The 71651-nt window shown below is 39.0% G+C and overlaps 4 protein-coding genes across 17 annotated transcripts; 1 reads left to right on the top strand and 3 right to left on the bottom strand.

Moving 5' to 3' along the window:
* Positions 1–9638: 9638 nt before the first annotated feature.
* LOC127788023 (uncharacterized) lies at positions 9639–11024 on the bottom strand. The gene is made up of 2 exons (XM_052316142.1): positions 10203–11024; positions 9639–10079 (listed from the first exon to the last, which is right to left on the bottom strand). Exons 1-2 carry the CDS (start codon positions 11022–11024, stop codon positions 9639–9641), a joined length of 1263 nt encoding a protein of 420 aa, XP_052172102.1.
* Positions 11025–33562: 22538 nt separating this feature from the next.
* LOC127788416 (UPF0161 protein At3g09310) lies at positions 33563–48879 on the top strand. 12 transcript variants are annotated; one of them, XR_008020372.1, is made up of 8 exons: positions 33563–33721; positions 33825–33900; positions 34057–34116; positions 34298–34438; positions 34669–34767; positions 46039–46104; positions 46212–46288; positions 48545–48879. XR_008020372.1 is itself a non-coding variant. In XM_052316647.1 (6 exons), exons 1-5 carry the CDS (start codon positions 33593–33595, stop codon positions 34737–34739), a joined length of 477 nt encoding a protein of 158 aa, XP_052172607.1. In that variant the 5' UTR covers positions 33563–33592; the 3' UTR covers positions 34740–34767; positions 48545–48879. The 12 variants fall into 12 exon arrangements, 3 of the variants coding, with proteins under 3 accessions (XP_052172607.1, XP_052172606.1, XP_052172608.1); XR_008020371.1 differs by having other exon boundaries at positions 46029–46104; XR_008020370.1 differs by lacking the exon at positions 46039–46104.
* Positions 48880–49927: 1048 nt separating this feature from the next.
* Positions 49928–53354, bottom strand: LOC127788415 (scarecrow-like protein 9). The gene is made up of 2 exons (XM_052316645.1): positions 53216–53354; positions 49928–52990 (listed from the first exon to the last, which is right to left on the bottom strand). The coding sequence occupies exon 2, from the start codon at positions 52753–52755 to the stop codon at positions 50509–50511; it is 2247 nt and encodes a 748-aa protein (XP_052172605.1). The 5' UTR covers positions 52756–52990; positions 53216–53354; the 3' UTR covers positions 49928–50508.
* A 2583-nt stretch (positions 53355–55937) lies between these two features.
* LOC127788563 (oxysterol-binding protein-related protein 3C-like) lies at positions 55938–69001 on the bottom strand. Of its 3 annotated transcripts, XM_052317005.1 has the most exons (11): positions 68740–69000; positions 63472–63575; positions 61433–61526; positions 60791–60907; positions 60630–60702; positions 60426–60544; positions 60043–60164; positions 59179–59355; positions 58169–58313; positions 56878–57056; positions 55938–56329 (listed from the first exon to the last, which is right to left on the bottom strand). In XM_052317005.1, exons 4-11 carry the CDS (start codon positions 60884–60886, stop codon positions 56083–56085), a joined length of 1158 nt encoding a protein of 385 aa, XP_052172965.1. In that variant the 5' UTR covers positions 60887–60907; positions 61433–61526; positions 63472–63575; positions 68740–69000; the 3' UTR covers positions 55938–56082. The 3 variants fall into 3 exon arrangements, with proteins under 3 accessions (XP_052172965.1, XP_052172963.1, XP_052172964.1); XM_052317003.1 differs by lacking the exon at positions 63472–63575 and having other exon boundaries at positions 68740–69001; XM_052317004.1 differs by lacking the exons at positions 63472–63575; positions 68740–69000 and adding an exon at positions 62465–62487.
* Positions 69002–71651: the final 2650 nt, after the last annotated feature.

Raw genomic sequence — 71651 nt, 5'->3', positions numbered from 1 at the left:
TGGAAAGCAAGGTGAGTCGAGAGACTCAGCAAGCACAAGGAAGAAAAGGCATAAGGCTACTCAAAACCAGAAATCTCACCCCAGAATAAACCCCCAGGTACACACAAGCCATGAGACACTACAACACAACAGCTCAATAGCATAACAAAATAAAAGCACATACCGGTCCTTGGGGCCCACACAAGACACACAGCACCCAAGTCCCATACCAACCTGCAACTGCCCTGAAAGGCAACAAATATCTGCAACAAACTTGCGCGCGCTGTCCCAGGCCGGTACTCCCGTCACCTGTATCCGTCGGTACTCCCGACAACCGAGCCATAGGCTCCCTCGGAACGGTACTCCCGTCCGAGAACTAAATACTACCAGTATCCATGCAATGCACATAGAAATGCAATGGCGTAGTGAGCATCAACGTGATACAAGGCGCCCATACATCCAGGCATCAGGCCATGCTCCGCCCACATAGTAAACCACACGCCATGCATATGCTCGCGTTGGATGCAACCTAACCAAACTAGAATGTCCGTGTTCAAGCATACTCAATAAATGAATAACCCAACATGCATCCCGTACCCATGTGCATATCAAATCATGAACAGTAATACAAGGTATCTAATCATGCAGTAATTCACATACCGGCAGAGCTAGTCAGCAGTGCCCGGCACCGGTCAACGGCCAGTGACTAGGGGTGTCCACCCGACGGTCCACTTCAGGGCCGTACCATAGTCTACCCCAACGTCACCAACAACCGACCCCTGCCCCACTGCTCAATAGCTCTAATCGAACCATAAATAAATCCGAGAAAAATTGGAAATAAGCCCGATAAAATCATAAATAAACTCGCCCGTCTAGGAACCTAGTTCCCAAGCTGGGTCCGGCATCATTCCCAAAAGGAGTGGGGGCGGTACAAACCCCCATAGGCTCACAACAAATAAAATGCTAGAAGTCTCGAATTTAATTTAATTAAAACAAATGAATAATAGTTCAACCAATAAGGCAATGTGCCGCATTAAAGTAAGGGAGGTGATAAAATACAGGAAATCACGGGGTCTTTCACGGGAATTAAAGAACATGAGAAGAGGGTTAGGAGCTTGCCTTTACACGGCCGTTCCTTGCTTTTCTTACGCACCCGCTGCGAAGTAAAACGTTCGCTAGCAATAAATAAAATCGCAGCTTTAATTAAATAAATCTACCGAGTAATATAATTAATTTAGCAGTCTAAAATCCCACGTAAGCGCACCACAATTAATATCTCAACGAGTCTCATATTTATTTTAAATTAAATCACACTAATAAAATCCTCAAAGCCAGCTTAATAAATTAAATTTAACTCAAATGTCCATAATTAATAAACGAATTGAAACAGACGAAGGGAGGGTATAAAATATGAGAAATCACAGGGTTTCTCCCGGGAATTAAAGAATACGAGGAAAGGATTAGGATCTTGCCTGAAATCGGCTGATTCTGACCTCACTCGAGCTCCCGATACAAATTAAATCATTTCCTAACAAATAACACAACCGGAACCCAAATTAATTAATTTTAATCGCGAAAAATTTATAATTTAAACATAACATGCTTCTACTAATTTTTACCCACGTACCTGATCACTTTCCACGCCAAAATAATTCTAAAATTCATTTATTTTTCACTTATTTTTCTTTTCTTCCCTTTCTTCTTTTTCTTCTCCTTTTTTTCTTCTTCTTCTTCTTCTTCTTCTCCTCCTCCTCCTCCGCGCCCACTGCTCCAACACGCCTTTTCCTTCTTCTTCTTCTCTTCTTCTTTCCTTTCTTCTTCTCTTCCTCTTCTTCTTCTTCTTCTTCTTCTTCTTCTTCTCTTCTTTTTCCTTTCTCCTTCTTTTCTTCCAGCGGCCACTGCTGTTCATCATCTTCCCCACGCGCACACTGCAATCGGCCATGGCCGCCGCTGGTCGCTGCTGCTTCGCTCGGCCAGCTTCTCTCCCTCTCGAGCTCTCTCTCTCATGCTGCTCTCCTTCTCTCTCAAGCTCGATCTCTTCCTCTCGTGGCTTTTTCTTCACTCGGCCGCACCCCCTCCCCAATCTCCCAGCTCTCTCTCTCTCCTCTATTTAATTTTTCAGAGAGTGGTACTGTGCAAAGCTTGGCCTCCAAGCTTACACGCACAGCCACTCGTTTAATCAAATTAATTGATTTAATTAATTAATTTAATGTAATCTTTTATTGATATTATTGTTATCATTATTATTATTATTTTTTTTTCAAAATTTTGGGATATTACATTTTAGTACTGCTTAACGAGCTGAGGGACAAAGCACCACAAAGCCACAATTATTTGACAAAACAAACTATAGGTATTGGAAGAAAATGATATCTTATTACCTGATGTAGGATATTAGCATCATGAAAACCATCATGAAGGAGTCACAGTCCCTTCAATGGAGAAAGTGAGCAAGTGAACTAAAGATGAGAAAAAAAATGTTGAAATCAATACCAAGGACATGAGTATTCTCTTTTGTGCACTAAGTTCTAAGAAATTCAATTGCATGTCTACATGTAAAACTGCCAAAGAAATATAAAATAAGCTGGAAGTCACACATGAAGATACAAAATAGATAAAAGAAACTAAGATCAATTTTCTAACCTATGAATATGAACTATTTTCTATGAAGGAGAGGAAACTATCAAAGAAATGCTCACGAGATTCATTGACATAGATTTTTTTTTTTTTTTAACTAAGAAATTCATAATATGAAAATAGAGAAACTGTACTGTTGCCCAAAAAAATACCCAATAAAAGAGTGAATTGAGTTTTTTAAAAAAATTAATAATTTTATCTTTTTTAAAAACTCTTAAATTTGTGATATTAATATGTGGTGATTGTAGTAGGATTGAAATCAATAAAATCACACAATCACACAGAGTAAGAGAAATTTATAGAGATTCAGCTCTAAAGAGTCTAATCCTCTCTCTCAAAACTTAGCTTGAGACTCTCAAGACTTAACTTGAGGTTCCACTAGGGAGAATCAACATTAGCTTTTAATTGGAGCTAGAACCAACATACAATCCATTGTCTAAGCAAGAACTACTAGCACACTACTAGCAAATGCAATCCCCTTACACAACAAGTGAGTAAAAATAATAAACTTACAACCAGAAATAATTACAAACAAGTCATCAACGGTTGAGAATTCCACCAGCCAGCACACTTCCAGCATTTCGAACTTTCTCATTCTTGTTTGAATGCTCTATCAAGTTTGTTCTACCTTAAGCCTTCATACTTACCATATATATATACATCTTCCAAACACACTAGCCATTAATGAAAAGATTAATATGAAATTTGAAATTCAAAAAATATTTAGACTTTCTCAAACAATAAAAAAATATATCTCACATTTAATTCAAAATAAATTTACTTTTTGCATGAGAAATCAATATTTGAAAATTCAAATATAAGTTTTTGAGATATAAATAATTAAAACAAGAAAACATGTCTAAAAATAATTCTCTTTTAATTCAAAATAAATTTACTTTTGCATGAGTAAGAGAAAACATGTCTAAAAATAATTCTCCTTTAATTCAAAATTTGAAAATTCAAATGTAACATTTTGAGACATAAATGATTAAAATAGGAAAACATGTCTAAAAACAATTCTCCGTTAATTCAAAATAAATTTATTTTTTGCATGAGTAAGAAAACACATGTTTAAAACCAATTCTCTTTAATTTAAAATAAATTTATTTTTTATATGAGAAAGAGAAAACATGTTTAAAAATAATTCTCCTTTAATTCAAAATAAATATACTTTTTGCATACATAAGAAATGCATTTATCAAGAAATGAAAATTCAAACATAAACTTTTGAGACATAAATGATCAAAATAAGAAAACATGTCTAAAGACAATCTATCTTTAATTTAAAATAAATTTACTCTTTGTACCTATTTTTAATTCAAAATAAATTTACTTTTTGTATGAAAAAAAAATACGTTTACATCATAAAAATATTTTTGTTATCATCAAAATCATATTTACTTACCCTTGAGCTTAACATGCACATAAACAATGTTAAGGCATACCTCGAGCAAGAAACAAAAGTTAGGAAAAACTAAATATAGACCGGAGATATAAGGACTCAAAAGGCAAAAGCCCCAAAGAAGCTACAGGCTATCTAAGACAACCTAGGGGAAGGCATCATAAGTGGACCAAGGTCAACCCTTAAAAAGATCAGGGGAACTAAATAATAGAAAGGCATATCCAAACATCTTTTTGGAGTAGATAAGTCAGTTGGTCCATCGAATGCTCTTGACCACGAAAACACTGGTTATTACGCTCATACTAGATGTAGTAGACCATCCCAGGAATAACAAATTGGTTGCCCACTTGCCATGGATGCTTGCCGTTCCATCTTCTAGAGGCCCAATGTTAGGCTAATTCGCAAGCGTACGAATCGCACAAGTAATATAATGAATGAGTAGAGTGTCGATCCCACGAGAATTGGATTAACTTTAATAATATTTAGACTATAAAAAGGAGATGAATTTGAATAAATTAAACTAATAAGAACTAAAATTAAACTCAAATTTAAAAATAACTTAACTTGGATAAAATGGAATCAACTAGGGTGTTTCGAATTTCCTTATTAATCTGTCTTAATTTTTAATCAATTGGATTTATATCAATTCAATGGGGTGAATAACTAAATTGGTTAACTTATTTTCCAAGATTTGCTAACCTAATTAAATCTCAATTTATTAACAATCAATCTATTTCCCAATAATTATAACAAATCAAAATTCATTATTAAGTTCCAATTTATTATCCCTCATAAGATTCAAATATCAAATCTGATGAAGGATTTTCGGAAGTGGTAGCTGCACGTTCCCTTCTTGCCTCTCTGAATGTACCTGCAATGGAGACGGGGCTTGCTCCCCCGATCGATCTCCGATGATTAAGTTAGTCCTTTGATCTAGGGTTCCTTGTCCCTTTTAAACTATGTTCTCTTGAAAAAGATAAGAAGAATCCCCCCCACCTTTTTCTCTTACCTTTTTTCGGGATAGGGATCATGAGGGATCTTCGGGATCTTCCTTCCGCCTTCTTCGGGACTTTCCCGATAAGGGTTTCGCGATAGCCTCCGTCTCCGAGGAGTTCGGGATAACTGTTGCCTCCGTGATCTTCGGTGGGTTAGCCTGTTCCTGAGGTCTCGGGGGTTTCTCTATTGAGTGCTTATCTGATTGACGTGGCGATGCTTGTCTGCTGTGTATCTTTTGACCGCCGTTAGGTATCCGTCCTGGCGTAATTATGGGACCGAGGGCGTTCTCCTCATCACTTGCCCCCCCACTCCTTGAGCTCTTCGGCTTGAAGGGCCTGAGGAGTAGTAAGGCTCCTGAGGCTCTTCACTTTAACTCCTTTTTTTTTTTTTTTGCGCGTCTGGCAGACGCGAAAATCAATCGATTTTGACGGCGGTACCCCTTCCCTATGTGCTGTCCGAGGCCTTTTCGTCTTTCGAGCTCTGTCAGTGCGGGATGATCAATGCTCATTATTGCTCGTCCTTTTGGTCTCTTATCCCCGCAGTTCGATCTTTTAAAATGGGAACCCTTCAGTCCCTCTACTTCTCTTTCCGTGCGACTTTCCTTCAGTTTTAGCTTTTCTTGTGCCCGCAAGCGTTTTCCACCTCTTCCGCCTCTCTTTCTTCTAGCTCTTTGCCATGGCGATAATTGGTTCTGGGAGGTTTAATCCCGCCGGCGCAGAGCTTATTGAGTGGGAAAAACATCCTGTTGCGTCGATTCCATGTCAATGGATGAGCCAAGCGGAATGTCAACAGTTCAGAGAAAAGTACAACGTCCCCGAAGAGTGGGAGGTAGAGTTCAACAGCCATCTACGAGCATGTCATCCCGTCGCCGGCTGCCTTTGCATTTATAAGTGTGCTTTTGACAGGGGCTTTCGGCTCCCTCCCCGGAGAAGAGTGACGACCTTACTTCAACATCTTACTATCGCTCCCGCCCAACTGTCTCCCTTCGGATGGCGATACTTGATGGGGTTCCTCCTTATTTGTCATTCTGGCAAAATTGAGCCAACTGGAGACCTCTTCGACTATTTCTTCACGACCAACCGCGACCCCGGAGGGTGGATCTCCATCTCCCCTCAGATCGTGAAAGATAGCCGTCTCCTCGCTTGCAAGGGGTACTCCAATCTTGAGATTTCTGCCTCGACTCTCATGCAATCCGGCGGGTCGAAAGATTCTGATGATTGGAAGGAGCGTTTTGTCTTCGTCCGCCCTAGGCCATCCGGCTCTTCTCAAGAGATCTGGTCTGTCAGCAACGAGTGGACTCTGGACACTAAGCACAAGCGTCCGAGTGTCGAGACCATTGAAGATTTCGCCTGCCGACTTATGAAGAACAGTCGGAACTGGGAAGAAGGATGGCTCTCTAATCCCAGCCTTTCCCGAGCGGGTTTGGACGGCGAGAACTGTGAGCTCTTTTTCCTTCATCTTTTTCTTTTACTCTCTCTTTTTCCTTTGTCTGTATTTGATTTTCGTTGCTATCTCTTTCTTAGTTGAAGAGGTCTGGGAAATATCTTATTCTGCTATCACCAAAGGAATGATTTTGGACTTCCTTGGGAGTACGGGCCCTTCGGCACCTTCCGGCAACCCGAGGGTGTTGGAGAGGACTGCGCCTCCCGAGCGAATTCCAAAGAGCAAGAAGAATAATAAGAAGAACTCATTACCGTCCAGGTCGCGAAGAGCGGTGGAGGAAGACCCCGGGACCTTCCAAGAGGCTTCCAAGAGGAGCGTTGTTGGGGGTTCGGGGGACCCATCTTCCCAGCTTCTCCCTTCTCAAACCAGAGACTCTCCGACCGTGCGGCGAGAAGCCTCCACCATGCCTGCGCCCTTGCCAATCTCTCACGAAGACGATTCGGCGACCATCGCACAGGTGCTTGCTGTAGCTCGCGCAGAGGCCCAGAAAAGGCAAACCATGGCAGGTACGGAGTCCAGTGCTACGCCTCCCAGCATCCCTATCAGTTCGATTTTTAAACGAATTTTAACGCCATTGGCACCAGCGGAGCTGACGGGAGAGGCTTCGCTGGAGGAGGCTTCGGTGTTGTCGACGAAGGAGATTTTAGCGCGCCGGACGAAGCGTCGCAGAATGGAGGCCGCCTCCTCAGCTGCTACTCCCTCCGAGCCTTCGGCTCCTGAAGCCACCAATGCTCCTTCAACCGCTTTAGTCTTACCGGAGACTCTACGAACTCCGAACGAAATCGACTATTGCGCCGAAATTCTAAGGGTGCGACCGTACTCCTTCCTCTTTTGACTTTTCGCTTTTTCTATGCGAGTAGGTCTTAATCTATACTCTGTTTTTACTTCCTCAGAACCTTACAGAGTTCCAAGGTCTGGTCTCTCGACGAGAATCCGAACTTCAAACCCGGATCATCTCCCTAGAGTCTGAGGTCGAAAGGCTTCGGGGGTTGGAATCTCTTTCTTCCCAACTGTCGAGTCTCGAGCACCGTGTTCATATTTTAACTAAGTCTGTGGAGCTGGCGCAAGAAGATGCCTGACTTGCCAACGAAGCCGAAGCTCAAGTTCGCGAGGATTTGGAGTTGGTCCAGAAGAACATGCTTGAGGCTAATCAGGCCAATTCCCGACTTGGGGAGGAGCTAGATTCCACTAAGGTTGTTAATCGCCAGCTTCAGGAGGATATAAAAAGACTTACTCTAGAGCTGAAGGAAGCCAAGAAGGGACAGGTCGAAGCGTTGGAGTCTTATTCCCGGTGCAAAGAAGACCTTCGTACCACTCATGCCCAACTTCAATCTGCCCTCAAGGATGCCCAAGTGGCTTTTCAGAATGGTCACGAAGATTTCTGAAGCTCTGAAGCTTATGCCGCGGAATTAGAAGGAGTTCTTCGGGGTGGGTTTGAGCATATGAGAAAACTCATCAAAGAGCGCTTCCCGAACCTGGATGTAGACTCCATCCCCTTCGATGTTGTCGCCGCCTTGTCTTTTTTAGAGTAGACATTTTTTGTATTAAAACCTGTTGTTGTAATAATAAAAGTGTTTAGATTTTTCACACAATTTTCTTTTGAAAACAAGAAAAAGAAGGCCGCTTGGGATCAGGCTTGATTCTTCATTTTTTACCACTCCTGCTCATCGCAAGACTTGGTCTTCGTCGCTTGCTCAAAAGGGTTCGGCTCCGGCCCCCCAAGGATCGCGCCTGATCCTCGCAATCTTAAGCTTTTCGAGGATCATATCTGATTCCTTGCCTTTTCCGGGGGTTCGGACCCTCCAAGGATCACATCTGATCCTTTGCTTTTGACGGAGGTTCGGGCCTCCCGAGGATCATATCTGATCCTTTGTTTTTGTCGGGGGTTCGGGCCCCCCGAGGATCATATCTGATCCTTTGTTTTCGTCGGGGGTTCGGGCCCCCCGAGGATCATATCTGATCCTTTGCTTTCGTCGGGGATTCGGGCCCCCCGAGGATCATATTTGACCCTTTGTTATAGTTGAGGGGTCTAGCCCCGTTGAAGGTATGTCAATTCTTTCCCTTCGCGCTGATGTGCCTTCCCAGATCTTTGGAAATGATGAGTTTTTACGCATAGGAGAAAAAATGAATTTATTCCTGGATAGCATAAGGCAACAAAAAGAAAAGATGCCAAGACATATAATGTAAAATTATTACTAACAGATCATATGAAGATAATAAAGAGCTATCACTGATAGAACTTCCTCAAGTTCTGCACATTCCATGCGTTTTTCACCGTTGTACCCTCGAGGGTCTGTAGTTTGTATGCCCCCGGGCTGAGGACTTCTGTCACTTTGTAAGGACCTTCCCAATTTGGTGTTAACTTATCTGTTTCTCGGGCTCCCTGAACGTCTGCTCGCCTTAGTACCAAATCTCCTGGTAGAAAGTTTCGTGTTCTTACTCGTCGATTGTAGTATCTCTCTATGCGCTGATTATAAGCAGCTTGTCGAATCCTCGCCTGATCACGAAATTCATCAAGGAAGTCTAGGTTGTCCCTCAAACTCTGCTCATTGGATTCAGGGTCGAACAGCTCTACTCGTAGCGTAGGCACCCCAATTTCAACTGGGATTAATGCTTCCGAGCCGTAGCATAGACTGAAAGGAGTCTCTCCCATGGAGACCTTCGCCGTAGTTCGGTAAGACCACAGAATGCTCGACAGTTCTTCTACCCAGCTACCCTTCGCCTTATCTACTCTTGTTTTTAAACCGCGCAACAGAGTTCTGTTAGCGAGTTCGATTTGGCCATTAGCTTGGGGGTGAGCTACCGAGGTGAATTGTTGCTTGATTCCCAACTCCTGGCACCATTCCCGAACGGACCGGTCAGAAAATTGAGTGCCGTTGTCTGAGATCAGCACCCGAGGAACTCCGAAGCGACAGACTAAATTCTTCCATAGAAATTGTTTCACCCGCCGAGAAGTAATAGAGGCCACTGCTTCAGCTTCAACCCACTTTGTGAAGTAATCGATAGCAGCCATGATATACTTGACCTGTCCAGCTGCTGGGGGAAAAGGCCCCAGGATGTCTATACCCCATTGAGCGAAGAGGCATGGTGTGGCGAGATGAGTTAGCGCGACTGCCGGCACATGGACCAAGTTAGACGTTTTCTGGCACCGATCGCAAGTTCTAACTAGCTGCTCGGAATCTCACACCATCGTTGGCCAATAATACCCCTGCCGCAGGGCCTTTTGACTAAGCGCCCGAGCTCCGATGTGGTTTCCACATATTCCTTCATGAATCTCCCGTAGGATGTAGTCTGCTTCGCGAGGTCGGATACATTTGAGCAATGGTTGTGAAAAAAACCTTCTGTATAGTTCCTCACCGACTAACACGAAATTTTGGGCTTTTCGTTTGACCTCCCGTGCCTCCGAGTCGTCTTCGGGGAGCTTTTCCTCTCTCAAATATGACAACAGGGGGTCCATCCAGCTAGGCTCGTCATCGATACAAAATTGGTCTGCGGCTTCTTCGATACTCTTTTGCGGAAGAGATTCGATCCGAATTTCCCGAGAGCTTGTAGGGAAAGAGGAAGAGGCGATTCGGGACAGCAAGTCCGCCTCTGTATTCATGGCTCGAGGGACGTATTCCACCTTTACGTGTTGGAAACACGCCATCAGCTCTTTGGCTAGGGTCAAGTATTGCGCCATGTGACTTTCTCGGACTTCATATTCTCCATTCACCTGCTGCACCACTAAGTTAGAATCTGAACTCACCTCAACGTTTTGAGCTCCCAACTGTTCAGCCAACCTCAGCCCAGCCAATAAGGCCTCATATTCTGCTTCGTTGTTAGATGCTCGGAATTCAAAATGCAGTGCATAAGGCCATATTTGCCCTTCGGGACTCTTTATCATTAATCCTGCTCCACCGCCGCCCGAGGTCGAGCTTCCGTCTACCGCCACTAACCATGGTTTCTGATTTTCTTCGGGACCTTCGGGAGCTCCTATCCCTTCGGCAATGAAGTCTGCTAGCGACTGCGCCTTAATGGCCGATCGCGGCCTATACTCAATGTCGAAGGCGGTGAGCTCTACTGCCCACTTCAACATCCGGCCTGAAAGCTCTGGCTTGCTAAGAACCTGCTTCAAGGATTGGTTAGTAAGCACTATAATCGTATGAGCTTGAAAGTAGGGTCGGAGTTTCCTCGCCGATGTTATTAAGGCGAAAGCCAGTTTTTCCATAGGAAGATACCGAACCTCGGCTCCCGATAATCGTTTACTTGCATAATAAACGGGCCTCTGGATCCTATTTTCTTCTCGAATCAATACCGAGCTTACGGCCTCATTGGCCACCGCCAGATATATGTATAATGGTTCTCTGGGCTTCGGTTTGGTAAGAACCGGAGGCGTGGCTAGGTGCTCCTTCAGCTTTTCGAAAGCTCGCTGGCATTCAGAATTCCATTCGAAGTTATTTGCTTTCGATAAGACCTTGTAGAAAGGAAGGCCTTTTTCTGCCAAACGAGAAAGGAATCTGCCAAGGGCTGTCATCCTACCCGTAAGGCTCTGTACCTCTTTCACATTCCTCAGGGCCGGCATATCCATGATAGCTTTGACCTTCGCAGGGTTTACCTCGATCCCTCAGTGGTGTACTATGTAGCCTAGGAACTTTCCTGCAGAAACGCCGAAAGCACATTTGACAGGATTAAGTTTCATATGGAACTTACGAAGGGTTTTGAAGCATTCCTCCAGATCCTCTGGATGACATTCGGCTACCATACTTTTTACCAGCATGTCGTCGACGTATGCCTCCATATTTCTCCCGAGTTGTTGGTGAAAAAGCTTATTTACCAAGTGCTGGTAAGTGGCTCCTGCGTTCTTTAATCCGAAAGGCATTACGGTGTAGCAGTAGGTTGCCTTGTTGGTGATGAATGCCGTCTTCTCCTGGTCCTCCGGGTGCAATGGAATCTGGTGATATCCCTGAAAAGCATCTAGGAAACTCATGAGCGAACATCCAGCAGTTCCATCAATTAGGGCGTCAATCCTCGGGAGTGGGTAGCTATCCTTTGGGCAGGCTTTGTTAAGATCGGTGAAATCGATGCAAAGTCTCCACTTGCTCTGCCCTTTGGGCACCAGCACGACATTCGCTAACCAATCTGGATAATCCACCTCCCGAATGTGGCGCGCAGCTGCTAACTTTGCGATCTCCTCCTCGATTGCCCGTGCCCTATCAGGGGCGAAGCTTCGTTTTTTCTGCCTGACAGGCTGAAAGCCTGATCGGACCCCCAGCCTGTGTGTCATTACTTCTGGATTTACTCCTGGCATATCCCGGGCTGTCCACGCGAAGATGTCTGCATACTGTCTAAGGAGTGATATTATTCGACTCCTTAGCGGATCTTTTAACTCCATACTCACTCTTACACATCGACTTGGGCAATTTTCTTCCAGAGGTACTTCTTCCAATTCATCCACCGGCTCCGCTGTTTTGGGATCTTCAGGTCCTTCTAGTAGAAAACTGACCTCCTTCGGGGGGTCAGCATCCTTCTGCAACCCTGCTTCTTTACTCTTCGCCATGCCTACAGAGGCCATGTAACATTCACGGGCTAAGCGCAAATCTCCCCGCACTTCGCCCGTCCCCCTATCCGTGGGAAACTTCATCATCATATGATATGTGCTTGGGATGGCTCGAAGGGCATTGAGACCCGATCTTCCCAGAATCATGTTGTAAGCCGAAGGCACGTCTGCTACCAGGATATCTAGCATAACACGAGAAGTTCGGGAACCTCTCCCTACCGTCAACGGGAGTTGAATAATCCCTTCTGAATATACGGCTTCACCATCAAATCCCACCAAAGGGACCCTCGCTGCCCTTAACTGTGTCATTTCATACCCCATGCCTAAGAAGGCTTGCCGATATAAGATTTCTGAAGAGCTTCCTGGATCCACAAGGATCCGCCGAAGTTCTCACTTCCCGAGTTCAGCTGTTATCACCAGTGGGTCATTTCGAGTCGGGTACCCCGGGAGGTCGCTATCTGAAAAAGAGATTGGATCCACGTTCCTCGATCTTTTCAGCCGGGTCGCATTACTTTTTTCGTCCTTCATGACTGGGACCTCCCCTGCCGCGAGTGTGTGGAATATCGGAGGCTGAGGATGATCATCTTCTCTTCGATGTGATCTCTCCCGCTGGGCCCGATTTCGATCCTCCGTGCGGTCTCTCTTGGGGGGGCTTCTTGATCGCGACCGTCGATCCTTTCTCCCCTAAGAATCACCTGTTTTTGCCACGTAGCTCCTCAGGAAACCCCGATTGATAAGTTCCTGAATCTCCTCCTTTAATTGGTGACACTCCTCCGTGTCATGACCATGATCTCGGTGGAATCGGCAATATTTACTTCTGTTCCTTTTGTCAGATGGTGCCTTCATCGGTCGAGGCTTTTTCAAATAATCTTTTCCCTCAATAGTAGCCAGGATTTCTGCCCTCGGGGCGTTCAGAGGAGTGAAACCCGCCGAATCCCACCGAGGGCGATGTTTTTCCCTTCGGTCGTCACTCCTCATTTCCTCGGGATGCTTCTTTTTATCCTTCTTCTCCACATGCTCCGCCCTCTTAGCCTGCATGACCTCTTCGGCATTTATGTACTTCGTGGCCCGGCCCAATATGTTCGTGAACGCGCTCGGATGCGTTTTGGCTAATGATTGGGCGAAAGGGCCGGGCCTCAGGGCGTTCTGGAATGCCACCATAGGAACATTGTGGTCAAAGTTCTCAATGCTCAGGGCTTCCATATTAAATCGTGAAACGAAATCCTTCAAGGGCTCTCCTTGGTTTTGCTTCATACTCACCAAGGCCATGGTGGACCTTCGGTGTCTTCGGAGAGGTGCAAAGTGCGCCAGAAAGCTGCTCCGGAGTTGCGCAAAACTTACGATGGAATGATGAGCCAGGTTTGAGTACCACGCCCGTGCGTGCCCCTCCAGGGTGGCCAAGAAAACTCTACACCACATCGCGTCTGAGGCGTCCTGTACCATCATATGCGAGGTAAAGAGATCCAGGTGATCCATCGGGTCGGAGGTCCCTGCGTAGGGCTTAATGGCCGGGATACGGAGACGTTCTGGTGGTATGGCCGCCATGATCTCTGGGCTAAGGGGCTGATTTATCCTTGGTCCCTGAGCCTCTCCGGTCCTTGGCTTTAGGGCGGCCATCTCCTCCTCCAACTGCCGCAATCTTCTTTCCTGCCGTTGCTGCACAAACGACAAGTCAAGAGACTCGGCCGCCTCGCCGTCATCTGGCCCTGGCCTCTGCGGATTCTCGTCCCGTCGATAGGATTCCTCTTCTCTTGGGGGCTCGCGCCTTTCTTCCGCCCGAGAGTGCTGGGCTTGTTGATGCTGGCCGTCTAGAAAACCCATGAGTAACTCCGTCAATCGTTGCACTTGACCCTCCAGAAGTGCTATCCGATCAGGAGGAGGCGGAGGGCCCTCCGGACTCCGAGCCCTCCCCGGCGGGCTTCGGGGAGGGTTCTGCTGACTCGGTTCTGGAACGGGGTTGCCCCCCGCGGCCCTAGACAGCTGTCTTCTGGTTGCCATTCACGGTTGAGAAAAAGGCAAGATTGTCCGCTGCACTTGAAAGACAGAAGGGAAGAATGTCGGCCCCACGGTGGGCGCCAATTGATGAAGGATTTTCGGAAGTGGTAGCCGCACGTTCCCTTCTTGCCTCTCTGAATGTACCTGCAATGGAGACGGGGCTTGCTCCCCCGGTCGATCTCCGATGATTAAGTTAGTCCTTTGATCTAGGGTTCCTTGTCCCTTTTAAACTATGTTCTCTTGAAAAAGATAAGAAGAATCCCCCCACCTTTTTCTCTTACCTTTTTTCGGGATAAGGATCATGAGGGATCTTCGGGATCTTCCTTCCGCCTTCTTCGGGACTTTCCCGATAAGGGTTTCGCGATAGCCTCCGTCTCCGAGGAGTTCGGGATAACTGTTGCCTCCGTGATCTTCGGTGGGTTAGCCTGTTCCTGAGGTCTCGGGGGTTTCTCTATTGAGTGCTTATCTGATTGACGTGGCGATGCTTGTCTGCTGTGTATCTTTTGACCGCCGTTAGGTATCCGTCCTGGCGTAATTATGGGACCGAGGGCGTTCTCCTCATCAAAATCTCTTATCAACTATCTATCTTATGAAATTTTTTACTTCAATCTATTATAAAAATCAATTCTCGGTCTCAAATAATAATACAAAATCAATTAAATAATAGTTAGATCACTTAATCACATTAAGAACGAGTAATATATAATTGAAATCACATAAAGAAACCTAATTAATAAAAATCAAGAATTCATAATAAGTTTCATCTCAAACCTTTGTTAAATAAAATTAGTTCATGATAAAATTAATGAAAATCTAAAATAACAATAAAAGCATACGAGTATTAATTAAATAAAAAGAAAGAAGAAAGAATTTCTGCGCTTCCTGCTGCGTGCGCCTCCCTTACTTCCGCGGCCCAACCTCCAATCTCCAATTTCCTTCCGTGCTGTGCCGCCGAGTCTCCCCCTTAATTGCCTTCACCTATTATATATATATATATATATCCTCCATTCGTCTTCTGACTCTTCTCCTCCATTCCTCTTCGCCAAGCCTTTTCTCCTCCATTCCTCTTCGCCAAGCCTTTTATATATTATAATATATATATATATATATATATGTGTATGGAGTCCTAGCCCCCAAATCTCCCTCAACGTGGACTTCCAATTATTATATATATTTTATTTATCACTTAATAATATTACATATATATAAATAATATAAGATAATATATTTAATATACTATTAATTATAATAACTTTAATTATATGATAATAATAATTATTATTATATAAAATATTTTTATTTTTTATTTATATTAAAATATTATTTTTAAAATTAACTTTATAATTTCTTTTTCTTTTTACGCTCAAATCTTCGAAATAATATCATTTGATGGGTTTCTACAAAAAAAGATTAAAATAATATAAAATTCATATAAATACAAATTTTATGTAAAAAAAAATAGTACAAGATTAAAATAAAAAATAAATAAAAATATGTATATAATTAAGCCCAATCACCCAACACACCCCTCAATTCCAATGGCACTAGGGCTAACCAAATTTAGCCTATCTTCAGAGAAAGATGACAATCCAACGACATAGTCACTGTCTTAAAAGCCCTTGGGAAAGACATACACAAATGAAAAGAAGGTAAGAAAGATCCTAAAGAGTCTTTCTAGATGAGTCTTTCTAGATGTTGGGATCCTAAGGTAACGGCTATTAAAGAAGCCAAAGATTTGAATACTTTAACTTTTGATGAATTACTTAATTTTTTATGTCTCAAGAGATTATATTGAAAAGAGATATAGAAGAATCTAAATAGATGAAAAATCTAGCTTTCAAAATTGAAAAAGAACAAAGTGAGTAAGCAATTAATAGTGATAATAAAAACATCACTTTACTTAACAAAAAGATTTAATAGATTTTTAAGAAAAGTAAAATTCAATCAAAAGACAAATTTTAGAAAGAAGAAGGAAATAAACAAAAATAAACATATTATTAATGATATTAGATGTTATGACGGTAAAAAAACAAGTCATATAAAATTGGAGGGCACATGTTCAAGAAGCAAGCCAAGAAAGGGAAAAATAAGACATTAGCTAGATGGAGAGATGAGGATTCTTCAAGTGGAAATTCAAGAGATCAAGAAGTGGTCAATTTGCCTAATGGCCAAAGAAGAAAAAGATGAGTTATCCTCCACTCACCTAAGTTCTCATAATTCAATATTTACATTAGAAGAGTTGTATGATGCCTTTAATGAGTTGAAGATTTTGAAAAAATTAGCTTGAAAAATAGTTTTTTGAAAAAGGAAGTCAAAGGTCTTGAACAAGAGCTAAAAGGTTTCAAAGAAGAAAAAGAAATTTTGAAAAATGAAAATGAAACTCTTCAAGAACAAAACTTAGATTTAAGAGATTTTGAGAAACTTGTTGAAGGAAAATGAAAACTAGAAATGATTCTAGAAAGCCAACGAATTTTTAGCGAAAAAAGAGGGATCGGGTTTTGTTGAGAAGGAAAGTATGGAAAAATACCTTTAATTCTCATTTATGAATAATAGCCTAAAAACATAGTTTAAATATGTTGAGCCAATATAACAGCAAAACTAACATCAAACAAACTACCACAATCAAAAACTACTACTTCCAATTATACTAAAAATACAGAAAAATGCAACAACATGTAATACTCCCCCTCAAGATGGACCATGAACATTGAGAATGACCATCTTGGCTAGCAATGGATATAGTTGGGAAGCTAGCAATGTCTTAGTGAGTACATCCGCTAGCTGATGTTGTGAGCGGATAGGAAGTAGTTCAATGACCCCATCAGTAAGTTTATCCCGAACAAAATGGCAATCCAACTCAATATGTTTGGTGTGTTTATGAAACACCGGGTTGGAAGCTATGTGAACTGCAACTTGGTTGTCACAAAAGAGTAAAGCCGGAGTTGGAGGAGTGATTGGAAAATTAGCTAGCAATTGATTCAACCATACAATCTCACTAGTAGTGGATGCCAAGGCTTGGTACTCAACTTCAGCTAATGAACGAGAGACCGTGCCTTGCTTTTTAGCCCTTTAAAATATTAGAGAATCCCCAAGAAAGATTCAAAACCCTATGATTGACCTCTTAGAATCCAAGAAAGCACCCCAATCAGCATTTGAAATGACCCAGAACTACAAAGATGAAGCAGTAGAAAAATAAAACCCTTGGTCTGGAGTTGCCTTAAGATATTGTAATAGATGATGAGTTGCATCAAGATGAGATCTTCTAGGCTAAGAGACAAATTAACTTAGTTTTTGAACAACAAAGGTAATGTCTAGGTGAGAGATAGTCAAGTATAGTAAACGACCAACAAGTCTTTTATAGACAGAAGCATCATGAAGAATTTCACCCTTAAATAAACTCAATTTTACATTAGGTATCATTGGTAAGGTAGCTGGTTTACTAGATAAAAACCCTGTGTCCTCAAGTAATTGTAAGGTATATTGTCTTTGAGAAAAAAAAATACCCTTGGAAAATCGAGCAATTTCAAGGCTAAGAAAATACCTCAAACGATCGAGATCCTTGAGTTTAAACTGACTGTGGAGGAAGGATTTCAGGGAATTGATGGCTATAAGATCAGAACCAGTAATGATTATATCATCAACATTGACAAAAAGAGCCACAAACAAACATCCTCTATCCTTAGTGAACAAGGAATAATCAAATCTAGATTGGGAAAAATCATGTTTAATGAGAGCAACAAAAAATTTAGAGAACCATTGCCTAGAGGTTTGTTTGAGATCTTAGATGGACTTATGAAGTTTGCAAACCAACTTCTCCCCTTTAGGGGCAGTAGGAACCTGAGGTTGATAACCAAGGGGTAATTTCATATAAACCTCTTCAAATATATCACCGTTGAGAAATGCATTGTTGACACCTAATTGAACAAGAGACCAATTGTGAATAGTTGCTAAGGCAAGAAGTACCTTGACAGTCACTAATTTATCCATTAGTGAAAAAGTATCAATGAAATCCAACCATTCTTGTTATATGTATCCTTAGCTACCAATCATGTCTTATGCCTTTCAATAGAACCATCAGCCTTGTATTTAATTTTGTAAATCCATTGCACCCAATGGCATGTTTATCTTAGGGAAGAGTGGTGATTGTCTATGTGGAATTAAGATGCATATCATCTAATTCAGCTTTCATAGCCTCCCTCCAGTGAGCATAGGGCACTACTTGATGATAGTATTGAGGTTCAAAATTATAGGATACATGCAGAATGAAATTTCTATTAAATTCTGAAAGATTTGAATAGGAAATAGAATGGGATAAGGGATAAAAAGAGTGTGTATCAAGTGGAAGTTTATGTGTCAACAAATGACAATGATAGTCCTAAAGATAAGAAAGAGACCTAGTGACCCTAGATGACCTACAAACTAGAGGAGAAACAATAATAGGGTCACTGGTAGGACTATCAATCTGAGGGGATAAGAAAGAATCAAGAGTAGCCATATTTGAGGATGAGATAGGAAGACTAGAGAAATTAATGCTGGATTTGGGAAGGATAAGGTTAGGAAATGGATCTAACACTTCATGAGGAGAAGTAATAGAATGAAAAGTAAAGATATCCTCATGAAAAACATCTTGAGAAAAGAGGATTTTTTTGGTAGAGATATCATAGAGCTTGTAGCCTTTCATACCAAGAGGATAACCAAGAAAAATGCAGGCAATGGCTTGTGGGTGAAATTTTATCCCATGAAAGAGTAAGGAAGATGCAAAACAAAGGCTGTCAAATGTTCTAAATGAAGTATAATCAATAGGAGATTGGTAAAGAAGCTGATAAAGAGATTGATAGTGTAAGATAGGAGCTAGTGTCTTGTTGATCAAGAAAGTAGCAGTGAGAATGCAATCATCCCAGAATTGAATGGGAACCCTAGATTGGAAAAACAGTGCTCTAACTACAGTAAAGAGGTGTTGATGCTTCCTTTCCACTACAGAATTCTGTTAAGGTCTCTTCACACAAGAAAACTGATGAATAACCCCATTTTCAACAAAATAATCATTAAACCTTAGTTCAGGAGTATTGTCTGATCTAAATTGTTTCACTCCCTTATTAAATTATCTTTCTCCCATAGTGAAAAACCTAGGTACTGTAATACCATAAGGTATTGTAACAGCCCGCCTTCTCGAGCGTGTTATGCCTTAGGAAATTTGGTATATATATATATATATATTTTTTACATTACCTCCGAAATTCCCTAAGACCTTATCTAGTGCTAGACGAGATGTTTACACTAGAAAATACAAAGCGGAAGCTGAATCGAACCTACTCATGGCAATACATACATGAATAACTGGACATAATATTTATTACAAGTTTATTACATAAGCTTCTGAAATTAAAACAATTGTACATAATTCTTGAACATAACATGGCACATTCCCTCGTCTCGAGTCACTACATATCTCCAGTCTCGGTGTCATCACTGCAAGTCCCAACTGGAACGTTGAATGTTCCAGGGGCAAACCCAAGTTAGATGATGAATCATCTAAGTAAGGGTATATAATACTATGTTATGTGTGTATGCAATATCTTACCTCGTAGGTGTCAACTGCACCCTCAGGCTACCTACCATTTTAACGGCCACCTCTATAGAAGCTGGGGTGTATGGGTGCATCCTTGGTAAGGCAGCGGTGCCAGTTCGTACTCCTTACGGCCTCATATGCGAGTGATCAATGGCATCGACGTGTATTTATGCATTTCATAATCATGTCATGGATGCAGTCTACATGTGGGGTACATATCATAGCATGTCAATATGATGTAGGTATTCAAAGGTAAACATTTATAACCGTACCAAGTTTGGAATGGTACACTTATAGTTAAGTCGCCTCGAAAGATGTGTCAATCTCGAAAATCATGTCGAGCAGCTACTTCTCGCCCTCAAAGACTCCTAGACATTAAACTTAATTTTAGAATATCATTTTACTATTTTTTCATAATTTCCATAATTTCTCTTTATTTCTAAATCTTATTTCTTCAAGAATTGCATAAAAATTATCTACTATTTCATAAAATCTAATTTATCTTCACTAATATCCCTTATATAATATTTCTATCATTTTGGAATTTTCCAACTTAAATTCCTATTTTTCCCTTATTTCCTAATAGCTAAATATATAATTATCACATAATAATTATCTAATCTTTCATTTTATTCAATTTATCTTCACTAATATTTCTTAAATAATACTTCTAACATTTTGAAATTTCCTTGAAATTTTTCTGAATTAAAATCTTATTTTTCTTTATTTCCATAATAGAAGAATCTACTTAAATAATTAATAAATTTAGTATTTCCAGAAAATTATTTACAAAATAAATCATAAACAACATTTCAGATTTAGTAAAAATTTTTACAAAATTTTATCTCTTTTATTTTTATTTTTCTTTTTTTTTCTTTTTTTTTCTTGCGGGCGCGTGGAAGGCACGCGCCTTCTTCCCACTCGCGGGCGCGTGCAACCACGCTCTCGATTGCAGTCGTCTTCTCCAGCGGCCATTTCGCCGCCGGCGACGCCTCGGCTGCTCCAAGCTTCGAAAGAAGCTTCCCTCCTTCTTAATTTCAATCTCCCGAACCCAAATATAGCATTAAATTTTTGAAAAAACGACCGGAAATACCTCGAATTTGCGATTGAAGGCACGACTCCGGCGAGATGCGCGTTTTCCGGCGAAGCCTCGATTCGTTTCTTCCTCTGCTCCGTTGATCGCCAAATTTGGCAGAAATGTTACCCACGACTTGAAGATCAAAACCCCGCTCCCAAAACCTCTCAACACTGCCCCAAATCTACTACTTAGAGAAGAAAATTTTTGGATGAAATGGGCAGTCCAGGAGCGGCTATTTATAGTGCAAATCCGACGCAACTCGACCTATCATGGTCGGCCACGCGTCCTGGAGGCCACTCCGGCGTCACTTCGGCCATTAAAGGCCCTCTCTCTCTCCCTAACCGCCGCTTGCAAGTGCGGCCATGCTCTGGCCGCGCACTGCTCTGCAAAAATTTGGATTTTTTAGAATTTTTTTTTATATATATCATATATACATACGCACTTACATACATACATACTAATTTATATATATGCATACATACTAAATGTATATATATATATATAGAAAAAAAAATCCTATTTATACATACTTATATTTACATACATACTTGTACATAATTTCTTGCATAAATTAATTCCATATCTTATAAGCATAATTTAATAAATAAGCATAACTTAATTAAATATACGCTTAAATTTATTTATAATGACTTAGGGTATTACAGGTATCATGAATAATAATCACAATTTTGGTATTTAGACCCTAGAGAAATTATTAGAATTTTAGTGTTTATCGGTAAGTTTAATATGGTAAGGTATATTTAATTGTACTGTAATTAAATTTATTTATATAGTTTAATCATAGTTAAATTCATTGCATAAAATATATAGTTTAAAAATAGTTAAAAAATACCAAAAATTATTTATTGGGATTATTTCACTGATATAGGTATATTATATAGTTGTACGTAGGTATATATGTATATTAAAAAAAAAATTAGCAAAAAATCGAAGCAGGCGCGCGGCCATGCTTTGGTTGCGCTTGCAACCGGGTACAGTGGAGATGAGGACATTAATGGAGAAATGGTCATCGGAGTGGCCTTCTAGGACGCGTGGCGCTCATGATGGGACAACTCGAGGCGAGTTTCAGCTATAAATAGCTACGATCGAACAACCCCTTTCATCCGAAACTTTTACTTCATAGATCGGGTGTTTGGGGCAGCGTTTGAGAGATTTGTGAGTGGGGTTTTGGTCCTTGTATCGTGGGTAAGGTTGCTGGAGCGTTTGGTGGCCAACGATGTAGCGGAGAAGGAGAATCGAGCCTCGTCAAAAAAGTCACTCCTCGCAGGAGTCGAAGCTTCAACCGCCAATTTGAGATATTTTTTGCCATTTTTTCTAAATTCTAAGGCTATATTCGGGTTTGGGGGGTTGAAAATAGGGGGAAGGGAAGCTTTATTTAAAGTTTGGAGGCCCGGCTGGGTCGTCAGCGGCAAAGAGGCCGCCTAAGAAGACGACTCAGAGGGGGGGTCGAGCGCATGGCCGCAGGCGCCAGTGCCTGAGGAAGCAGCGCGTGGGTCGCATGAGCCCGCCAGGAAAAAATAAAGAAAAGGAAAAAAAGAAAAGAAGAAAAAATAAAAGAAAATAGGAAAAGTTTTGCAAAAAATTTTGAAAAAATTCCATAAAATCTAGAATTTCGTGTATGTCTTATTTTGTAAAAAATCTTCTGAAAAATGCTAAATTAATTATTTATTTAAGTAATTTTGTTATTAAGGAAATAAGAAAAAAATAGGAATTTAATTTAGAAAATTTCAAGAAATAGAAGACTATAAATGTTATTTTAAGAATATTAGTGAATAAAAATTGGGTTAAATGAGGGTTTAGATATTTATCATGAATTTTTTAGGAAATAAGGCTTAGAAAATAAGGAAAAATTGTGGAAATTATGAGAAAAATTAGAAATTGATATTTTTAATGTTTTAGGAGTCCTTAGGGCCCGAGGATTTGGAAATAGCTCGTTCGGCACGTTTATCGAGGTCGTCACATTTATCGAGACAACTTAATTGAGAAAAGTAAGTGTACTGTTGCAAGATTAGTATGGTTATAAATATCTACGTTTACACCCGATCTTCGAGAATGCTTCATCATATTGACATGCTCTGATATGTATCCATCACGTAGACTGCACACATGACATGCTATGAAATGCATACGTACATGTTAATATCATTGATCACATGCATTGTGGTCGTAGAGAGGACGAACTAGCACCATTACTGTACCAAGGGTGCTCCCATACACCCCGGCTTCGAAAGAGATGGCCGTAAAAATGATAAGTAGCATGAAGGATGCAGTTGACACCTACGATGAGTAAGACATTGCATACACACATATTAAACATCTTGTACCCTTATTTAGATGGTTCATCATCTAATTCAGGTTTTACCCTTGGAATATTCAACGTTCCAGTTGGGACTTGCAGTGATAATACAGAAGTCGAAGATGTGTAGTGACACGGGTCGTCGAGGAATAAGCAAGTGTACCATGTTATGTTGTAATATGGATATTTCAAGTATTATGTACGTTTTAAATTATCTTTAGAAGCTTATGTATCAACTTCGTAATAAGTGCCATGTTCAGTTATCTATGTATGAAATGCTATGATCAGATTCGATTTTAGCTTCCGCTTTACAAAATTTTATTATATCTAGTGTATAAATTATTTCGCTGAGCACTAGATAAGGCTAAGGAAGTTTCGAAAATAATGTAACTCGGAAAAAAAAAAAGTTACAAAAAACATAACATGCCCTGAGTAGGTGGGGTGTTACAGGTATAATATCTCTAGCCTCATACTTATGCCTCATTAGAAACACCTAAGTAAAGCAAATGAAATCATCCACCAAAGTAAGGAAATATCTGTAATCGACATAAGTAGGCATATGATATAGCCCCCATGTGTCACAATAAATAAGGTTAAAAACATGTTGTGACATATGATTATTAAAAACAAAAGATAACCTTCTTTGCTTGGCAAAATGAGAGACTGGACATGAGATGTTCTTAGAATTATTATAGTGCAACACGTATTTCAACTTGTCCATCTTTTGAAAAGAAATATGTCCTAGCCTATTGTGCCAAGTATATTTTCTTACAACAGTAGCCACAAAATTAGAAATACATGGGCTATATATTGGCTGACATACAAATTTAAAAGAATCACCATCAAGCACATAAAGTCCTTCCATGAGACTACCCTTGCCAATCATCTTCATTTGATGGATATCTTGAATAACACAAGAATTAATGAGAAGAAAAAATAAGGGACATAGAATTTGTCTTAGCCAGTGTACTCACAAAAATCAAGTTAAACTTGAATTAGGGTACATACAAAACATTCTCCAATATGAGATGATCATTAATTTTCACGTTGCCAATACAAGTAACAGAGATCCAAGAATGATTAGGCAATGTAACGAAGAGATTTGAGACAAACCTCAATTAATCAAAATAAGGTAGACTGAAACAATCCAATACCTAGGGCTATTAAGTACTAGACTAACCAAGACAGAGAAACAAGTACCTGATGCTTGATCATGAGAAACATTAGGTTTTGCTGCTACTTTGGCTATGTTTAAATGAGAACTCAATGTAGTTAGCAGATGTTGATATTGCACAAGGGTTAATGATTGCATAAATAGGCTAAGTAAGATGTACATTATACACTTGACTAGCAACATTAAAGGTCACTTGATCAGAATTTATATGGACAAAATTTGTGTGACTAGGATTCCTTTGCTTAGACTTATATCCTGGAAGGTAGCTGTGCAGTTTATAACATTTATCAATAGTATGATCATGAAACCCACAGTGAGTACACACAAGCTTATCTTTCTTTCCAAATCTACCATGATTCCCTTTATTCACATCATGTTTAATGGTAAACAATACAGAATCAGTACCACTAGCCACAACATTTCTCTAATTTTCTTCTTGAGATATTAAGGTAAAAACCTTATTAATTTGAGGGAGAAGGTGATGGATGCCCTGGTTCCCGGAAGGGTGATTTTTGCCTAACTATCACAGGATAGAAGGTAGAAATCGGGATTGTGAAGAACACTTCACTAGTTAAGTTTTTGATTTCTCATTAGCCTCAAATGAAAGGAGATCAAAGCCTTATATAGTGGCTGGCAATGACCCCTTAGATGCCTAAGTACATGAATGCAGAGAATGTAACTTAAGCAACTACATGAATGCAAGCAATAATGCTGGAAATAAAGAGATACATGAATGCTGAAAATAAAAGAGCAATTAAAGGAAGTACATAATGTATGCAATTATGTATCTATTAAAAGAGCCAGATCAAGTGAACTGACTTGGCTCTTGGTCTTCATCTGATGGCTGGACGAAATGGGCTGATGGGCCTGCTGGACTGGGCTTGTGATGGGCCAGGTCTGGTGGGCTTCATCATGCTGGGCTAGGCTGGCCCCTTGTGGCTGCACTGTGGCCTGACTGTGCATGCTGGTACTGGGCTGGGGCCCCAGATGGCGCCTGCTGGTGCACTGCTTGGTAGGTTGGGGCCTCGCTTGGCGCAGCATGCTTGACATTGCTATCGGGTTGCTGAGAACTCTCGCCAGTTGCGCCAACTCCCGTGCTGCTGTCCGAGCCGGGTGCGGCCTGAGCCTCAAGGCTTGAGACTTGAGATCCTAACATTCCCCGCCCCTTCGGAAGCATCTTGTCCTCAAGGTGCAGATGCGGAAACTGGTAGGCCAAGTACTCGGTTGACTCCCAGGTTGCTTCCTCTGGCGACATGTTCTCCCACTGAACCAATGCCTCAGGTGTCTTCTTCCGGTTCTTCTTGACCACACGGTAGTCTAGGACTCGTAAGGGCTGGACTAGCAGTGTAGTGTCTTCGTTGAGCTCTGGCAAGTCATGCACCACATCGGTCAAGTTGCCTACTTTGCGCTTCAGTTGGGAAATGTGGAACACCGGATGGACTCGAGTATCAACTGGCAAGTCCAGCTTGTATGCAACCTGCCCAATCTTTTGCAAAATCTTGTAAGGCCCATAATAACGATAGCCAAGCTTCATCTTGGCTGTAAGTGTGACGCTCTTCTGCCTTCGTGGTCGTAACCTCACATAGACCAGGTCTCCTTCTTGGAACTGTCGGTCTTGTCGCCCCTGATCATAGTAATTCTTCATTCGGGTCTGTGCCTTGGACAAGTGGGTCTTGAGCTCCTCCAGCAGCTCATCTCGATCAATAAGCTCTCGGTCCACAGTGTCCATCTTGGCAGACTGCGGCGTGTAAGACACCAATGTTGGCGGTGCTCGCCCATACACTGCCTCAAATGGGCTGCGCCCCAAAGACTGATGGAAAGAGGTGTTATACCAGTATTCTGCCCATGCGATACGATCGGCCCATGTGTGCGGGTTGCTTTGTGAAAAGCACCGCAAGTACTGCTCCAAAGTTCTGTTGGTTACCTCAGTTTGACCGTCGGTTTGTGGGTGATAGGAAGAGCTGGCTGATAGTTCGGTCCCCATAGTCTTGAAAAGCTCCTTCCAGAAATGGCTGGTGAAAATTCTGTCCCTGTCTGTCACGATGGTCCGAGGTAGGCCGTGCAAGCGGACCACTGTTTGCATGAATACTTTTGCAATAGACTGTGCAGTGAAGGGGTGCACGAGGGGTATAAAATGGGCATACTTGCTAAGTCTGTCAACTACAACAAGTATAGAAGAGTACCCCTGTGACTTTGGCAGGCCTTCCACAAAGTCCATGCTCAAGTCTTCCCAAATCTGCTCCGGCACGGGCAATGGCTGCAATAGACCGCTAGGCTGGGTCGAGTCACTCTTGGCGCGCTGGCAAGTGTCGCACTCGGCCACGTGCCTAGCAACCTGTTGCTTCATGCCTTCCCAATAGAATAGTCGGTTGAGTCGCTGCCATGTGCGGTAAACTCCGGAATGTCCTCCTTCCCTTGAGTTATGGAAGTGCCGCACAAGGGTAGTGCGCAGGTCATCAGCATCTGGCACATAAGCTTTGCCTCGGTATAACAGTAGCCCGTTGCGGTACTCATAGTCGCTGGCAGTCTCAGTGTCCTGGCTGGCTTCAATCAAGTCCTGACTGCGCTGGTCGGTGGCTAAGGCATCTCTGATCTGCTGCCAAATTGCCCAATTTGGCCCCGTGATAGGCAGTAGCTGAGGGCTGTCATCTCGTCGAGACAAGGCATTAGCAACCTTGTTCTGCGCCCCTGGTCGGTAGACAATTTCATAGTCATACCCCATCAGCTTTGCCACCCACTTCTGCTGGTCTGGGGTCACTATGCGCTGCTCCAATAAATGCCTCAAAGGCTGCTGGTCAGTCACGATTTTGAATCGTTGCCCCATCAAGTAGGGTCTCCATACCCTCACTGCCTCAATAATTGCCAACATCTCCTTGGCGTATGCAGACCATGCGGCTTTGGCTGGACCAAGGGCTTTGCTGAGGAAGGCCACTGGTCGACCTTGCTGCACCAATACTGCGCCAATGCCAATGTTGCTGGCATCAGTGTGAACCTCGAACTGCTGTGCAAAATCTGGCATGGCCAAGACAGGAGTGCATGTCATGGCTTGCTTCAATGCGGCAAAGGCGTGGTCAGCATCGTCTGTCCACTGGAACTTATCCTTCTTTAATAGCTGCGTCAATGGCCTAGCAATGGCCCCATAGTGCTGCACAAACTTCCTGTAGTAGCCTGTAAGTCCCAAAAATCCTCGCAGTTGGGAAACATTCTTCGGCTTCGGCCAAGACTGGATGGCTGTGATCTTGTGTGGCTCTACCTTGACGCCTTTAGGGCAGATCCTGTGCCCCAAGTACTCCAACTCGGTCTGCCCAAAAGCACACTTGGACAGCTTGATGCAGAAACTTTCTCGGGCCAGTATGCTCAAGACTTGCTCCAAGTGCTGCAAATGCTGGTCCCTAGTCTTCGAATAAACCAGGATATCATCGAAGAATACTAGCACAAACTTACGTAGCATGTGCTGGAAAATGTGATTCATGGCCGCCTGAAATGTGGATGGTGCGTTGCACAGGCCAAAGGGCATGACCATGTACTCGTAGTGCCCATGATGCGTGCGAAATGCTGTCTTGTGTATGTATCCCGGGTGCATCCTGATTTGATGATAGCCTGCCCGCAAGTCTAACTTGGTGAAAATGGTGGATCCTGCTAGCTCATCTAGCATGTCATCAATGGCTAGAATCAGAAATCTGTCCTTAACTGTGGCTTTGTTGAGGGCTCGGTAATCTGTACAGAAGCGCCATGTCCCATCCTTCTTCTTGACTAGCAAAACTGGTGATGAGAAAGGACTGGTACTAGGCCGTATCAGATTTTTTTGAAGCATCTCCTTGACTTGCTTCTCAATTTCTTCTTTCTGATGGTGGGTATAACGGTAGGGAGCAACGTTGATGGGTTGCTCATCCAAAAGTGGGATGCGATGGTCGAAAGGCCGGCTTGGTGGCAGGTTTGTAGGCTCCTGCACCACTGTGGGGAATTTAGCCAAGACCACCTGAACATCTGTGGGTAGCTGCGGTACATCGGTGGATTGGAAACTGTCGGATGCGCGTGGCTGTGATGCTATCTGTATGGCATAGCACTCACTGCCAGCCTTAATCAGTTTCTGCACCACGTTCACCTCTGCTGCCCTAGGAGTGCCCTGCTGCATGGATAGGCGAACTTGTCGGCCTCCTAGAGTGAACTCCATGGCCATCTGCTTGTAATCAAAGATAACTTTGCCCAGTTGGGCCAACTACTGTATACCCAGCACTATGTCTACTCCAGCCAAGGGTATGACATATAAATCAACAGAAATATAGATGTGCTGGATTTTAAGACTTACTGCCTTGCATTGCTGTGTGCATGCCAGGCGCTCCCCGCTAGCGACTCGCACCTCAAATGGCTCAATGATGGTAGTCGGAATCTGTAACTTGTGGGCTACTTTGGTGCTGATGAAGTTGTGGGTTGAGCCGTTGTCGATCAGCAGGCTGGCAACTTTGCCCTTGAGCATCGCTGTCACCCGCATGGTTTGTGGCCCAGCGGATCCTGCCAGCGCATGAAGGGACACTTCTGGCAGATCCTCGGCCTCCACCCCGCTGTTGGCTGCAGACATGTCATAAGGCATTTGTGGGTCTGACACTGCATATTCCTCCTCCTCTGGTGGCTCTTCAACTTCGATCAGAAATGATTGGGCCACCTTGCACTTGTGGCCCGGGGTGAATTTTTCGTTGCAGTTGAAACAGAGGCCTTGCTCACGCCTCTTCTGCATCTCGTCCCATGATAGGCGCTTGACGCCTGGTGGTATGCGCTTGCTGGTTGCGGGTTGTGGCGCAAGTGGTGGCTTGGGTTTGGGGGCCCCAGAACTGGATCCGGCCATGGCTGGCCCTTTGTATGCCATTGCCTTGCGCGTGGCGCGCAGTTGATCATCCTTCAGCCGAGCAATATCAATTGCTTGGCGCATCGTGGTGGGTCGGTGGAGCTTGACTTCTGCAGCAATATCCGGAAATAGGCCCCCAATGAATGCCCCGATCAAGGCCTTCTCTGGCCAATCTTCGACTTGTGTGGCCACCCTTTCGAATTCCCGCTGGTAGTCCCTCAAGGATCCTGTCTACCGCATCTTTGATAGGACTTCATCGTAGTCCACAAAGCCGGTAGGGCCAAAACGGGTGCGTACCTCCATTTCAAAATCCTTCCAACGGATGCCCCTACCTTGGTTGTCATAGGTGCGTGACAGCCACTGCCACCAATGGCTCGCCTCGCCCTCAAGGTAATAGGCGGCATACTCCACCTTTTCCTTGCTGCTCATGTCTTGTGACTTGAAAAATAAATTGGCACGGTTGAGCCAAGAGATAGGATCCTCACCCGAAAATGTGGGAAACTGTAGGCGCGGTTTGAAGGCTGGCCGGTTGGTGCTTGTGGGATTCCAGTTGCCGCCTCGTGCATCTGTCTCGAATTCACCATCAGAGCCCGATTCAGATTTGTGGCTTGCTGATGCAACAGATCGCCGCCTGTGGGAAGATGAGCGGCTACTGCTGCGCCTTGGTGCCTGTTGCTGCTCCACCAAGATGGTCAGATTTTGTAGCGTCCGCTCCAACCGTGAGAATTTTTCGTCCATGGTGTTGGCCATGTTCTCCAAATTCTCAATACGGTCCTTGTGCGTCTGTCCTCCCGCCATTGTTGGATGACCGTTGGATAGACAACTTCTGGAAACGTCTTCCAAGCACCGAGCTTCGAAAAGAGACTGTGGGCAGACTCTCAACGAGAGCACCAATGATGGATGCCCTGGTTCCCGGAAGGGTGATTTTTGCCTAACTATCACAGGATAGAAGGTAGAAATCGGGATTGTGAAGAACACTTCACTAGTTACGTTTTTGATTTCTCATTAGCCTCAAATGAAAGGAGATCAAAGCCTTATATAGTGGCTGGCAATGACCCCTTAGATGCCTAAGTACATGAATGCAGAGAATGTAACTTAAGCAACTACATGAATGCAAGCAATAATGCTAGAAATAAAGAGATACATGAATGCTGAAAATAAAAGAGCAATTAAAAGAAGTACATAATGTATGCAATTATGTATCTATTAAAAGAGCCAGATCAAGTGAACTGACTTGGCTCTTGGTCTTCATCTGATGGCTGGACGAAATGGGCTGATGGGCCTACTGGACTGGGCTTGTGATGGGCCAGGTCTGGTGGGCTTCATCATGCTGGGCTAGGCTGGCCCCTTGTGGCTGCACTGTGGCCTGACTGTGCATGCTGGTGCTGGGCTGGGGCCCCAGATGGCGCCTGCTGGTGCACTGCTTGGTAGGTTGGGGCCTCGCTTGGCGCAGCATGCTTGACATTGCTATCGGGTTGCTGAGAACTCTCGCCAGTTGCGCCAACTCCCGTGCTGCTGTCCGAGCCGGGTGCGGCCTGAGCCTCAAGGGTTGAGACTTGAGATCCTAACAGAAGGTCCATAAGAAGTAACTAACCTCTGACTTGGGCAAAAGAGTCATGCAATCCCATAAGAAATGACATCGTATATTTCATATGGTAATGATTTGCAAGAGCCTTATTAACACCACAAGTACAAACATGTCTACAATTGTTGAGTTCATCCCATATCGTTTTGAGTTTGGTAAAGTAACCACTTATAGTAAGTTGCCCTTGCGTAAGATTCATAAGCACACGCCTTAATTGAAAAATCCTAGGGCCATTGCTTTGTTGATACCTTTCCTTTGGGTCTATCCATATGTCATAGGCGGATTTGGAGTAGATCAAACTCGCCGAGATCTCCTTTGACACCAAATTGAGGATCTAGGAAATAACAATATTGTTATTCCTGATCCAAGTGTCCCTAATCCAAGTGCTGAGAAGAGGATGATCTCCAACATGTTGTGAAATGGTTCCATTTATGAACCCTAATTTGTTTTTGACAGAGAGAGCTATAGCCATTGCTCGACTCCAGAAGGCATAATTGTCTCCCATTAGAGGTTGGGAGACCAAAAGATGACCATGATTGTTAGAATGATGAAGAAAATAAGGGTTTGATCCATCATCAATGGAAGAATTGAACCTTGATGAGGAAGAGGACATATGGACCATATAACAAGAATGAACGAATGAAAGAAATGAAATAGATAGTAGGATGTAGAACAGAGGGGATTGTAAGATTCACGATCGCCGAGAAGATAATTGATCACGGATCTCTAAAAAAATGAGATTCACAAGCAATTGAAAAGAAATTATAGATCTTCGAACAAAGAAGATTCACAAGATTCACGGTCGCTGGAGAGGAACAAGACGTCGGAGATCGACGATCATTGGAATCGATGAAAAGAAAGCAAGCGGAAAGCAAAAAAGAAACCTAGGGCACAACGTCAGAGATTGACGGAGAAGAAGACCCTAGGGTTTCAAAATATGCTTTGATACCATGTTGAGAAGAAAAGTATGGAAAAATACCTTTAATTCTCATTTCTGAATAATCGTCCAAAAATAGAGTTTAAATAGGTAGAGCAAATATAACAACAAAACTAACATCAAACTGACTACCACAATCATAAACTACTACTTCCAACTATACTAAAAATAAAGAAAAATAAAACATATAATATGTTTGACCCATTTCAAAAGATAATGGAAAAACCACTTTTGTTAAAACCTCAACCTTTAAGACTCAAGTTAAAACCATCTAGAACCAAAATTGTTTGTCATTATTGTGGAAAACATGGTCATTCAATAAATAAATGTTTATAAGAAACCATCCCACAATAATCAAACAAATATGAGTTCCTAAAAATGTTCTTCACTCTAACATAAATGGACTAAAATAGATTTAGGTATAAAAAACAAACGAGTAAATGTTTGATATTGTGGGTGATATTAGTACCTCAAAAGGGGAAAACAAGTGGTACTTAGATAGTGGATACTTCAAGCACATGACGAGTACAAGGAGCTATTCAACTCTTTTACTTTCAATAAATGAGGTAATGTGATCTATGAAAACAACTCTAAGGTAAAAATCCTTGGTGTAGATAGTATTGCTTTTCTCAACTTTCTTTTGAAAAATGTTTTCCTCGAGGGTCTAAAACACAAATTGCTTAGACAAGTCAACTTTGTGATAAAGACCATATAATTTCTTTCAAATCAAATATATGTGAAGTAACTTGTTTGGAATCAAATAAGTTGAATTTAATTGAAAATGGAGTAGGTAATGTTTGTGTTTTATTTAGATGCATCTTTCATAGTTATTGAAAATTGTTTTGTTGCATCTATTTCACATAACTCATGGTTATAGCATGGTAGGTTAGGCCATGCAAACATGGACTTAATCTCAAAAACATCTAAAAAGGATCTAGTCAAGTCTACCTAAGATTGAACATGAAAAAGATCATTTGTGTGATGCATGCGTTAAGGAAAAATAAATTATGGAATCCCTAAAGTCTAAAAACATAGGCTACGTTCTCTTTGTTGTTTTTAAGTTATTTTTAGTTTTTGAGTTTTAAAATAATAAAAACGCGTTTTCTTTATTGTTTTTAAAATTATATTTTTAAAAACAAAAAAAAAATTGTAAAGAAAACTCCAAATAATAAAAAGTTGTTTTGAGTGTTTTCATCCAAAATAAATTCTAAATTCAAAACACATTTATTTATTTATATTTTATTATTATAATGAAAAAAATATTACATAATTCATTAACTTTAAAATATATATATTTTTTAAAAATATATTAACATTAAATATTTTTAATTTATTGAATAAAATAATATTAAAAAAATATTTTTAAAATTTCAAGGAGAACGCATTTTCTAATTTTTTGTTTTGACAAATAATTTTTCAAAATGACATAAATAACGTATTTTCAATTTTCTAAAAATAGACTATCAAAATAAAAAACTGAAAATGAATTCGAAATTTAAAACTAAAAATTAAAAAGTAAAGAGAACACAGTCATAGTTTCTATATTAAGACCATCATGCTTACATGGGTGAGGTTTCTTGGTTCTAAACTTGAAACATTTAAAACATGTGAAAAATTTTATAAATGAATCCAAAATAAAAAAAAGGATATATTTTTTCTAAAATTAGAAGTTATTACGAGAGAGAGTTTGAAAATGAAAATTTTAGTCTATTTTGCTAAAAAAATAATATTAAACATAATTTTCCTTGTTACAAGAACTCCTAGACAAAATGAAACTGTTGAAAGAAAAAATAAGGACTTGCAAGAAATGCAAAGTACTATGCTTTTGGAGAAAAATCTTCAAAAATGCTTCATTCATGTAAATACTAGAAATAAAATTTTATTTGTAATTTAAAATATATTTTGTGAGACAGAGGAGAGAGAAATAAATGGTAAAATTGTCAATTCAACGTGGGAATAAGTTTTGTAATTTTTAAAATATGAACTGTTTCTTTTATAATTATGTCAATTTTTAAGCGTAATGCAATTTTACGTAATTTTAAATTCGGAAATTCGAAGGTGGACCGATAATTCGTTAAACGGTTTGGGCCAACGATCAAAAATGGCGCTTCCCCTTTACCTCAGTAATGTCTTTGCTGTAGTTCCTCCGCTTGCAAACCCTAATTCCCAAACCCTCAGATTCCCCTCCAATCCAACGTGTAAACCCCTCTTCTGCACTTCCACCACAAAGGTAATTGCTTCCTAGTTAATCCCTCATCTCTTAATTTTTTGACATATATATATTTATATGTGCATAATGATTATATACCTGGTTATATTTAATCCTTCAACAGACGCACCGCCAGCGTCGGAGACTCTCCTTTATACTTAATCAATCAGACAATGACTCCGAGCATCGTAAGCTACAGGGTAAGGGTTTGTATATTTGGGAAAGCGTAATTTAATTTTGTGCTTACGAATTTCTATGAATATTGTGTTTGTGTATGGTTACATATGCATATATGTATCTTGCTTGGTTCCAATTTTTTTCTTTTTTTTTTTTGGTAAATCTGTGTAATTAATCAGAAAAAGAGGTGAACAATCCAGGGGTTAAAGCAGCATTATCTATGCTCAGATTCTACAAAAGTGAGTTCTTTTTCGCCCTTCATTTTTTGATTCCAAAATAATTACTTTTCTTGTTAGGAGTAGGATTTGTTGTGGTTGATTGAGATTTTTCTTACCGATTAATTTTGAATTTTGTATGGGAATAACGTAAGAATGAGAATGTAATTTGCGGGTGTTGGGAAATTGTTCAATCCTTGACTAGGGGAGATCTCGCCATTGCTGCCGAATAGTTGTCGATATGTTCCAACATGTAGTGAGTATTCCATGATTGCCTATCAGAAGTATGGAGTCGTCAAGGGGACCATCTTGACTGCTTGGCGTCTGTGTCGCTGCAATCCTCTCGGTAAAGCTACTTTTTTACCTCTACTTTTTTCGATTTTTCTGGGTCGAAGTTGAACTTCGTTTCCTGGAATGGTTTTGTTGCTTCCCATCCATTTTAAAGAATGCAATCAGGCTCTTTTGCTAGTAATACTCTGGGAAGTGGCAAAGATTTATCTCTTTACATATGTTTGTGTATATTTGAATTGTGGAAAACATATATGCCTATAGACATGGGTTTTTCATATATTTCAGGTGGGTCTGGATTTGATCCTCCAAGATGGTTTGGTGAGGAAAGCACACTAGATCAGTCAGACGATTACTAGCCAGAAATCCAAAGAATCCAAACTAAAAGTAAATCACTTTTCATGTAGGGTTTGTCCATTGATGTGAATTTTACCAGTCATCTTCATCTATTTCCAAAGCTTATTGGTAGTCTGATGATTATTTGTAGGTTTTGTCACTAAGCTTCTGTTGGCCAACTCATCTTAAGTAAATATGGTACCCATATGGTTTGAGTAATCAAAAAACAGAAGTGTTAAAAACTAAAACATAAGGGCCTTCAGTGCCAACTGTTAAAAGTACTTGGGCAATGTTGGTATTAATGGAGCCATTCATGCTTGTAAATGACATTATTTGTTTCTATTGGTGGTTCCAAGTTGCAGCGAGGAAATTTTTAACATTTGTTCTTTCTCATGGTTGTTTGCTTTGGAACTGCATCTCATGTAAAATTCCAAAATTTTAGTAAAACAATAATGAAAATATAAAGATGTAAAAGTGTATATATATATAGACAAACATCTACAAAATAATTAGAAATGTAGAAATTAGGATAATGGATAATAAAATGATAATAAGAACTAAATTAATTAAAATAATCCAAAACCTATTTGAAGATGGACTTCGCAATGCCAATTCTTGATGGACTAGATATGTATGATGAGTGATGATAAGAGTTTAGAAATTAATACATATCACATCCAAGTAGGATACAGGGCAATAGTGTGACCTAAACCAACTAGGAATAACTGAATAAGTAGTTTTTGTTGAAGATGGATTTGATAGAACATATCTGAACCAAAAAAAAATAAAGGATAATAATCATTTGTTTAAAAATAAATAAGTAAATAAACCAAATCCATATTAGAATATAGATTATGTCAAATCCATGTTGTAATAAGTATGCGTACTTTTCTAAATAAATATGAAAAACATATATATGTGTGTGTTATACCAAATTCATGTAGGAATAGGTATACATGCTTTACTAAAGAAATATAGAAATAAGGATATATCTTATTCAAAATTTATATAGCAATAGGCTTACCAAATCCAATTAGAGATATGCATTGGCAGATGAATTTATACACATAGAGGGGTAGATAGAGAGAGCACACAGAGATGAAAAAAGATAGATAGAGGGCATAGAGAAGGATTGAAGAAATGAGAAAATAACAAGTTTTGGTTTTGCCTAGCTCTTTAGAAGCTCTTATTTGAATTCGGTCCTTAAAGTCGGACACAATAAAGGTGAGTAGACCATATAGACTGTGACAATGGTTTTATTGCCTCATCAATTATCTTGCATGAATAAGTTCTTATTGCATCAATTGAAATTTGCAATGCTTGTGGAAAAAAAAGAAACAATCTTGTATAAAACTGAAAGTGTTAGTTCTCAATCAGTTTTGAAAAGAAAATTGTTTTATTGAAAAAGAATTTTGTTGCTTTATTATGAGAAGTAATTTTCTTACCTTTATTTCCTGAGAAAATATTTCTTGTATAAAAACTTGTGTGTATTGCTTGTTGTGGTTCACCCATAGTATACATTGTTTTATTTACTGGATTTTGACTAATTATAGATATTTCTAATTTTTTTAGGTCACAGTTTAGTTTTGGAATCAAAGCTACGGACAATTTGAAGAAGTCAAGTCCAATTTAGTTTGAATTAGCTTAGTTATTCTGTTTGGTATATCCCATGTTGTTCTTGTGGCCATTAGAATTGATATTCTTAGTAGTTTGCTCTAGTTGTTACAGACAGATTTTACAGACAGTTATTCAGTTCATTTTTGAAATAGATATTGTTATGATTCAGCTGTTGGCTGTTGTTATTATTGTCATGATATAAATACATACAGAGGCTTGCTTAATTCTAATGGATCTTTGGTTCATTAAGGATTAGGTCTCGATCACGCCGTAACTGGGTTGTGGCATCTCAACTTTTAGATAGTATTCATTGAGCTTTTTTCTCATGCATTGAACTATTGTGCCTTTTTCTTATCTGGTTGTGTAGGCAGTCTAGAATAACTTGTGAGAATATAAATAGATTGTGATAATTATGACTCAAAATCTTAATTCATCTATGATTGGATTTCCTAATTGGACCGTGATTAATATTTCAAATTTGACTATAATTAAAATGTCGTCAAATTCGATTTTGAGTGGCATTTATCTCATCTAAAGGAATATCTTCATGGATCATCTTCTGATTAAGATATGATTTCTTGTGTACATCCATAAATGATTTTAGATTCATAAATAGGTGCCTAATGCCATAAAATTAGTGTGTCAATATCACTTTTGTTGTACCATTATTTGTTTAGTGGTATTTCATTTTTTTTGTCTCTGGTTTTTCTCAATTTGTGTTTTTCATGTTTTGTGTTCGTGTGTGTGATTGTTGTTTGATTGTGATTTGTATTCAATCCAATTTCATAACAAATTGGTACCAGAGCCGTTGAATCAAACTATTGCCGTTTGGTAGATCTCAACTGTTAGATCTGTACATCATCATCTTCTTTCAGCTGGATTTTCAAGTTACCCAGCTTCTGCCACAACCACCTATCGGTCGTCGCTGTCGCAATCGTTCTGTCGCCGTCCAACTGTCGTGGGCGGCAACTGCCTTCATTGCTGTCGCCGATGGCCTTCGCCTCCGCCACTGTCGTCCAGTTCTTCACCATCGCCGGCCGCCTCTGGTTCTTGAGCGGCCATCATCGACCGCCACTCTTTACCTTCAGCCATCGTCAACCGCCCACATCCACCATTGGCTGCCTTTCATTGACGACTGCTATTGTCTTCTTCGTTAATCTGATCGTTCGTCTTTCTCTTAGTCGTTATTGCCTTCGCCATCAATCTGTCCATTCGTCTCCCTCCTGGTTAGCCACAACCGTCAGCCTTCCATGCCACCATCAATCTCCGGCCACCATCGACTCTTCTCCGGTTGTCTTCCTCCTCCTCACAGCCAACCCACATCGGTCGACCTTAGACTGCCATCGACGCCACCGCCTTACACTTCGTCGATCTGCTCCGCCGACAGATCATCGGCCATCTTCTCCGATCGACAATCACTAGCCTTCCTCTCTCACTGTCCGTCGGTTGCACCTTCTATCGTTGCAGTTCCTGTCACCATCTTCAAGTTTCTGCCATTAAATAAGCTTTAAGCTTCTCACTCAAATCTTGCCTAGATCAAACCCGGATCTGACCTGACCCAATTTACTCAACCAGACCCACTTTAGATTTGGTCAGCCCAGAGTTGACCCATTAGGCCAGATTCGACCCGCTAGATCTGCTAGACAGATCCAGATTTGGTTTTAACCCAGATTTGACTCAGATCTGATATTTTTAGTCTGTTTTCAATTGGGTTTCTTATTTATCAATTATTTAATATTATTCGAGATTATTTAATGGTTACGTTAGAAGTACGATATTCCCTTGGATCGAAATATTAGATTTTCGCTATGGCAAGTTAAGATGCATGCAATTTTGGCACAAATGAATTTAGATGATGCACTTTTGAGTTTCGAAAAAAATGCCACAATCATGGAGTATTGAGAAAAAACAGCATAAGGATCATAAGGTCTTGTCTCAAATACATTTGCATTTATCGAATTAAATTTTGCAAGATATTTTGAAAGAAAAAACTATCGTTGCTCTATGGTTGAAACTAGAACAATTGTGTATGACGAAGAGGTTGCATCTCAAGCAAAGATTGTATTCTCATTTAATGGCAGAAGGTACGTCGATTGAAAGCCATTTAATAGTTTTTAAGGAAATTGTTTATGATTTGGAAAACATGGAGGTTAAGTATGATAATGGGGATTTGAGTCTAATTTTGTTATGTTTTCTACCGGTCTTGTATTTAACTTTTAGAGATACCATACTTTATAATTGTGATACTCTCACCCTAGATGAAGTTTTTGATGGTTTGTTCTTGAACGAGAAAATTGATAAGCAATTATTGGGAAATTTTGAAAATTAGGGAGAGAGTGTTGATCAGAAGGAGAACACAAGATAGAAATTACGGTGGAAAAGGGAAAAGCAGATTTAAGTCTAGAAATAAAGAAAAAATATGTAATTATTGTAAGAAGAAATGATACATAAAAAATGAGTGTTATAAGCTGCAGAATAAACTTAAGAGATAGGAATCTGACTAGAAAGGGAAACAACTAGAAACTTCCGGTGAAACCAATGTTGTTGAAGATAACAGTAATAATGGGGAATTTATGGTGATAACTAATGAAATTACCAAATCTAGTAAAGATTGGATACTTGACACAGTATGCACATTTCATATGTTTCCTAATAGGGATTGGTTTTTGACATATAAAATTTTGACTCTTGGTGATGTGTTGATGGGTAATAATTCTTATTGTAAAATTATTGTCATTAGAACAGTTAAAATTAATATGTTTGATGGTATTGTTCAAAGTTTAACTGATGTTATACATGTTCTCGATCTCAAAAGAAATCTTAATTCATTAAGTACTCTTGATTTGAATGGGTACAAGTTCATTGGTGAAGGTGGAGTTATTAAGATTTAGTAAATGTGCTCTTGTTGTGATGAAAGGTACAAAACAATACGGTCGATTGTATCTTCTGCAGAGTTCTACCGTTACAGTTGATGCTTCTATTTCTACTTCTTCTTTATCTGATACCGATATCACTCAGTTATGACATATGTTTCTTGGACATATGAGTGAAATAGGTATGATTGAATTGAGCAAAAGAGGACTTCTTGAAGGGCAAAGTACTGAAAAACTAGAGTTTTGTGAGCACTGTGTATTTGGTAAGCAAAAACGAGTCAAATTTAATCAAGGCATTCACAATACGAAAGGTATACTGGACTATGCCATTTTGATCTCTAGGGTCTAATTAGAGTACCCTCTAAAGATGGTGTCAGATTCATGTTAATTTTCATCAATAATTTTTTTAGAAAAGTTTAAGTATTCTTTTTGAAACAGAAGACTGGTATTTTTGCTACTTTCAAGCAGTGGAAGATTATGATTAAGAAACAAACCGAAAGACAGATTAAGCGTCTCCGCACTGATAATGGTTTAGAATTATGTTCACATGAATTTAATGACTTATGTAGGAAAGAAGGAATTCGAAGGCATTTCACGCTCCAGGTATGCCATAACAAAATGGTATAGCTGAGTGGATGAACAGAATATTGATGGAAAAAGTACGATATATGTTGTTTAATTCTAATTTATCTAAGTTTTTTTGGTCCGAGACTGCTTATATGGCATGTTTTTTAGTTAATTTGTCTCCTTCATTCGCTATTGATAAGAAAATTTCAGAAGAGTTATAGTCAGATACTCTTGCGAATTATTCTGATTTGAAAATTTTTGGATGTCCTGTATTTGCTCATGTTGATAATGAAAAATTAGAACCAAGGTCTAAATAGTGTCTCTTCCTTGGTTATATAAATCTAATCTTAAGGGTTACAAGTTATGAGATCTGTTAGATAAATACAAAAGAACTGTTTGTATATACCTCAAGAGTACAACATAAGCATATATATATACATACATTTACTTAAAGATAAATACACTAATACCCCCTTACTTATCTTATTTAACACTCCCCCTCAAGCTGGAGCATATATATTGAGCATGCCCAGCTTGGTACAAATATAATTCACACGAGACCCTCTAAGCGACTTGTTGAGTAAATCAGCCAGTTAATCATTGGAACCCACATATGTTGTAACTACATTCCCAGATAGCACCTTTTCTCTAACAAAATGACAATCAATTTCAATATGTTTGGTTCTCTCATGAAACACAGGGTTAGAGGCAATATGCATTGCAGCCTGGTTGTCACAAACCAATTGCATAGGCTTAACCTGCGTAACTCCTAACTCCTCAATTAATTGTTTCAACCACACTAACTCACATGTTGTTACGGCCATTGCCTTGTATTCAGCCTCTGCACTGGATTTGACAACAACAGTTTGCTTCTTATTTTTCCAAGAGACTAGGTTTCCACCCACAAAAACACAGTATCTAGATGTGGATCTCCTGTCACTAGGTGATCCTGCCCAATCAACATCTGTATATTCCACAATCTGACTGTGTCCATGATTTTGATACAATATACCCCGACCAGGGGTAGCTTTAATGTATCGAAGAATACGAATCACTGCATCCCAGTGACTGTCACAAGGTGAATCCAAGAACTGACTTACCATACTCACAGCAAATGAAATATCAAGACGAGTGACAGTGAGGTAATTAAGTTTCCCAACTAATCGATGGTAGCGCCCATGATCAGAAAGAGGCTCCCCCTGTTTCGGTAACAGCTTGATATTTGGATCCATAGGGGTATCTGTAGGTTTACATCCAAGCAATCCTGTCTCTTCTAGCATATCCAAGGCATACTTCCTTTGAGAAATATAGATGCCTTGCTTTGACCGAGCTACCTCAATACCCAAAAAATACCTCAAAGGACCCAGATCCTTCGTCTGAAACTGTTGGTGAAGATGTGCCTTCAATTCAGTGATACCAACATCATCCCCTGTAAGTACTATATCATCAACATACACCACTAGAAGAATGTGGCGGCCAGACTAAGAACGATGAAAAACAGAATGATCAGCTTCACTCCGAGTTAACCCAAACTCAAGAACAGCTAAACTAAATTGACCAAACCAAGCTCGAGTAGACTGTTTTAAACCGTATAAAGATTTTCGAAGGCGACACACCAGTCTAGACTCCCCCTAAGCAACAAAGCCAGGAGGTTGCTCCATATACACATCCTCCTGTAAATCGCCATGGAGAAAGGCATTTTTGATGTCCAATTGATGAAGAGGCCAGTGAAACATAGCAGCAAGGGATAAGAAAAGGCGAACAGAGGAGATCTTAGCAACATGAGAGAATGTATCGCCATAATCAAGACCATAAACCTAAGTATAACCTCTAGCAACAAGGCGAGCCTTAAGACGATCAATCCGGCCATCAGGGCCAACTTTAACAGTGTAAACCCAACGACAACCAACTGTAGACTTACCCTTGGGAAGAGGTACTAAGTTCCAAGTCCCAGTGGAATGTAAAGCAGACATTTCTTCGACCATAGCAGCCCGGCACCCTGGATGGGAAAGAGCTTCGGGAACAGATTTAGGAGGTGAAACAGAAGATAAAGAAGAAACAAAAGCAGAATATCCAGGGGACAAATAATCATAGCTAACAAAATGGGAGATAGGATGGCGAGTACCTTTACGAAGAGCAATAGGCAAGTCAAGATCAAAAGTTGAAGGCGACGGACCAGAGGAGGAAGAACGAGTTGGCATCGGGGATGAGTCAGGAGACGGCTCCCGCGGACTAGCGACAACAGTCGGTGCTGGTTGGGCTACGAGATGTGGACACCGTTGATAGACCTGAAGATCAGAGCGATCAAGGCGAGAGGCAAATGATGGTGGAGATGGTGAAGGCGTTGGAGATGAAGGTGATGTGAGGTTAAGAGAAGGAACAGGTAAAGGTAACCCAACAGACACAGAATCGGAGATCGCAGATGAAGAAGGGAAATAAGGAGATGACTCAAAGAAGGTAACATCCGCTGAAACAAAATATCGAGTTAATTGAGGAGAGTAGCAACGATACCCCTTTTGAAGGCGAGAATAACCCAGAAAAACACATTTGACGGAACGAGCAGATAACTTATCACAACCTGGGGCAAGATGGTGAACAAAGCACGTGCTCCCAAAGATACAAGGGGGAAGAGAATATAAGTCAACCCGAGGAAAAAAAATAAAATGAGGAATCTGGTCATTAAGAACAGAAGATGGCATGCGGTTAATTAAGTAACATGCAGTTAAGACAGCATCACTCCAGTATTGAAGTGGAACATGCATATGAAGAAGAAGCGTGCGGGCTATCTCAATTAAATGGCGATTCTTGCGTTCAGCTACCCCATTTTGTTGTGGGGTTCTAGGACACGAAGTCTGGTGAAGAATCCCATTGGATGCCATATAAGATCTAAATGGGAGAGACAAATATTCAAGAGCATTATCACTACGAAGAACATGGATAGGCAAATTGAACTGTGTTCTAATTTCAGCACAAAATGTAGTGAAGACTGAAAATAACTCTGAACGCGTTTTCATTAAATATAACCATGTAGTCCGAGAGAAATCATCAATAAATGTTACAAAATAACGAAAACCGTCTTGTGAACTGACACGACTGGGACCCCATACATCTGAATGGACTACTAAAAAAGGAGAACTAGCACATTTAGTAACTCTACTTGGAAAAGAACTACGAATGTGTTTCCCAAATTGATAAGACTCGCACTCTAAGGAAGAAATACTAGAGAGACTGGGAACCATCTTCTTGAGATTGGGAAGAGATGGGTGCCCCAACTGACAATGGACTTGTAGTGGGGAAATTGTTGTCATGCACGCCGCTGAAGAAGCAGGGAGAGACAGATAGTAGAGACCGTGAGACTCAAGCCCCCTGCCAATCATCCGTCCAGTCCCCCGATCTTGCATAAGAACAGAATCAGACAAGAAAGTTATAGAGCAATTAAGACTGCGAGTGAGTTGACTAACAGAGAGCAAATTAAAGGTACATTGTAGTAAATGTAAAACAGATGATAATGGTAAAGTAGGAAGAGGTAATGCGGTACCAATACCCTTAACTAAGGCTTGAGAGCCATCAGCCAATGTAACAGGAGGTAGAGACTGCGAAGTTTGAACATGAGATAGGAGAGAACGATTACCAGACATGTGATTGGTGGCACCAAAGTCGAAGATCCATGGGCCAAGAGAAGATGAAGACTTAGTAAAGCAGGCAGTAGGGTTACCAGTGTCAGCAAAAGATGTGACAGGTGAAGTAGCCTGTTGTGCTGCCCGAAACTGAAGAAACTGAGCATACTCCCCCCCTGAGATAGTCACTGGTGAGGAATCACTGGGTGTGATAGATGCCTGACCCTCTGAAACACCCACAACCATGTTAGCAGTACTGACTGCATGAGGTGGACGTCCATGTAGGCAATAACAAGTCTCTCTAGTGTGACCAAGGCGATTACAATAGGAGCACTGGGGTCGTGGACGACCACCACGACCAGTCGGGGTCGTAACTAGGGCGGAGTGATCTCCAGCAACGGACATGCCACGATCAATAGTAATAGAGGAGGCTCTAAGTAGTCTGGCAAATACTTTTGTCAGATGAGGAAGAGAGGCACTGCCGAGAATCTGTGTCTTAACTGAGTCAAGCTCTGGTCGAACTCCATGAAGACAGAGAATAGTAAACATTTGATCGCATTGGTGCTGTTGTTTCTTGATACCGGTATCAAAGGGCATCAACTCGTTAAAGTCAGTAATAGAAGCTTGAAGCTTACCCAAATATGTGGTCATATCCAAATCAGTCTGTCGTAAATTGAACAAGGCACCAATCACATCATAAATACGAGTGATGTCACTAGTATACAGCTCACGAGCCCGAGTCCATAGGGCACTACACTCCCGAAGAGGTCGAAATATCGGCATTAAGGTCGGCTCAATGGTCTACCACAATAAACTCAATAACTGGGCATCCACTCTCCGCCAAAGAGGTTGATCCCCCTAAGAAATAGTTGAAATAGTCTTTGATAAATGATCCTCAAGGCCATGACCAAGAAACCAAATTTCAACAGCACATGACCAAGCGGGATAATTATGTCCGCTCAATTTCTCTGTTGTAATAATCGATGTGCCTGAAAAATGGGGAATGGTCACCGGTGTGGACATGGTGGAGCGGCTTGTGGATGAAGAGTGAGCTGGAGATGAATCCATGATGCAGAAAGAACAGTAGATATGGAGCAGATTTGATTACACAACCAAAGAGAGGGAAGACAGATCTGGAGCAATGGCAAATCTGGAGCAAATTGGGTTACACGACCAAGGAGAAGAAAGAACAGATCTAGAGCAATACCAGATCTGGGCAGATCTGGAGCACAAAAGCTGAAACTGTCACCGGAGTTCGCCTGAGGATGGCCAGATCTGGACAAGCGCGGCGAAGGCGACAGAGAGATGACCGGGACAGAGGCGGCGATAGTGAGGGCGAGCTCGGGCGCGGCCGGATCTGGAGGGCGAGCTCGGGCGCGAGCGTGGCGACGGCGGGGGCGCAGGCGCGGCGACGGTGAGGGCGCAGGCCCGACGACGGAAAAGGCGAGATCTAGGCGCGGCCGGACCGGATCTGGAAAAGAGGAGCCGCGACAGTGAGGGAACAACGGCCGACGAAGAGACCCGCGGTAATAACGACGGCGGGCGAAGCAACCGGCGGTGATGGCGTCGGCTGACGGCGGCGGCAGCTAGGGTTAGGTTAGGGTTTGGGCTCTGATACCATATTAGATAAATACAAAAGAATTGTTTGTATATACCTCAAGAGTACAACATAAGCATATATATACATACATTTACTTAAAGATAAATACACTAATACTCCCTTACTTATCTTATTTAACAAGATCCACAAGCGTCTAAAGTTGTAACTAGCTGAATATTATTTTTTGTGAAATTGTTATGCTTCGTAGTTTGTTTGCAAAAGAATCTAACCCTATAGGTCACCAGAGTTCTGATATTTAGGTGGAGCTTGAAATAGACAAGAGTCAAACATTTGAACCTTTGTCATCTCAAATTAAGTCAAGCCCCAAGTTAAGTCCGAAAGTAAGTGTCAGTCCATCAGATTATTATATTGCTAAGAATAGACCTAGAAGAAATATAAGACCTCCTCAAAGATATGATGATACTGATCTCATTGCATATGTTTTGAATGTGGCTGATGATAATTCTGCAAATATGTTGACCAAATCCTTGCCTATTACAAAGTTTGAGCATTGCGTGGATTTGGTTGGTATTTGTTGGGGAAATTAATTTTTTATGATTTTGTTGGAAGAAAGAATTTTGAATAATTTCATATATGAATTTTAAGTCAAAGTGGAGATTTGTGATAATTATGACTCAAAATCCTAATTCATATGTGAATGGATTTTTTTAATTTGATCATGATTAGAATTTCAAATTTGATTGTGATTAGGATGATGTCAAATTTGATTTTAAATGGGATTTATCTCATCTAGAGAAATATCCTCATGAATTATCTTTTAATCAGGATATAATTTTCTGTATACATTTATAGATGATTTTAAATCTATAAATAAGTGTCTAATACCATGGAATTAGTGTGGCAATATCATTTTTGTTGTAACAATATTTGGTTAGTGATATTTTGTTATTTTTGCCCTTTATTTTTCTTGATTTGAATTTTTCATGTTAAATTATGTGTTCGTGTGTGTGATTGATGGTTTAATTGTAATTTGTATTGAATCTAATTTCATAACATAGTTGTTGACTCTTGTTCAAGCTGGCAATAGTTGTCAAAGATGCACCTAAGGCACGCCTAAGCTTGAGGCTTAGTTGAGAGCGCCTTGCTCTATGAGGCACGTCTTGCTCTAAGATCTAAAATCACATCAATTGGTGATTTTGTATATAAATCAAGCTGACAGTCGAGTGACAGCAATCTGAGTGCCTAGAGATGTTCATGCAGCACTCATGAGATGAAAGACACAATGAGGTGAACACAAGGTTCCTTTGCAGCTTGTCTTGGAACCATATGCTGAGATGGTATGCATCTAGTTTCTATTAAAGTCAAGGTATATCATGATAAGATCAATGTCCAATATACGACAACCATATCTCATAGACTTGCATAAGGTAGCATAGAAACATGAATGATGAATCATGAATGTTCAATGTCCTATTTACGACAATCATATCTCATAAACTTGCATTTTCTTCTGAATTTTAACCCATTTCTCTGAAATGGTCCCTAATGAATATTATAGATAAATATAATAAACGATAAAGGTCAATTAAATTCTATGGCGATCATGATGAGTCAATCTGATCCAGGAGATTTGGTGTGAGATAAGTTCTCAACCTAATTTGATAAAAGGGTATTATCTCTAAGTGGGTTAAAACCAGAATTAAAATTATTGTCGATCTCTATCTCCTAAACGTTAAGGTTTTCTCCCCTACAAATAGAGGTCCCTGCATAGGGTCTAAAACAGAAAATAAGAGAGCATCAGATACAGTGAATTTGCATATCAAAGTGATTATGAATATGTGGGTTGCAGCTAGAGTGTTTTTTCCATTTAGTGATGCACACTTAACCTGAAAAATCTAGAAGGTCGGTGGTACAACAAGTCTTAAAGATTCGACTTCTGCACTTAGCCAAGTATTTTATTTTTGTGATATTTAATATAATGCACGTGTTTATGCATTATAATTCCAACAAAGATGATAGATGTACTAGCTTCCATGATCTATTAATAATGCCAGTGACTAGTTGTTGGGCAATGTAATGGATCATTTGCATCAATGTTATCTATTAATAATGCCTCAGAAATTTTCAAACTGATGCATTCTTTGCCCTCTCATGCAACAAAATCAGATACACTAAAATTCATATAGGTTGAAAATCTGTTAATGGAACGTTAGATATGGTTTACTCATGTATTGGGCTTGTTGCACCTCTGTGCCGTGGTCCATATGTGAGAATTGCCACTTAGTCCTCCATGGTCTTTTTATCTTTGAAATTTGTTTATATGGAGGAACATCCTCATTCTCACCCGCATAACACAATTTTGTATATAGCTTAAGAATTCACATGGATTTAAGGGGAGGGATACCATTATGCACATAGGAATTACTGGAGACCTCAATTCGCCTTCAAATCTTGCTATAAAGCTTGATGTTTGTAATCATAAACCATTGAGAACTATGAGCTGCAGTGGAAGAAGCAAACAGGAAAATGAATATTCTCTGCATTTGCATGCAAAAGGACAGGACAAGAAAGAATTCGGTTTCAATACGTTAGTTCTATGTCACAGCTTTTGGACCTTCAAAGTTGGTCCAAGAAAATTTTGTGATGAGAAGAATTTGATTTCTTCCTGTGATCTTCATAAAAGCTTTTAAGTAGTAAAGTCAAAAATGGTTTAAATCCTTGTATATTTTATCCAGCTTTCACCTGCTCAATCAAACTAATCACGGTGAACTGCTTGGATTATTTTTTTTATCAGCCGTTTTGACGTGGCCCATCTTTTTTTGGATTTTCAGTAGATTGTTTACAGTAGAATGAAGTGCATGGAAGTTTTCTATAAATTAGTCATCAGCTGATTGAGTCAATACAATTATCAAACCAACAGTTACAGTTGTGTTCAACCAATAACACTGATGCTTGCTTACCTTTAATAGCGAACAGTCTATTTATTAGTCATTTGTTTGTTTATTTTTTATCATCAACAGTTCCAGTTGTGTTCAATTCATGTGGATGACCTTGCAGAGTAAGATAAAAGGCTTATGATGTTGTTGTTGTATTCTTTATCAAGTCGTTAACTACCTTCTCCTTTGACCGCAATTTAGTAAATGGAACTCCTGTTTCTGATGTTAATAAGGAGCTATAATACATTTCAAGGAACAATTTATTATGCCTAATGCGTTACTTGCAGTTCTGTCTGAAATGATCTGTCAAGACCCTAGTCTTGAATCTAGGATTTTTAGAATAAAACTAAGAACGAAGAATAGAAGAAAGAAACGGAGAGAGAATAGAGAGAGAGTGGAGGAAAACACAAAAATTTAAGAAGAAAATAGAGAGAATAAAAAAGGGAAACAGAGAGTAGATAGGGAGAAAAATGGAATAACTTCAATATTGTTAACACTTCACTGTTACGTAAACACTTCACTGCTACGTAACTGTAAAAATAACAACTCCAATATAAATAACTCCTCTGCCTATCTCTTAATTCCTCTCCTAAACCTCTGATTCCCGATATGATCCTATTTGCTGCTGACCTCTACTTTTTCATCGCTCCAATACAGATAGCTGAGCATAACTCGAGCGTGGATCTGGATTCTGGCCAATCGGCATTCTTGTCAGCTTCAAAGGCAGATCTTTAATTGGGAGTTGTTCAACAATCTTTCCGTTGTGTGGTGGCTGTGGACTTCAACTTCCAAACACAGCCTGGTTTTTTAAGCAACCCCATGTTAATTAAGGTAAGGACCACTTACCATACATAGGAAGATGTATTAATAATAAGTAATTGCCATGATGTAATGAAATGTCCACCCAGGATTTATAGTATTTTAGACAGCTGGGTCGAAGCTTTTTCCTTATTCTATTTCAGATTTAAAATGCTCTCTTTATTTTTACTTGAGACCTGAGTGCAGTTCTATATTTTATCTAGTATCTCGCTATCTCTCATTTGCTAACTGCTTTGTCTTTTTCAGAACAGTGATCCGTTTATCATATATATATATATATATATATATATAATACGCATCTGTGTTCTAGATGAACCTGTCAGTGCTTTATTTTAAGGATCAAGTCGGTGTCAATAGAAGAAAAGTTCTGGAGACAGTATAGTGGTCCATGAAGAATGCAAAGCAAATATTACCAATTTTATTGGATTGGGAAGTCCAATCCAACTCCAAGGATCCCCCCACCCAACACCACACACACAAAATAAAACAAACGAAAAGAAAATTGTGAGAGTAAAGTAAAAATTAGGAGTGCTCATGAGTCCACCAATCCAAACCAATGTGATTGGATTGGTTTGATTTGGTTCAGTTTTTACTTTTTATTTTACAGAATTTATATTAAAAACAGGTTTCCTATGTCTTAATATTTTTGTATTGTATGTTTTGAATTATAAAGTTTTGTTATTATAAATAGATTTTAAAATTGAAACCCAAGCTGGCCAAACTAGAATATAGTTGGGCTGGGTTAGTTTAGTTTTACCTGCAATTAGATCGGTTCCAGGTCCAAAAAATTTTCAAATACGGCCGGTGTCGTCTTAGATCCAAATTTATATAAAACATAAATCAAAATAAGCACCTATAGATATAATAAGAATGGTTTCATCTATGTTATCTAAACTTGACAATATCCGTACGTTGTTTTCACTTTATTTTTGTTGTTCTACACCCAAATTTCAATGTAAATGAATTTGAGTTGTGAAAATCACCTCTTTGTAATGTAAAAGTAAATCTAAGCTCTCCCAACCCTAGGAAAGGAGCCTCGTGCCCTAAGGAGTTTCTGTTTGGTCCAAGAGATCAAGAATTTAATCTTTAAGTAATAGTTTTGAATGAGAATTGAAGTAGTATTACATCTGATCTTTTTCTTTTTTTTCTTAGGTTCTGTCTGATCCAATTTAACCATAAAAAAAGGTGCACGTGGGACCATATGCTTTGGCGCTGGCCATAAATTAAAAATGCGGTGAATGAGATTCATGATTTAGAGAAAACACTACAGAAAACAACATAATTCCACATCAATGATGTGCAAGGCACAAGTGAGAACAACATCACTGTTGCATGGCTACAGAAAGCACCCTTTCATCTTGCTTCAATCAAACCTCCCAAAGTTCCTGAATGAGTAGACTGGCCTGTAATTGTGAACACAGAGCAGGATTCGTTGAAGAACCCGTGGACTCGTGCACAAGAAACAGCATCAAGAAATCTCTCTAGTAATTACATCTTCTAGTGTTCAATGGTTACCCCTATACATGTCACAATTCTAGTCATCCTAGTGTGAAAACGTCCACTGAACAATAGCCCTCAATATGAAAGATAAGGAACAAGGCAACTCACTTTGATTGTGTCTAAATTATCTGCCATATCATAAGATGGGCCTTTTCTTGGCATGATTAACAAGCAGCCAGAGCTAACAATCAAAATCAGTTCCATTCACCTGGTAGGCCAGCAAATCCATCGGTTTTCGGCTAGTCAAATATTCCCGTGAACATGTGAGAGTCCCAACACTTGGTACCAGTAAGTATCCCTTTCTAAACAGGTTTCCAACAAGAAAGGCCATAAATGATTCGGCCTTTCCATCCTTGCAGCAGCCATTGGTTGTCTTCATCAATCACAAAATCCTTGTGATATCTTGGCCTCACCTTATCCATTACCCTTGCAATGATCTCCCGATCGAAAGGGAGCTGTACGAAGCCTGCCCTCAGAACCCGGACTTGCCACTGCTTATACGTCTCTGGCCTTTCAACTCTCTCCCAACCTTCACAGGCTATAACATTCAGAGCTTCCTTCCCAAAGATCTCCCTCTCAATGAGCATCCTCTCATGATGTTCACGAGGAACATTAGCTTCAAGCATATCAAACAGTGCTGAGAAGTGGAACAGAGCCTCCCGGAACCGCGTAACAAAGAAAGGAGCATTATAGGCCCCATTGACAATCCCATGTATGAAGAGGTCAGGATTGATTCTTCTTATTAGATTGAGAACCGTATCTCTTGAACTACCTGCCAGCACGGTCTCATCGTGTAGGGTCTGAGAGCGGTACAAAAAATTGACAACAAGGAATTCATCCTTTTCAATCTTTAGATCCTCAAGTTTGATGGTATCCCATTTCTTTGCCAAGGCATTGAACTCAAATGGGACATTAAAACTCTGAGCATAATCTGCTAACCGGCGCCCCGTCTCCTGAACTCCTGCATCTGGCCGGAAGCCTGGTTGGGGAAATTCTATCCCAGTAATCCGTACCTTTGGGGGTCCACCCTCTCTTTCTGAGATACGTTGGATGAAAGTAGGCCACTGGAAGCCATAGAGTATACCAAAATCTATAATGTGGATCCTCATTGCATTCTCCGACTTTAACTTTGTTGTCTTGTTCGAGACAAAATTTGATACCCTCCTAAATGGGCATGATGCAATATATAGCTGGTAAGCTTTCAAGTAATCAGCAGCTGATGTTCTTTTACTGATGAGGGCTTTGTAAATCTGGCTCCCGGTACCAGCCAAGCGTGCCTCAAGGCCATCAGCAAAACAATGAGCCAATCTTTGATTCCCATCTCCAAAAGGAGAAGAGTGCCGCCTGATCTGTTTTAGTAGTTCACTTGCACTCCTATAGTCATCTGCTGCAACAGCTTCTGCACAATGAATCAAGAAAGCTCTCAAGTCCACCACTTCCTTCTTGCCGTTTTGCTTCTTACGACCCCTTCTGCTAGTCGGCCCCTTTGATTGCCCATTCTGCTGAATTTTCTTGTTTGTTCCGTCCTTCAACGCTTGACGATAAGCTTCCAAGAACGCAGCTTTTTCCTTGCTACAAAGCAAGATTTTATCAAACATCTCCGACCGCACTATGGAATCTGGAAAAATTGCTGCCAGCTTGCTTCTCCTTTCTTCTTCTGAGTCCACTTTATCCCTGTGAGGATTCTTCCTCACGTTCAACCCAGTAGGTAAGGTCTCTCCCACCTCCTTTTTCTCCATCTTAACTGTCACATCGCTACTTTCTCCTTTTGGCTCCTGATACAAGAACCTATTGCCATCAAAATTGATTAGAAGTTCTTCACTTCTTGGCAGGAACTTGCTAGCTTCTTCAACCCCCTTCGTGAACTGCCAAATAGATTGTCTTCCATTACACAGATCAGCTACCTGAAGAGGGCTTATAGGAGAGTCCAAGAACCCATCAGTAATACTGGTCAGAGTATTTGAAGAGCTACTTGACAAGCCGGAAGTACTATTGACAGAAAGGCTAGGTATCCGAGAGGTAGCAAAGCCAGATAAATTGTTAATGCAACTTGCATCAACAAAGTAATTGCTACCATCATGGCTTCTATTGCTGGAATCAGTCTGGTTCCTAGACAAATAACCATCCGGGCTCTCACTACTTTGGTCAACGTAGAAACGGTCCCTTTCAGGAGATGGCGGATACTTCTTGCCGAGCACCTCGTAGAACGACTTCTCTGCAGCTTGGAGATCCAACGACCCTTGAAGCATGCAAGTCCTGTCTTCCATGTCCTCTTCCATAAGAATCTGATTTATGTATCTCAACACAGCATCAGAGAAATCACAGTCCTCGTGAGGATCCTCCTCCGATGTCACAGTCGAACTCGGAACTGTATCACTCAATGAGACATCATTTGGAGGGAACTGGATTCCCTCAAAGTTGTGGTTGGGAAAGCTGTTCCCATATCTGGTCGCAACAACTAGGCTTGGATTGCGCAGATTCGATACAGATTGATTGTCCCATTGGACTCCTTTCATGGAACCCAATAATCTACGAGCTCGTGGATCCATTATCCTCTAGATTCACAAACACTCGCCTAAATTCCAAGGTCAACACATCCCAACTGGTAATTCTAAGCTATACTCCTCTGCTAGCCTTGTTTCCAAGTAGAAATTCTCAAGCCCCAAATCCAGTAAAATATGTGCCCTAAGATCCCGCACAGGGCATGTATTTGTTTCCGGGACCAGAAAGGAAGCTTTGGAAACCCAAAATACACTCAGAAAAAGGTCCGAAAAATCCCTGTAACTGACGAACGAATAAAAGTCAAACACAACACTCAAAGGGCTTTGCTTTCGACAGAATCAGATTATTAATTTGGATAAATACAATTCAGAGACAGTAAAGAAAGATATCACCCAGTATGTGAGACCTCCATTAATTCCAAAAGCTCAGAAAATGAGCACTGGCTGCTACAAAAGCATCCCTTGCCTTGCAGAGAAGAAGACAATGAACAAAGACAGGATAACGTACCTCATGGAAACCCTAGCAAGAGCGAGCAAAGAGAGAGAGAGAGAGAGAGAGATGACGATAGTGGAGTGTGAAGAATCGTTCTTGAAGAAGGCTTTGTTTACTGTTGAGAGAGAGAGAGAGAGAGAGAGGAAATCGCAGCCGTTGAGTTAGGCCGTTAAATTCCACCTGCCGCAGCAGCTCACTTTCCGTTTAATTAAACCTTTTGCAAAACTATGTATTACTAAAACAATATAATAATAATAATTATTATTATTATTTTATAGTAATATAAGTGATTAAGAAGGTGTTTTTATTATTTTATTTTTACTGCATAACTATCATTAAGTTGTATATTCTATGGTCAATTTTTATAATCACGATTAATAAATACCCTACCCTTAACACTTGTAAAATAATTTTATATATGTAATGATATATATATACGTGGAGTGGAGCATAGAGTAAATTTTACTTAAAACTTTTCATGATTTAAATTAATTATTTCTACATTCACCTTTGGTTTTTAATTTAATGGGAAGAGTTATTTTAAAATATTAAAAAAAATTATATAAAAATAGTGATAGTATAATTAATGTTAGAAAGTTATTCTATATGTAAAATGCTATATATATATATATATATTTGTAGATCCCAAATAATAAGTCCTTAGTAATATTTATTAATGTAGAGTAAACCACCCAAAAATGTTACATTTGTCCGTATATTAAATTTATAAAATATTCATTTTATTACTTTACCTACTAATTTATAATTTTATTTTATTTTTTTCTTTTTTAGAGTGAATGGGAATGGGAATGGGACAGGACAGTACAGTAGAAGAGTGCAAGCCACTTTCCTTCCCCCCCCCCGCTTTAGGCGCGCCCAACAAACACTCAACATCACTTTTTTTTACATGCATGGTTATAGTGGAGTACGTGGCGTGTGATGAGTGGTGTCACGTGCTTTCCCAAAAGCAGTGGGCGCCGCAGTAGGAGCAGGGGACATACAGATCCGGACGAGGTTTTGATTTGGACAGTCAGTCCCTTTTAGCTAACGGTAACGATATATCCTCCCAAAAATCAAAATGAATTATTAGTGAATAATGTGTTTTAAGTGTAAACCTTCACACCATATATAAATAAATAATGAATCTACCGCCGCACAAACTCTCTTTTTATTTTTTTTTGGGTGTAAATGGAGAAGGGGAAATAATTAGACATGGTTTGTTTGGGTTTAATATTAATTTGAGAATTTCTTATTAAATACTGCACCAGTTGCTGCTGCTGATCAAGTTACTTAATTTCAAGCCTTTTATTTTTTTAACATAAATTTAGTTTGATATGTTTGATGTCTTCTATTACTGATTTACACTTGGAAAGTATTTATCTGGAAGGTGCTTTTAACCCAAAATTTTATATATTTAAATCTCATTTTTTTTTTACTATAAAATAAAATTTTAATTATTATTTTTTCAAATGTGTATGTTTTCACATAAATTCATTATACACACACTAAAACTAATTTAAGCATGCATAAAATTACCCTTTCCTTAAAAAGAAGAAAAACCTAAGCTCGGACACAAAATCATTATTACCTTCGAACACATGCCCCACATGGGATTCTTTTTAGAATCTCCCTACTAGAGCTACGTGCAATCCAATACTGCGCTCTACGATCTTAGGACCCACAGCCACAAGCAAGCATTTGCCAATTCAACGACCCAAAGCAGCAGCAATGAACATCATATGCCTAAAAGTGTCCCATCTTTTCTCTCATCTTCACCTCTTTTTAACTTCGTGCCCATCCATGGAATGCATTATAATTTAGATGCTATTTGCATATTTCATATTTTTAGTGATACTTGTATATATATATTTATATTAATGTGTATCTCACAAAAATATCATATAGTGGCCATAGTACATGTTGATAGAATAAGTTGGGGACTTCCCCCGGTTCTTTTCCCATGACTGAAAGAAAATATTTTGAGTCCTGAGGCATCTCTTCAACCTAGTTTTTTAATATCTTAAATTAATTATGTTTATAAAATTAAGAAAAATAATAATATAAATTTACTTTTTACCGCTAATACATGATAATAACCAATTAATTCGAGATATCAGAAAATTTTATTAACGTCGTATCTTTAAAACAAAAAAAAAAAGAAAAAATCGACTAACACTTCAGGGCCCCAGACAATACCAACAGGGAAGGCTAGGTAGTCTTCTGTTCATGCTTTCGTTTAGTTGGAGGAAATGGGAATAGCATCTTGTTAAGTTAAAGAGACCTAGCCAACGAATTACAGTGCTTGAAAAGTGCCAGAGATGGTTGGATTATGATTTAATCACATTAGTGATGGTGCTCACTGATTTATAGGACATTCAACCATCATGTGGCCGGGACTGCTTTTCGCTTCACAAAGATTCCATTGGTAGTGCAATACATTATTAATGCTTCGGGTTCAAGCGGAAGTTTACCAAGATTCCATTTGGCAACCCCCACTAACAACATAAACAACATTAGTGGGGCAGCTTTTTGCCAATATGCATTGCAATCCCACTACTAGCATGTCAATGGGGCTTCAAGCTCAACGGCCAAAAACCAGTCTTTCAAAGCAACTCAACCAACTTCAGCCATTAAGCTGTATCGTGCCCTGTGCCCAGTCATTCAGAATAGAAATCAAAAACATGATGAACGAAGCACGGCAGACCATAGTGAAAGCGACCAATCATCAAATGTGAAATAAACCAAGAAAAAAAGAGCATAAATCAATATAGAGAATTGCTTCAGCTCACATTAACAGTATCCATTACGGGGCTATTGGCATCTAAGAATCAAAGATAACTACGAGAAAAATAATATACAAACAAACATACACGACGTATATCTTATTCCGCAGCTAAGTCCGCAAACTGCCAAGGATTGAACTCTGTTGATCCGAGGTCAACCTCTTCACCATTGGTTGAGCTATCCATGGCAACCCGATGTTCGCTATATTTTCCATTGTACTTGTAGATTTCTAAGTCACCCCAAGGTGTTGTAGCAATTTCATTAGATGGGTCAAACCACCTTGGCGTAAATTGTTGGTTCTTCGTCTCTCTGATTCTCTTTTCAGCTCTCTGTCTCTCCTCCAGTCTGAAGAAATACAGAAGCAACAAAAACCATAAATCCATGCCAAGGTCTGTCAACTCTTTCAAGTTGAGATCTGGTGACTACAAACTCTTGTTCATAGGCAACACTTAAATCATGCTATGACCATATGTATGTCATATTTTACTTGAGAAAGAACATAATCGAGGGGGCATGAGAATCTTGATCTTCAATCAAATAACCCAACTAGCAATGTAAAACATTCGCCCTGAGGTAATAATCACATTTCTAGGTTAACGCACTTATAAATAAATACTACATCAAGGTAACGTGGCCAAAACAGCCTAGATCTCAAAAAGAACATGAATTGGAAGGGTTGGGCACACACTACATTAGGCACAAAGCCCATTGTTTAACAGGAATAATCAAACTTTTAAGCTGCTTCTCCTTTTTCCCTGTTTCTGAAATGTACGGGTTCTTCCCATCATTCAGTCTGAATGTTTAGGTGGTTTATTTGCATTTTGACCCCTCAAACTACACCCCCCCCCCCCCCCCCAACACACACGCTTAGAGAGAGAGAGAGAGAGAGAGACCTGCTCTTTTCTGAACCAGCCTTGGTCAGATCACCTTTTTCAAGTGCATATCTATCTGGGCGCAAGCGAGAATCTGATGCCAGTAACTTCTTTGGTGCAGTGTCAAAGCTATTTATCTTGCGTGAAAAATACGTGTACTGAAATCTATCATTTGAGGGAGCTTCCGCAACTCTCCAGACCTGCATGGCAGCAGCATTTCAAAATTACCTTGGGGTTTACGTGATCAAACAATAGTTATTTATGAGGTCAACTACACATTGAACTGCCAAAAAGAGCTAAGATATTTTTGAGCTTTCTCCTAATGTAATGGAACAGAACCATTAGAATAATAGATGGACAGCATCTATGCTTTCCTACTAAAGGAAGGGCAGTACAACAGGAAGACCAAGTGCAGATCTAACCTCTAGACATTATTTGCATGCATCTATTGCTAATAACAGGAATATATATACGTATATATATTATAGAAGATTGTACTTAATAATCAGGTTGCAGCAATTCCCAGACAGACTAAGCAGGAGCTAATCATCTATATAAAGAATGACCCTTAAACCAATGTATACTGCACTATAGTTTGATGTAATTCTATTTTATGCACTACAGATGGTTTCAGTATTTGAGCAGTCATCCAGCTGAATCCAGCAACAAAATTAACCAGCCGACCATGCAGGACAGAACATAAAAAAAATTAACAAGTTCTCAGTTTAAAACAAAGTGATGTGTAATCTGAATCAACTCTAGAGATTAAACTTAATTTGTTTACCTTTTTGTTTTTCTTTTCTTCCTTGGTACTAGGAACGTCTTTAACTTTTCTTTAATAAACATTTTGGAGCTATACTTATCTAGGTAAACGCAAGATAAATAATAGTTTCTGTACCTCGAATAGTGAAATTCCCTTGCATTCACTAAATAAACAGGCAGAACATGCAGAAACACTACCCACAGAATGAAATTTTGCTGTTACCCCAAAAGCTGATGGCACGGGGCTGCTGTCAGATATAGTTTTAGAAATATTGAATTAAGATAATATGCCTTTCTTATCTGCTTATACCTCTCATATCAACAAGATAGGCGAGGAAATCTCTAATCAAAAGAAAATGTTGTATGATAAAATATATAAAGGGTACAGCTTTGCAGAGATCTCAACTGTCTGGTCAAAAGTGACTAACAGCAAGATTGAGGTAATAAGATTTATATAAAAGCCTCAAAGTATTATACTGCTGAGCAAAATGTTAGGAAATGTCTCAGCCATCAGAAAGGCATGAGGTGAAGGAAAAGAAATACAGCTAACCTCTTTCAGTTCAGTGCCCTGCAGGGGTTCTCCTTCCATGTCACAAGGTTGATATCTCATTGACTCATTCCATTTCCCAGTGATCAATATTTTGGGTTCTTCAGCCTCATTATACACATAACCATCCACTTCATATCGACCAGCCCTGCACCAAATACAGAAGTATGCAAAGGCATAAAATGAGGATAAAAGATTCATTGTATTCCAAGGTGAAAGGACAACTAATTTTCTTCCTAGACCCTAATTCCTAATGTGTTTAATCAATTGTACAACCTGATGATATCTGAATGAGAAAAAAAATCAATGACTTCCAAGAAAACTTGTCTCATTTTCAACATAATTTCCACTGGAAGAATAACAATGATGATATTTGGCCTTAAATTTTTAAACTGCAGGAAAGTTAAACAACCAAGTGGTACTAACAGCTGCGAACCAGACAAAGGAGGTTAAGAAGACACTCCTGCCTGAGCTGAAAGTCCCTCTAATAAGAGAAAACTCTTCTATAGCATCACATTCTGATATTTGTAATCAGAATGAGTCAAAAACACCCGTGCTTTATTCATCCACATACTAAGACCCCAAAAAATAATTTGCCCATTGTAAACTTCTTCCCACAAGGATCAACAATAAAATAAAGGCAGGAATAATAGTAGTTATTGAAAGTAGAAAAACAGACAGAACATGATGGCCAAAATTGATCATTCTCTAAATACGAATAAAGGCTTAAATGGTACCTTATGGCCACCTGTCAAAAGTGTCTAAGCAGGTCATTAGTAGCTTCAATGAGTGTGACATACACACATAAAGGCTAACAGGGAAAATGGATTTAACATATGACAACAATATGGAATATTTTCCAACTCATATCAAGAGACAAAATCAGCTGTGTGTTTATGTGTAACAAATTTGAATTTTTATCAGGGAAAAGAACAGGCAGCAAGCATGCCTTTCATGTATGAACTCACTCACAAAACCAACAAAATTACCAGAATGATAGATAAGCATCATACCCGAACCAGCCGCAAGGCTGAAAGTACAGCACAACTTTGTCGCCCATAGTCGAGTTGGTTAAGATCATCTCACCTGATGAATCAACCCAAGTTCGTCCAAATATCAAGTTGTTAGCTTTTGTGGGAGGTGGCACCAAATCTAGGACAACGCCATCTCTTTTCAGGGTAACCCTCGTCCTGCATTATAGTTTTTTATAAAAGTAAGCTGCATTATAGTTGTTAAGATTGTAACTTCATCACAGCCCAGAGAAGCTTCAAATCTTTGAAATTACTCTAGAACATTCTTCAAGGAATTAGAAGAATTTGGTGGCTTTATATCACTTCATAGAACTCCTCTTCCTAACAGGGTTTTGACTTCCTTGTTGCAAACTAAAACATTTGATTTCTAAACCCAATAAGAAAACCACATGAAAGAACAAATACACAAGTCAATCTGTATCACCTTGCCAAATACTAGAGCTTACCAAGATATCCAGTCTGTCAAAGCCTAAAAGGAAAATAGTGATAACCTAATCAGAGCAGCATTTTGAGATTGATAAATAAGACTCCAGTAAGGCCATTAACTAGGCCAGATCAATCATGGCTTCAATTGATCTCACCTGCTCTGGCTTAAAACCAACTTATTACAAACCTCTCTAGATTTTCTTCTGGTCATCACAACACTTCCCGTCAAATTTTTCAACCTACATTCAGCTCATATTGTGACTGGTGCTCATAAAGGTATAATCCTTGGACCTATGAAACTACAAGGTTTCTGATTCTCTACATACTAAATTTTACCTTCAAAAAGTTAAATTACAAGAGGGTAAGGGAGGTCTTCACCTTTGCTAGCAAAATACATAGAGAAAAATCCAAAAACTTTACCTTCCAAGGGGATAGATATCCAGTGAGTTTCCTAAAAATTTGGTCTTCACTTTTGAAGTTATATCATAAACAAAATGATCATTTTCAGCATGCCCAGCACTCATTGGAGGATGATGGCTAACCTGTAGCAAAATAGTCAATGAGAATTCCAATTATTAAGAACGGTAGTGTGATGATATAAAGTATAGAAGAAAGAAAAGACAGTTTGATTGAATTGCTAATCATTATAAAATACCATACAACAAGAAAGTCTTGCTAGTCTAAGAAAGTAGAGAAAAGAATAAATCCTTCTTGATTGCAGTCAAAGGGAATTTGTCAAATCTATCAAACAAAAGAGGAAAGAAACAAATAATATATCCTGTACAGAATGTGCTCAAGCTCACCTGTTCTGCAATAAATGTAATTCCACCGTGATTGACCATTTCATATGTCTCACCAAGAATTGGATTAAATGGCTTCCAGGTTCGTTGTAAGGCATAATAGACAGATACAAAGAAGGATGCTGCAATTAAGAACTGTAAGTTCCACACCAGAAAATGAATGCAGAGAAGGAAAGAAGAGGGGAGAGAGTGCAAAAGTACTCTTACAGGCATAAACCAATCGCATGTAGGGATCCTCACATTCATCTGCCAGATCTAAAAGGTAGTGGTATTCCATCAACTGTAACAATCAATTCAGAATCAGTAATGTGCCACCAGAACAGCAGCAACAATTCAAAGCAGACATCTGTGCTATAAGTATAACGAACCTCCGCCATTTTCTGAAGCATTGACATTGGCTCAAAAATAAGAACTGGAAGGGTTACCATTGATGTAACATCAGAACCTATATATTTATGCATCATCTTCCAGTAACTGTCCCGATCCTATGATAAGCAAAAACTCAAATGAGAATGCAGAAAAAAGAAGATGCAACATAAAAGGTTTGAGGATTGTGCAGTTAGGCTCCTACTCCTCCACATGTTAAAGGAAACATTTCCATATCCAATTTTGAGGGTAAAGGAAAGTTGTCAAATATAAAAAAGATTCTACTTTCTTGTAGTAGAGAGAAAAAGATTTGCTAACAAGTTATATGTAGATGGTACTGCATGTCGACATGACATGCTGAGACCAGACTAATAGAAGATATAAGTTCCCTAGAAAAATTTCTAACCTGCAAAAAAAAAAAAAAATTGAGGATCAGAACCCTCCTTTATGTATAAAGTAGATTCAATGTTGCCCGGTCATCTTCAACCATACCTGATAATCGTGTTAGATTTTCTTAACCTATATAAAAGCCTACTACAATGTGAAAAAGTACATAAGATGATGAATAATGGAGCAGGAAATTCTACAACAAACAAAAATTTGAATCAGCAAGATGAAATCAAAGAGGAAAACAATCATTTCACCTCTTGTTTCCATCTTCCTCTTTGTGCTTCCTCTACAGCATCTTCAGTCCCTCCTTCTGGGTTTATAACTTCAAGGCCTTCATAACCCAGTAAACTGGAGAGAGAAATCACAGGCTAATGAGAAGTATATTTTTTTTTCCCAGCACACGAAACTGACATAGTCAACAACCATCATGAACATGGATGCCATAGATGAGCCGTGAGAATTGAACTCAGCCTCAAATAGCAGAAGAAAATACAAGATTTTGGTAAGTGACAATGCAAGTAAGGGCATCAGACCAAAAAAATCTCATCCCCAATCAACTTATTGCAATTACTTAGAAAACAGAATAGTCGATGTAAATGCTTATCACTTTATATGATGTAAGGGATAAATCAGTTATTCTGTTGTGACACTCCAGCATGCTTGAAAGCCAGACAAGATTAGCAACACCTGTAGATAATTCACAAGACAAGGAATACCTAGGGACTAAATTTGAGTAATGGCATTATTTATTCCTTGTTCATTTAGTGTGGGCTATGAGATGCGCTTAAGGAGGGAGAAAAGTCTGAAATATGATCAAAATAGAGATGATAAGGGTGAGGGAGTTGGAGGGAAAGCTGAGATTGATTGACAGATTTATAGGAATTAGGATTGGGGGGTGGATGATGAAGCAGTATGCCATACTGAGGGTGACATCCAAGAATTTGAGTTGGGTGAAAAAACAGAGAGCCCTAGTAAGTCAGCTCCAATATTGTGTTGATGGATGTTTGCACACCATATTTATAGGGAAAAGATTACACCAGAGAGCCAATGTCCAATCCAATGGATGCGGTCATGAGTTGTGGCTCAAAAATCCAGTAATGGCTGACCACATCAATAGTAGAGGAGTGACAGTAGGCACAATGTTACTGAATCATGAAGACAGTACAGACATGACCCAAGGTGTACTTCGGTATGGCTTGCGTTGTAGATACCCCTTGAGTAAAACAGTGACAAAATAGCGGTAGTGGCATAATACTACTGAATCATGGAGATAGTACAAAGATGACCTGTACATGGGTTTGATGTGAATCACCTATACCCTTTGACTTTGAAACCATCTGTACCTATAAACTGGTCAAAGAAGGGATCCTTCCAACTCAGTTCCACTCTTAACCCCAACTCCAACCTCCATTTCAAATGGCCCTAAAAACAAGAATCAAAACTTCATTTTCATTGATGTTTCAATTACTGAAGAAACAAAAATATTCTAGGGACAAATATTCTGGTGACATGAGAGAAACCACAAAAAAAAAGCATTAATGTATGAAGAACATTTAAAAAATAGAACTTGAACAATAATTAAATACTTGAGTTTGTTTTAAGGTCTATACATGCTTTTTACATAGCATGTAAAAACAAAAATATTGAAAGTAAATTCAATGCACATGAAATTAATGTAAAAAAAAAAACATAAGTGCAAGGCAGACAGCAGTGACAGCAAGCTAGTCAGGGGCAAAAGGTGCCCGCAAGGCACCATGACATTATATTGCCCAAGGAGCTAGGCATCAAACAAGCACTTGTCTGATCAAAGTGAAGCACTAAATTGATAAAAAAAAAAAAAAAATTATAATAAATATATTTAATATGATAAGGATAATCAGATAATGTAATAATAAAACATCTGAACTACTCTCAAATACAAATTTTTTTTAATATTTTCCAAACATAATGAACCATTTTGCTTTACCTAATTAATATAAGTTATAACCTCAATAATATTATAATAACAAACAAACAACGTTATGGTAAAGCAAGCAAATAAAGAATATAAATATATAACAATAACACAAAATATAAGTCATATAACTTTTATGAACAAGCAAACAATGTTACGTTATTAGATAAGTCATATAAGATATAACAAACATTATCTCAGCAGAGAAAACAAACAAACATATTATATTCAATATACAAAATTTATTGGTGAGCACTAAGCAGCAACTCTCCTTCGCAACACACATACGACAGTAACACATAAAACTCAGTATGAAAGCAGCGAAAACCCTTAGATTACCACAGTGCACCATACTAAAGAGGTAGATCGGGGGAGGGATGGCCACCAGAGGGCTGCCTGTCACAGGCGAGCTTGCCGGTGGAGAGAAGTATAGCCGAAAGGGTCTGTCCTGACATAGATGAATTACAAAGTTATTTTTATTTACAGTTATGAATTATGAGTAGTTGAGTATTATTTACAATTAATTGACAGTTATGGAATAGTGGGGAAGTAGTGGAGTAGTGGTTACCACTGTAAAATAACTACCGGATAACTTTATATATAGGCTATGCCACTGTTTCAAGAATCATATTAGAATTATTGGAATATCAGAACTCAGTTTCTCTCTTACTCTTAATTCTCTCCCTATTTTCGATCTATTTCCCCCTACAGTTCTATCAGTTTCTCCCTCATTTCTATCTGTTTCTCCCTATTATTTTGTTTGTTTCTTCCTCAATTCATTCTATTTCTCCCTCACTCTCAATTCTATCTTCAAGGAAAGCCTTAGGACTAGGGTCTTGACATTTGCTATCAGAGCAGTCGGTTCTCAATTGTGATCTAGGGTTCTTAGTAGTTCATTTCGATCAAAACAAGGCAGTTATTGGAGGCAATTCCAAAGCAATTCCTTGGCTTCAGATCTAGTTCTTTTCGGATTTTCCCCATGGCTAATGGTTACCGGGCACTTGAAACTTCTATGGATAGATTTGAAAGGAAACTAGATGAGCTCATAATTATGATGACCAGACGATATTAGGTTAGTCTCCTACCAGAATTACTTACTAAGGAATATTCTGATCTAATTATTCAAAAAAGGAGACTAGTCCCTATGACAATTGGAGACCCAGCCTTTCACAATGAGAAATTGGCTCAATCAGTTTCTAAAACAAGCAATGTTGAAAAGAATTCTATTGCGGTTGCCAAGAAACCAGAAGAAGAGCTAATATATCATGATGTGCTTATTAAGAGGTTACAAGAAATAAATGAGAAACTGTTAGATGGACTGACATAGAAAGCAAAGTCCATTGCATTACCCCTGGTGCCTAGTCCATTGTCTGAAGAATTTGCTTATCTCTAGGATTGGAACTCTGGGAGCTCTCCTATGCATTAAGATCCTAACAGGAATGCTCTCATTGATGAGTAGATTCAAAGTTTTAAGGAAACTTGGAGACAAGATGTAACTGGAGGAAAGCTAAGGGAAATAACTGAAGAAGTTAAAAGTTTTGCTATCGAGGATGAGGCTCTTGCTGTTTTGTTTGTTCATACTCTAGTTGGTGAGTTGCAACGCCAAATCAGATCTTGGCTCGCAGAGAACTTTGAGTTCCTTTCTATTATTGGGGATGATATTGTTGGAGATATCTTGGCAACTAACAATGTAGAGGATTTGGTGCAAGTGGCTAAACTACATTTGACTCTTAAGTCTGTTGACTACAAGAGAAGGATAAATCAGATAGTGAAAATAGGGATTAGATGAAGAAATAGTGGCCAATTGCTGTGATTTTTTGGGGACAAGAAATCTTTTAAGGGGGCGGGAATGTCATGACATAGATGAATTAGGAAATTATTTTTATTTACAGTTATGAATTAGGAGAAGTTGAGTATTATTTACAATTAATTAATAGTTACGGAGTAATGGGGAAGCAGTGGAGTAGTGGTAACTGTAGTAAAATAACAGTCGGATACCTTTATATATAGTCTATGCCACTATTATGCAAATCATATTCATAGTTATGAAAGGTGCGCCTACGGCGCAAGGGGCTCCGACCCTTGCACCTTAGACCCCCAAGGTGAGGCGACCTTAAAGAGGGGCGCGCCTATCTGTTGAGGTGTGCACCTCTCATATCTTTAATATATATATTTTTAAAAAAAGAAAGTTAAAAAAAGGTGAGAAAACCCCAGCCCTAAATACCCAATGAAAACAAACCCAAAGCCCTAAAAGCCTCTCCTCCTTCTTACGACACCAGAGAGCAATTTACATTTCTTCTTCCGACATGATGGGCCGACTGCAACGAAAAATGAGCAGCTACAACTAAAATAGGTATGGTTTTTCTCTCTCTCTCTCATCTCATCCCTCTCTTTCTTTTTTTCTTCTATTTTGGTTCTCTCTCTCTCTCTCTTTGATTTTTTTCTTCTTAAAAAATAAAGATTATCACTATTATTTTTTTACCTTTTGTTTTATTTTTCTTTTTTCAATTGGGTATTAGTTCACTTGAGTTCTTTTTTTTTTTTTTTTCAAAATTATACATTTTAATTTTCAGGTTTCTTTTTATAATCAAAATTTTATAATCTTCTTCTCAATCAAAGATTAGTATCCTCTTAACACTTAGAGATGAGGAGGAAGATATTGATTTTGAAGAAGAATATGAAGAAGAGGAAGCCTTTGGAAGACAAGTGACCAATATAATTTAGATGATGATAATGATGATTATGATCAAGAAGATCATCTTATGATTAATGATGATTGATGTTGGATGTTGGATGTTATTAGTGTTGTGCTTTTTTTCTTGAATTTTTTTGTTTGATTATGAATTGTTGATGTTTGAATTTGATGATGAATACTTGTTAATTTATTATATTTTGATTTTATTCTTTTAATTTTCCTATATTTTATTAAATTATATTTTTTTCTCAATGTGCCTCGCCTTTGCCGAGCGCACTCCTTGCCTTGCACCTCCCACCTTGGGCTCCAAGACCCCTTTGCACCTTAGTAGGCCTTGTGCCTTTAATAACTATAATCATATCAAAATTATTAGAATATCATAACACAGTTTCTCTCTCACTCTCAATTCTCTCCCTCACTCTCAATTCTATCTTCAAGGAAAGCCTTAGTTAGGACTAGGGTCCTAATAGGGTCGACCATGCACCAAGAAGTGCCAAGGGTTCCCAACGCATGGCATCTCCAACAAGCCTCCGGCAACTCCTCGCAAACTCACCTCCCTCATATTTGCAAGACTATGTCCATTACAGCTATTGAAAAACAATAAACGTGGAGAAATCGAAATAAACTCATAGTGGATTTGTGTTGGTTAAACATAACAGCAGCGAAACCTGGTCAAGTTTGTTTTTCTTTCTGATTTTTCCGTTTCCTCATCATTTTACTTTTACACTCTTGAGACGTTTCGCATGCCTCCTCTATCGATGACCTTCCAATTTCTTTCTTTTTTTATTTTTATTGGTTACAGCTTACGCATCAGCCTACAACTCCTAATTCCTCATTAGAGGAGCTCGCCTAGGTGGTGCCTGAGTGAAGGAAACCTCACCTAGCAGTAGCCAAAGCACTTACGTGGCATCTTGGATCGCTAGAACGCCTAGCTCACTGAGAGCCCATTCTTGGAGTGGACTACACAAGAAGGTGCAAAACAATGAGTTGTTGATCCTAGCACTCCTCTTTTTACAATGAACATGAGGTCTCTATCATTGTTCTCTTTTAAGAAAAAATTATATGTTATGGTAGCATTCGCAAGATCAATTAACTAATACTTTGTGTAGTGTCACGAGATCATGTGTTGGTATCACAAGACTAGAGTTGTAGCTTGACAGCAAGAGGGAGGTCATTTGTTGGCGATTTCAAAGCATTGGAAGCCTGTGGGGATAATCACTTCTTGAGAGGCGGGGATAATCACTTCTTTGGTGTGATTGCTCACTAGGAACTGCTTTCCCTGGAAAAATACAGTGTGGGTGGGAAGAAAGTTGAAGTATTGTTTAACATATGATCGGCTAGAGGAGAACTGCCAAAATAAGAAGAAAAAGAGTTAAAGCAATTCTTATATACAAACACACACACACACACAAAGGAAATCAATAACCTAAGTTGAAGAAATGGGAAAGTGCAATTAGTCCATACTTTGTATTTATAGTGCCAAACCATGTTAAAGAGTAAATGTTCAAAGGACATTGTCATGAGTTGCAGCTTGAATCTCCAGTACCAAGCTAGCCAAGATTGTAATGAAGTGGCACCAATACTTGAATACTAGATATTAAGATTATGCAAACATATCCCAATGTGTGTGATCTAGACCATGAGACAGATACCTTTCATTTTCTATACATCTTTGCTCTAATCAACCAACCAAGATAGGAATCAAATAAACAAGATAAGTGCCTAACAAACCCTTGATTCCAAACTCTATTCCACAAAACCAATAAAATCCCAATACAAAGTCTGTCTCTAATATATTAGAATCAATGGAACTATTGCAGCCATCAAACATGTTTGGAACTGGTAGAAAATTCCAATGGGGGATCTATATGGAGGCTAGCATATTGAGAGCTCCTATGGCAAATAATAAGGTGCTTGGGAAAAGGATTACAACAACTGAGCCACAAGATGTTACTACCATCCTTATCCATAACACATAGGCAACACTCTACAAAGAATTCTTGCAACCAACCCAAGGTACCACCACATTTGCCACTAGCTTGTTCCAAAAATAAGATACACCACAAAATGCAATTGATGAGTTCAAAGAAATGAGATTGTAAATATAGATTCACAAGGATATATGGTTGATCTCCAAAGGAAGACTTTATGGAGCATGCTTGATCCCAAAGGGAAAGCCCATAGGGCTAGGCAATTGTATGGAACGGAGATCTGATACATTCTGTCCTCATGTAGTACATGGTACCTACTAATTCTCCCCATTAAAAGGGACCGCACTTCTGGTTCAGAACATCTACTGTTCAGAAAATAAGGGGCCATGGGACACATGATTAGATCACCAAGTCCACCCCATTAATCCCCCAAGCAAGGTTTCTGTGAGACTGCAATAAGTCATAAAACTAAGCTATCTTCACTAGCCAAGCATCTTCTCGTAAAAAAGCATTAACACTATAACACAACTACTAAGCTTATTGTGATTAACCAAGCATCATTTTACAGAATAATCCGTACGAAACGCATATAACTATGAATGCAAGAGTAGGACTCTAAATCGCGTTGCGCGTAAAGTGGAATAGAATTACTTCTATAAGCATTCTCAAGACTGCAAAAGAAACATTAACAAAAGAAAGACATCACAAAGTTAATAAAATTTTGAAACCGCTCAAATTAGATCATCGCCTTTGAAAGACTCCCTTATCCTGCTAGTGGTCAGAAAAAGTATCACAACCAGCAATAGCGGATAAACGGAGATAAAGTCTACTCGGCGTAAAAAATGTAAAATCTTCCCCAAATTTCAAAAAAGGAGAAAAAGCACCGTAAACAACACCACAGGATGTCCGCAACTATTCAATTCGGATCTCGACTACAAACATAAGAAAGACGAGGAAATGGAATCGAATCAACGGGCGTACCCGGTTACCGATTTCTGCATTGTGCTGCCGAAATTGGACAAGCTGGAAGCGATTGAAGAGAAGAAAGACATCTTTCACGGAGCAACAAGCCAAATTCGCTGTTGATGAGCCCTAGAATGCCCTTACGAGCGATCACCGGACAAATCCGAAGCGAATCGAAAGTTCGTTAGAGAGAGGGAGAGAGAGAAGAACGTGTTGGCGGAAGGTATTGATTGGGATCGAGGTTTACGATTAACGCGAAGGAGGGGGAAAGAGGATGTATATATATATATAGTATATACGAGTCCGTATCTTCCTCCCTTCTGCGTATGATGGTTAAATATTCTACGGGCTAATATTCTCACGCCACGCGTTTCCCCCAACAGCGTTGATATTTTCGGGTCTGTCTCTAAAGGCGGCTGACGCCTGACGCTACCGTGCGCGGGCTCGTAGATTTAGGGTTTTAAAAGTTATGAAATTTATATATGTATATTCTATTAATTAACTGAAGTAACTTTTTATTTTTGAAAATGTGTTTTATATATTATTTTATTTATCTATTTTCCATACATTATAATAAATTAATCTATTATCATTATTCAAAGATTTATCCTTTTATAAAATTTGTAAAACTAACAAAAAAAACTAAATTATACTCACTAAATATTACCCATAAGATGAATTTCCTATAGGGTAAATTGCACTTAAATTTCACTTAAATTGCCTATAGTTTAGGTTAGATGCATGGAGATCCCTTGGCTTTGGATTTAGAAATGGCGTTATAAATCTCCATGGATTTGTTCTTTTGCTAAGATACCCTCTTAATTACTTAAGTCATAATAATTAAGTTAAAATAATCTAATTAACACTAAATAAATTATATTAAAATTATATTTATAAAAATAATTCCAAAAACGAAACTTAATCAGAATTTAAAAAATAAATTTAAAAAATAAATAAATAGGATGAGGAGTGTTAACCTCAATCATATAGTCAGTTATTTTAATTATAACAAAAATAATTTTTATTAAATCAATCATCGAAAATATTTTCAAATATTTACATCATATTCTTGCCTAAAAAGGAACAAAGAATTTGGGTTTTTGGTGAATCCAAAATGCTTGAAATAATTATTTATCAACATTCTTTGTAATTTTATTGTTCAATATTTTGTTCATCAACCAAAATTAACTACTAATATAGTTTCCTCTAAAAGAATGAGTTTGGTCGACAAAAGTATATTTATAGTCGACTAATGTTTTGTAATAATCAATAGGTCTTTAAATATGTTGATTGGCACTCATTACAAGAAATATGACATTTAATAAAGATCATCTCAACCATTAAAAATAGTCACTAAAAACTTCTTTATTGATATATTTAATTACAATTGGTTAACTATCGTTACAAATTAATGACTAATAGTAACACTAATGACATATGTCATTAATAATGCAGATTTTACGGCAAAGGCTCAATTATCATAAAAACCAAAGCTTTGGAGAGAAGCCCATGATTGTTACTTAAGAATAACCTTCTTGTGATGGTTGTGTCTCTTCACTAAGGTTGTTTTAATAACATTTTATAATACCCTTATTTTCTCAACTGTGTTACTATATTGAAAATTGGAGAATTTCTTTAAATAAATAATTATAATTTTCATTGTTAAATTAAAATTTTCTTAATTTGTTGTTCTAGTAAATCTTTGAAGTTTTTTTTATTTGATTAAATTCATACCATTGATCACTATAAAGTTTCATCCTTGATCTATTTAAAAATACAATTTGTTTTTTAAATCACGACTATAGGTGATAATCAAATTTTTAATGTATCTAAACGTGTTTAGATAAAATCTCAACAATATCACCATTTTATACTCTTTTTAAGTTATATTTAGTCCACCCTTGGACTTAGAAGGCTCATATGATTTTTCTTTATATGGTTGTCTCGACATTCTATCAAAGTTAAATATTTAAAGTACCTAAATCATTATTAAAATTCATGAAAATTTTGCAACAACTTAAAAAAACTCATAAAACAAACTTGTATAAAAATATGAACTTCCAATGTCACATTTAGCCATTTAAAAAACTATCTAAATTTGGTTATTCATAGTTTTACTCTTACTCTCAAACACTTCTATATATTGGGTATTTGACTAACCATGATCCATACACTATTAGAAAGTTCACTTAATGGCTTAAAATACATCCAAAACTCATTTTATTTTATTAATGGTTCACTACAAGAAATTAGGTTTCTTGTAGTAAAATATTTTGTCACAATAACTATGAAAATTGTCACAACATACTTGTTATAACAAAAATATTTGTCATCATGTTAGTCATAACAAACTTATCTTAATAAGTATATTGTGACAAAATTGAGTTTTGTCACAATACCAACAGTTTTATTGTGAGAAAAAATATTTTGTCACTTAAATCAACTTATTATGACAAATTATTTTGTTGTAAAAGATTTTTTTTTGTCACAATAGGTACTATTTAGTCACAATAAATTCAAATTTTAGTTAAAAATCATATGTTTTATCGTGACAAAATGTATCTTATGACAAAAAATATTGTCACAATTTAAATAGTAACAAAATTTATTTGACATCATTTTTAATGTGATAAAATTAATTTTGTCAATTATTTAATATTGTGAGAAATATTTTTTTGATAAAATAGAAATAGTGACAAAATAAATTTCTCAAAATTATTCAATAGTGACAAAATATTTTTGTTAATGACCCAATAGTGACAAAAATATTTGTGTCAGTAATTAGTATAGGTGACCAATTTTTTTTGTAAGAAAATATGAATATTGATGAAATTATTTATCATAAAATTAAAAAATGTGATAAAAATATTTTTCTCAAAATTATGAAAGGGTGACAAATATTTTTTTCATATTCTCAATGTCTCAATAGT

This window comes from Diospyros lotus, chromosome 13 (genome assembly GCF_014633365.1).
Source record: "Diospyros lotus cultivar Yz01 chromosome 13, ASM1463336v1, whole genome shotgun sequence".
Classification (NCBI taxonomy): Eukaryota; Viridiplantae; Streptophyta; class Magnoliopsida; order Ericales; family Ebenaceae; genus Diospyros; species Diospyros lotus.
Note: the sequence above shows the minus strand (reverse complement) of the source record. Positions and strands in the feature narration are given on the sequence as shown.

What these genes read in the sequence shown, in the direction of transcription:
- LOC127788023 (XM_052316142.1), bottom strand. Translation starts at nt 11,024, where the DNA reads ATGGATATGCCGGCCCTGAGGAATGTGAAAGAGGTACAGAGCCTTACG. An exon ending in TGGGAGCTCAAAACGTTGAG is followed by an intron (nt 10,080 to 10,202) that starts GTGAGTTCAGAT and finishes CAACACGTAAAG; the next exon opens with GTGGAATACGTCCCTCGAGC.
- LOC127788416 (XM_052316647.1), top strand. Translation starts at nt 33,593, where the DNA reads ATGGCGCTTCCCCTTTACCTCAGTAATGTCTTTGCTGTAGTTCCTCCG. An exon ending in TCTGCACTTCCACCACAAAG is followed by an intron (nt 33,722 to 33,824) that starts GTAATTGCTTCC and finishes ATCCTTCAACAG; the next exon opens with ACGCACCGCCAGCGTCGGAG. An exon ending in TATGCTCAGATTCTACAAAA is followed by an intron (nt 34,117 to 34,297) that starts GTGAGTTCTTTT and finishes ATCCTTGACTAG; the next exon opens with GGGAGATCTCGCCATTGCTG.
- LOC127788415 (XM_052316645.1), bottom strand. Translation starts at nt 52,755, where the DNA reads ATGGATCCACGAGCTCGTAGATTATTGGGTTCCATGAAAGGAGTCCAA.
- LOC127788563 (XM_052317003.1), bottom strand. Translation starts at nt 68,810, where the DNA reads ATGTCTTTCTTCTCTTCAATCGCTTCCAGCTTGTCCAATTTCGGCAGC. An exon ending in ATGCAGAAATCGGTAACCGG is followed by an intron (nt 61,527 to 68,739) that starts GTACGCCCGTTG and finishes TTCTCTCTCCAG; the next exon opens with TTTACTGGGTTATGAAGGCC. An exon ending in GATATCTATCCCCTTGGAAG is followed by an intron (nt 59,356 to 60,042) that starts GTAAAGTTTTTG and finishes ACTATAATGCAG; the next exon opens with GACGAGGGTTACCCTGAAAA.